This window comes from Rattus norvegicus, chromosome 1 (genome assembly GCF_036323735.1).
Source record: "Rattus norvegicus strain BN/NHsdMcwi chromosome 1, GRCr8, whole genome shotgun sequence".
Lineage (NCBI taxonomy): Eukaryota > Metazoa > Chordata > Mammalia > Rodentia > Muridae > Rattus > Rattus norvegicus.
In genome coordinates this window covers 172241875-172302822 of record NC_086019.1, presented here as the reverse complement: position 1 = coordinate 172302822, position 60948 = coordinate 172241875, and the positions used below count along the sequence as shown (strand labels likewise).

The following is a 60948-nucleotide window of genomic DNA, read 5'->3' as shown; positions in this document are numbered from 1 at the left end:
TCTTTCTTTCTTTCTTTCTTTCCTTCTTGTATTACTCAACTTTTTTTGGTTATCTTAATTATTTATATTTCAGATGTTGTCCCCCTTCCCAGTTTCCCCTCCACAAATCCCCCATCCCTTCTCCTCTTTGCCTCTATGAGTGTGCTCCTTCCACCCACTGACCCACTCCTGTCTCACCGTTCTGGAATCCCCTTAAGCTGGGGCATCAAGCTTCCACAGGACCAAGGGCCTTCCCTATCATTGATGCCAGATTTATTCATCCTCTGCTACATATGTAGCTGGAGCCATGGATTCTTCCAGGTACACACTGTGGTTGGTGGTTTAGTCCCTTGGAGCTCTGGGTGTTCTGGTTAGTTGATATTGTTCTTCCTATGAGATTGCACTCCCCTTCTGTTCCTTCAGTCCTTCCCCTAGCTCTTCCATTGGAGTCTCCAGGTTCAGTCCAATGGTTGGCTGTGAGTATCTGCATCTGTATTAGTGAGATGCTGGAAGAGCCTCTCAGGGAACAGCCATACCAAGCTCCTGTCAACAAGCACTTCTTGGCATCAGTATCAGCTCTCACCTGAGTTTTTGATCTTAGTCATTCTTATTGGAGTGAGGTGGAATCTCAGGGCCATTTTGATTTGCATTTCCCTGATGACTAAGGATGTTGAACATTTCTTTAGGTGCTTCTCGGTCATTCTATATTCCTCAGTTGAGAATTCTCTATGTAGCTCTGTACCCCATTTTAAAAAATAGGGTTATTTGGTTCCCTGGAGTCTAACTTCTTGAGTTCTTTGTATATTTTCAACATTAGTTATCTATAGGATGTAGGGTTGGTAAAGATCTTCCCCTAATTCTTTAGGTTGCCATTTATTCCTATTGACAGTGTCCTTTGCCTTACATTAGTTTTTCAATTTTATGGAGTCCCATTTGCCAATTGTTGATCTTAGAGGTTGGGCCATTGTGTTCTGTCCAGGAAATTTTCCCCTATGCTGATGTGTTCAAGGCCCTGTCCCATTTTCTCTTCTATTAGATTCATCATATCTGGTTTTATGTGAGGCCCTTGAGTTCCTTGGACTTGAGCTTTGTACACAGAAATAAGAATGGATCAACTGTATCCTTCTACATGCCAACCGCCAGTTGATGCTCATGGATTTGTAGGATCAACATAGTAAAAATGGCCATCTCACCAAAAGCAATCTACAGATTCAATGCAATTCCTATCAAATTCCAGCTCAATTCTTCAGAGAGAGCAGGAGCAATTCTCAAATTCATCTGGAATAACAAAAACCCCAGGATAGCAAAGACTATTCTCAACAAGAAAAGAATTTCTGGGACAAATCACTATTTCTGACCTCAAGCTGTGCTATAGAGCAATAGTGACAAAAACAGCATGGTATTGGTACAGAGACAGGCAGGAAGATGACTAGAATGGAATTCAAGACCCTTCCTTTCTTATAGACAGGACAAAATTTTCTTCAAGAATTTTGAGGGTGGGTTGGAGTCCTTATCTCTCCATTGGTGTCTTGCCTGACTATAGGAGGTGGTCTCATTAGGTACCATATGTTCACTGCTTGAAAACTCAGCTAAAGTCACCCCTTTAGACTCTGGTGCTTCTCAAATCCTAAGTCTTTGGAATATCCTAAAGACACCCCCACCCTGAGTCATGCCAGCCACCAATTTCCATTCATCCTTGATGATTTCATTTTTATGTGATACATTACTCAAAGATGACTGAATAAATTTTATTTACATACTTAAGTAGGTGTTATAGATGCTGACTGAAGTGGTGCATGCTTTTAATCCCCGCATTGTCATGGACAATGCAGGAAAACTCAGAATTCAAGATCTTCCTGGGGTACATGTGTTTTACAGTACTGTGAGATGTATACAAAATGAGACTCATCCCAAGAATACAAAGGCTGAGGATGTCACTTAATGAGAGGATGTTTGTCCCTTAATGATAGAATCCTTGTTTAACATGCACTAGTCTGAAGGTTTAATTGCAATACCACAAAGCAAGCAATAAACATCATAGCAGAAACACTGTGCACATGTATCTGTTTACTTCAGGCTGATATAGAGCCCACTGAGCACCACTCCTGTCTAGAGCATCAGAAGACCAATAGAATGGTGAGATTTATCTAGAGAGAAAATCCATTCCAAGAAGGAGCCAAAAAATCCATTTGAATTCCTAGATTCTCACATTATAATCATAGACTAGGTTACTTTTCGTATTTAAAAATATATTAATATAGTATATATATCTTAAGTTTGGACTTTGATAATTTAATATATTGGTACTAGAGTATGTGATCTCTTTGGGTCAGCTCCCATGTTTTTCCTTAAGCATTTGCTTATCTCTGGTGTCTGTCTGGAAAAGGGAACCCACATTTCCCTGTAAGCAGGAATGACTCAGGACCTGTAGAAATGTTCCCCACCAACTTGTCACTCAGTGTTGTGCCAGGCAAATTTCATGATTCCAATCTTTACCGTATTAGGAGCTCAGGGGGATGTGCACACAATTTGAAGCTTGAAATTTGCTGCCCTATGATTCAGATTTCATCTTTAGTTTTTGTAATGTCAGAACACTGGAGTTCACAGAACACAAGAGCTCACTCATCCAGGCTTCCCTGAAATTATAGTAGTTGAGTGATCTGTAGTCATCCACACCTACTTTCTCTCTTCTGTCAAAACAGGTCCAGGAAACCTTTATTATAATCTTCCCACACAGCTCTCCTCACTGGAAGAAGAGGACCATGATGTCTGCCCCTGCAGGGCATGATGTTGCCATGGTTTGGTGTACATGAGATGTAGGAGTTGAAGGTTCTGCTGGCATCCCCACAGGGATTTCCCAGACCTAAGAGTTAGCCTGACACAATTTAGATTTTTAGGGGGAAGAAATGAAGACATAGGAAGCACAGTCAGCCCCTTACTTACTGCAGTCACTTACTTCTTAGAGTCTGTATTTATTTCTCCACGTCTTGGCTATTGTCATATAAATGATATTTTTGGTTGATTAATAATTGATGTTATTATTACTCACCATTGTGCTTTACAACGTACCTGGAATTAGCTCATTTTCACCGAGGTATCACATAGTTGTGGAAAGGGCACACACCATAATTCTACACAACTATGACCTGCAGACATAATGTTGGGTTCGGAGTGGAAGCAGGAAAAACTCACTTCAGATATGGAAGCTCAAAAACCAAAAGCTTTAGTTTCTGAGCCCTCAGGGAGGCAGCCAGCTTGGGATCTGAACCGAGTCCTTGAAGGGAGAAGGACATTGTACAACATTTTTAAAGGGTAGGAGCAGAAAGTGAGGGGGTGGGGTGGGGAGCTCTGCATTGTTATCCAATTTATTTTCACATCATGGGTTAATTGAAGGAGTGCTTATTGGAGACTTGGCTGTAGCTGGAGCACCTTCGAGGCTTCGAGGTCCTTAATTCATTCTCTTAGACATTAGGTCCAGAGCTCAGAGTGACAAGGGGTCAAAGGAGTGGGTCAGCTGCATGTAGTTAATTAGGGCAAAACTTACATATGGTGGGTAATAATAGTAACATCAATTATTAATCAAACAAAACATCATTTATACTATTTATATACCAATATTGTATTTATATACCAGTACATTGGTTATATACTTTTATAAATTATGCACCTTGGTTTAGGTAATGGCAATTTCTATATTCTCTATTGGTTAACAGCCAATTAAGAAACTGTTTGGAGGGTTGGGATAGGTATTTCCTGGGAACATAAACTTGCTTGACCCTGCCAGCAAGAAGGAGAAATTGTCCTTGAGATGACTGGTTTCCAACAACTGTCTCCTTTCACATTGTCTCAGAGATGGCTTGCCTCAGACAACTGTTTATGACAGAAGCTGTTTAGCTATAGGGAAATCCCCAGTTGCCCTAGGGCCTGGATCCTTGGACTTAATTTCTCCCTATGATTAAATGGAGTCCCAAAACGAAATGGCAGTATTTAGGGTAAGTTTCCTTTGCTTGTTTCCAACAGTAGAAGGTCCTAGGGAATACATGTTCCCATGGAAAAATTCAGTGTAGGAATAGTGGAAATCTTGAAGGCATGGTGTGTGCCTGGGCATGCCACCCTACCTCAGTGAGTGATTTTGGAAGGGACCCTGGATTGAACTATGAGATTGAAAACCTCTTTGCTCAGGATGTGCGGTCCGCTTCACATGGAGCATAGGTCAGGGAGAATATATCTCTGTCATCCCCAGCTATAGTTGCAAGCTTAGGGAACCTGAGAATCTTTCTGCTAGAAATCTGTAGAAAAGGGCAGCCTTGATAAGGACATCATTACAAGTCTGTAAAGACTGCACCAGAAAGTCAGTGGAGCCCAAGCTTTTCTGGGCAGAGTGAATGATCTATTACTCTTCAGGTCAGAATAGACTATAACCCAAGATCCTGATTCACATACATGCTTATGTGATTATTAACACTTTTCTTTTTTTGTATATTTTTTTCATTTACATTTCAAATGTTACCCTCTTTCCCTGTTTCCCCTCAGGGAAAACCTATCCCATCTTCCCTCCCCCTGCATCTATGAGGGTGCTCCCCATTCCCCACCACACACTCCCTCCTGCTCCCTTGCCCTGGTATTTTCCTAGACTGGGTCCTCGAGCTTTCATAGGACCAAGAGCCTCTCCTTCCACTGATGCTGGACAAGGCCATCCTCTGCTCATATGCAGCTGGAGTCATGGGTCGCTCCAAGTGTACTCTTTGGTTTGGTGTTTTAGTCTCTGGGAGCTCTGGGAGGTCTGGTTGATATTGTTATTTTTCCTATGGGGCCGCAAAGCCCTTCACCTTCTTTCAGTCTTTTCTCTAACTCCTCCATCAGGGACCCAGTTCTCAGTCCAATGGTTGGCTGTGAGCATCTGCCTCTGTATTTGTCAGGCTCTGACAGAGCCTCTAAGAAGCCAGCTATATCAGGCTCCTGTCAGCCTCTCTCCCTCATGGGAGTGTGGACAGGGCGACAGAGCCCTCCATTCCTGCTTTGCTGGGTGCACAGATCGGCAGGTGCCTCTTCAATGAATGAATGTGTGATGGAATAGCATAGCAGTGTGTGGGCTGAGGAGAGAGGTGGAACTAGAGGTGCGTCATGATGGAGGTGATAGGTGTGAGAGAGGGCTGAAGTCAGCGGTGGAACATCTTGCCTAATGGGGTTAGTGGAGTGACGTGTAGCGAACTAGGTCTTAGGAAGATTCACACTCATCTCCTGAACACTCATCTCCTGAACACGTTGCTTGGCCAGATCACTCTGGTTCTGGATGGAGGTCAAAGATAAGGAGTGGTTCACTTTCAGGATCGGACATCCTTGGAGGACCACTGTGGTCCATGTTGCCACTGAGGGCCCTGTATGGGTGAGTGATCGTGATGTGACTAGGGGCATAGTTGATATCCATAGCCCATATTCTCACCCAATACCATGCAGATGTCTGTGACCTCTGCCGCAGCCGTGTTGATGTTCCTGGGTCATGGCTTGTATTACCACTGAAGGTTGTGCAGAAGGATGTCTGCAGTCTGTTCTGCATCCTGAAAAATTTTGATGTCTGTGGGCCATGCTGTTTCCAACGGCCATATTGATGTGAAGGGCCTGTGTTACCACCTGAAGCCATGGTGATGCCTGTGGTCTGGGCTGCCTCTGAGGATCTTATTTGTGGTCTTACTATAGCAAGGGACCATGTTTGTGGTCTGTGTTCTCCTCAGAAACCATGAGGAAGCCCCTGATCTGAGCTCCAGCTGAGTGTAAAGAGCAAGAAGGCTACTACAGCAGTCATATTGACTGCAGATATACAGTTGAGAAAGGGGGACATGGAAGGCTTCTGGGACAAACCCCTAGCCTAACTCCACCCCAACCCCCAAAATAACAGCCTAAAAAGGAAGCCATTAAGGAGAACTCCTAAATACTTGTGATAAAGATGCTGAAGTTTAGCTCTCCCTCAACAAATGATGGCTTCTGGTGGAGTTACAGGTGGAGAAAGACTCAGTTTTCTTTAAAGAGAGGCCGCTGGGAGTCTGACCATGCTCCAGAAAGTATTGCAGTTAAAATAAAGTTCATTGGTGGTGGGAAGTCACAGGGATGAGGAGAGGGCGGACATGAAAGGACTGAGGAAATGTGTGTGACTGAGGTGTATGATGTGAAATTCCCAAAGAATCAATAAAAATACTATTTTTAAAAAAATTTCTGAGATCAAGTGTAATGATGTACTTTTTTTTTTCATTTTTAATTTTAATGATTCTGTTTTCTTTCTAGAAAAAGGAATGTTCTGGGCATGGGAGCCTGAATGCTTTTTATACAGAGTCTTAAATTTACCTGGTTTGTTGCCCAAACTGTTCTTTCATCAAATTCCCTCCCTCTAGAGCACACTCTCATCCTGCCCCTAACTGTTTTCCTGTTTACAGTATCATCCAGTCTTTGCTCTCATCTCTTTCTGAGAGTGCTAGTGTGAATTCAGATCTCTCCTGTAAGGGGAGTTTATTCCTCACAGACACTCAAGGGAGTGATGCTCCACATCTGTTCTCCAGAGTGTTCCCCTTGGAGGGCCAACTCACAGCCCCTTGAGTCATTATATCAAATATGAGGTTGATTCCAAGTTGTTCAGGGACTGTCTCTCTAAGGCACAGAACTGGTATCATCTAATGTTATAAAATCAGCACTGAATCACTAAACCATGAATCAGTGGGTTTTGATTACTATTAAAACAGTTGATAATGTATGAAAATCCTAGAGTCAGTCATGAGGTAAGAAAGTACAGCCTCTGCTTGCATTGTGTGACTGTTAGAAAGTTCACAGTTCATATCACCAATGGCTGGAGATGCTGTGGAAGGGCCACCCCAGTGCTCAGGGGTCACAATGTAGAGCTCAGTTGTTTACATCATCAGTAGAATTTTGTTTTCGTGTCTGCTCATGTCTTCTTTGTTTTGTGACAGGCAAGTAGACAACAATTTAAGGAATAAGTACTTTGTGCATAACTAAACATCAAATCCTAAAAGTTTGTGACTAAGTTGCTTGGTCTAATATTTACTTTTCTCAGTGGGCTGGCTGAAGTATAAGGCAAGATCTACCTGCCTATTACCTGTTGGAGAGTTATTTAAGAACACTAGAGTCTTTTAATAATTGAGTGGCCATTCCTAGTTATTTTTTGGCCACTTGTGTTGTGGGTTTCACTGATGCTGTTTGTATTCTGATGTTAATTCTGCTTCCTCCAGAGGGGTTGACTCCATCAATCAGGTGATATCCTGTGAAACTTCTCCCCATTCTATCTGGTCAATAAAGGCTAGAGCCTGTGATTGGGCAGTGGAGGGGAAAAGTGGGACTGGAGGTTTGGGAGAGTGAGGGAGGAGAGGGAGTAGGAGATAAGGAGACAGAAGAGGAGAAGCAAGCCATGATGGAGCCATATGGCCAGGAAAAACTGCAAATAACAAATGGTCTCAGACCTGGGGAATAAGTTAACATAGTGCTAGATCTGCCCAATTTAGGCACACAGCTTATGATTGTAACTGGAATGTGTGTTCTTTATACAGGCTTCTTGGGGTTAGAAATTCCCACAACTTTTATGATAGTTTTTTTCCCTTGTGGAAACTTTGGCCTTTTAGTGTGTGTTTGTTTGTCTTTCATTTTTCACAATTATTTCACATCTATGAGGTACAGAGTCATATTTCTATAGTTGTATGCAATGTATAATGATTAGATTAGGACAGTTGGCATTCATGTTGCCTCATATATTTATATCTTTTTAGAAAAAAATTTAATTTTTATATATGAATGCATATTTGCATGTGTGTGTGCATATACATGTGTGTGAGTATATGTGTGTGTGTGTCTGTGTGTGTATGTGTGTTTGTGTTTTTGTGCCTATGAGTGTAGGAGCCCATGGAGGACAGAAGGCATTTGTTCTCCTGGAACTGGAGTTATAGGTGTCTGTGACCCTTTTATTGTGGATGCTGGTGACCAAACCTGGAAGTGTTGCTTCTCTGGAAGAGGGGCAAGTACTCTTAACCATTGAGGCATCTCTCCAGCCCTCAGACACTTATCTTGCTCTGGAACATCTCAAATCTTTATTAGTTGTTTTGAAATATACACTGAGTTGTTGGCAGTTATAGGCTTCCTAAGGTTATTAAAGATAATTTTATTTCATGAAGAATTTTTCTGAGTCCCATAAATGTTTCCTATTTTTTTTATTTTTTTACCCTTTGAGATCGTAATATGATCACATAATGTCTCCTTTCCCCTTACCCTCTCACCTTCTTCCCCTCTTTAACATCCATGGCCTCTTTTTCTTTTACTGCTGTTGCACACATGCACACACATGTGTAATCCTAAACACATTAAATACAACCTGCTCAGTCTGTGTAATGTTAAAACCTGGTCAGTTTGATATGTTTAAAGTTGAGTATGCATTGCTATATTTGTGCTGTTGGAAAGAAATTTGAGTCTTGGTCAGTAGAGTCTATTTTTCCAATTTGAAGAGACAAATTTTCAAAGCCAAGTATGTGTGAGCATTGGGGTTGCTTCAGGCTTAGATATGTAAATATGGTCCAAATTAATAATAAATGAACTTTGTTTCCTAATGCTTTTCAGATCTGCAGTGATGTTGTGTTAGTCTACTGCTAATGCTGTCTGTCTGTGCTCCTGATCTCCTCATCTCTCCTGAATGACTTTGCTCTGGATTTCAGAACATTCCACACAGGTCTGTGGGCTCCATTCTCGTCCTATGGCATGATCAGGATCTGTGAGTAGGGGACGTCAGTCTTGCACCTTTGTCTTTCTGAATCAGGGGTTCTTCCATTGCAGCATCCTGAGGTTAGAACCATTACTTTCGCTCTGCTCCGTCCCCCGTTCCATACCTCGAAACTTCCCAATTGTTTTCCCACTGTAATATATTCTGGCTGGCTTCCCTTTTATGCATATTATGAATTAAAGATAAAGTCTAGATGTTTCTAAGTCTTGTATTATCAAAATATTGTATTAATGACTCTTATGAACCAAGAATGGTTGTAGGCACTGTGTGTAGGATGAACATAGCCCTTGCTCTCTGTTTATTCTGCTCTAGAAGTTAGGATTTTACATATGAAAATAAATGTCAGTTGGTAATACCAGGGTCAAATAGAGGTGAGTGTATGAGGTAGCGGTATGGTCTGTAGGAGGCAGTGTTTGCTCTTGCATTTGGTCAGGGGCATGCCAATTTTATGCAGCACACTTAGCTTCTCTTGACCTTGGGGTTCTGTGTTTGTGGCCACACAAAACCTTGGAAATGGTAGTTAATCCGAACTTGCAGAGCAATTAATATTTTTTTATGGACTTCTGCATGAATAGCGGCCTGGAGAGAAGGAAGAACATGACAAAGAGGGTTGAGTAGAAACTCTCAAATCAATCCAAAGTGACCTTAATGGACTTAGAAATATCTACAAGGGTCACAAGGAAGATACTTGGACATCTATCCCTAAAAGTGCAGTATCCAGGCTCATTCTAATAGAGCCTAGTTGCTCTAAGTTAGGAAGAAATCTGAAACCAATTCAAATATATGTGAATGTCACCTAATAAAGTTACATTTGACAAATACCTGCTTTGTTTGTTCCTATAAAATATGGAAAAATTTAACTGTTTAAACTACTTCATTCATTTTTACTTTGAATGTAATAAATATTTTCAATACATATTTAATTTTAAAACATGCATATTAGGTTATAAACATTTTGTGGATAACTTTTAAAGTCTATTTGATTTCTTACATTTTAATTTTGAGGGCTTTAAATTTTGTATTTAACTGAAGTAAATTTAAGTGAAATAAATAATACCTATTGTGAAAACACCTAGAAACATGTAATTTATCTTTACTTTAGATTATATTTAATTGTCATACTACTGTATAACTTGCAATAGAAAATGACAGTATTTTATATATTTCAGAATATATTTTTAATATAGAATTCTTCGTTTCTTTTATATTTGAAAGATTAATTTGTGCAAATGTATAACTGTTATCCAAATTGACAATGAGTGTTTTTGAGGGGATGGTCTCCTTTTATTATAATCTGCTATAACTCCTGGGGTGAATGCAGGCTGGACCTGAGATCAAGACTCCTTTCTTATATTTTATGCCTCTAAAAACAGCACAGGGCTCCATTATTGCATCAAGGGGGCAGAATGACAGCTCCGTGGCTGAGTTTATCCTCTTGGGCTTCTCTGCCTTTCCTGAACTCCAAGGGCAGATGTTTGGGGCTTTCCTAGTTATTTATCTGGTAACCCTGGTGGGAAATGCCACCATTGTCACTGTCATCCTCCTGGACCAGAGCCTGCACATCCCCATGTACCTGTTCCTGCAGAACTTATCTGTGGTGGAAATGAGTTTCAGTGCAGCCATCACGCCTGAAATGTTGGTAGTACTGACCACCGAGAAAGCAACCATTTCTTTTGGGGGCTGTTTTGCACAGATGTACTTCATTCTTCTCTTTGGTGGGACTGAGTGTTTCCTCCTTGGAGCAATGGCCTATGATCGATTTGCTGCAATCTGCCATCCTCTATCCTACCCAGTGATTATGAGCAAAAGGGTCTTTGTAAAATTAGTTATGTTCTCATGGGTATCAGGGATCATGGTAGCTACTGTGCAGACCACATGGGTGTTTAGCTTCCCCTACTGTGGCCACAAGGAAATTAACCATCTCTTCTGTGAGACTCCTCCTGTACTGGAACTCGCATGTGCAGACACCTTCCTGTTTGAAGTCTATGCTTTCACGGGCACCATTTTGATTGTCATGGTTCCCTTCCTGTTAATACTCTTGTCTTATACTCGAATTCTCTTTGCCATCCTGAGGATGCCATCCACTACAGGGAGGCAGAAGGCCCTTTCCACATGTGCCTCTCATCTCACCTCTGTCACCCTCTTCTATGGCACAGCCAGTATAACTTATCTGCAGCCCAAATCCAGGTATTCACCAGACACCAAGAAACTGATGTCATTGGCATACACACTGCTCACCCCTCTGCTGAATCCACTAATCTACAGCCTGAGGAACAAGGAGATGAAAAGGGCTGTGTTGAAATTATGGCAAAGAAAAGTGGCTTTACACACAGGATGATTTGTCGATGAACTAGGTGTTTTTTTTCTTAATCATGCTTTTGATGTCTATGGATTTTGAAGGTGATGAAAACAGAGTACTTTTTTTTTGTTAGACATCTTGATACCTTTATGTTTGGAAACAAATTGCATTATTCTTTTTTAATATTGTAGTCAATTGTTTTGTAAAGAGGTATATTATTCTGAAACATATGATTCACAGTGTATTGATCCACTTTTTATTATTGACATACTGATCATTGTTACAGTGTTGCCAATAAGGCCATTCTTCAATAAACACCTAATTCTTTATGCTAATATGCTTGGCAATTTTATGTTGGTGTGTTAGACTCTTCAAAGAGTACCTGATAAAATGAGTGATCTTCTTATTATATATTTAAAATCTTAAAGTTGAATTTATTTATTATTTGTGTGTATGTAGACTTGTGGGCATGCCATGGTACATGTGAAGGCCACAGGTTCTTTGCTAGGAAGCAGCATTGACATGCAATCGTAAGTGGGACATAGTGGGAAACTGTGTCCATTTTGCAAGAGTTCTATTTGGATGTCCTAGCTGTTTTAAAGCACATGGTGTTGGTGTTGGCTTTGTGTGGCTTGTGCTCGATGGCATCCTCACTGGTTTCCCACGGCTTGCTGAGCTTCCTCTACATCACCAATGTGAATGTCTACCAGATGGCCTGATGAACATTCAAGGCTGCAACCTCTTCTGCATTCCAGAGAATTATTAGACTCTAGTAAGATACAAACAAACAAAAACAAAAAACCTACTATTCCTATCAGAACCTCTTTTATACTCCTGAGGGTAAGGAAGGGGCAATTGTGGGCCATGTCATTGCTGAAATGGAAGAGGACTCTGATGATATCCCCCATGGACAGACTGGTTGTAAAATGCTTGTACCAGGGCATTGGCTTGGCTCAGTAGATAGATCAGGCCTAATGGACCATGATTGAGAACTTCAGTGCTAAGTGTTTGTCCCTGCATGTCACAAAGATCAAGCAGAGAGCTTTGCACCTTTATTCTGACACATTTAACCTCCAGACTGGTGACATAGGACCCAATTAACTATGCAGATGGGAAGATACTTATGTTATGAAGTGGTGTGTGTATCTAAAGTTGAATGAGCTTGGTTAGCAGCTGATGATAATAAAGTATGTGGTATTAACCTTTAAGGAGAAACCAGAGATTCAGAGCGTCACAGTCCTTGGTTCTGATGAGGCTTGTCTGCAGGAGAATCTGACTGGAAAGAACAGTTGTGGGGCAGCAAGAACAACACTGATATCTAGGACAGTTCACAGGCTCTGAAGAGCCTGTTTGGGCACCAGAGGTTTCTGTTATATTTGCATTCTGGCTCCTAGCTGTCTGCTCTGCAGTATCTGAGATCATCTCCTAGTGATGTGAATGGCGTCAGATCTTAGCACCATCTTTTCCATGACCTACTTTCCTCATAAAGGCACGCTTGGACACAGAACCTATTGTGAAGCAGCCAAGGGAGGTGGAGACCTGCTGTGATGAACTTTCCTTGGTTGACTTATCCCATGCTGGGTCTGTTTGCTGTTTTCGGGGCTGGGTTTTGGTGATCCTATTGGTATCTCCTAGAATGTCATATAGGAAGCAGGGATAACTATGAAAGCATTTGACATTTTTTATGTTTATTTTTTTCATTCTGGGAGAGGTCAGGACCATCAAGTTAGATCTTATGCCCCACTCCATCTTTTCCAGTGTGTTAACTATTCTTTCCTGCCTTCTCTCAAAACTGCTCATGTGTTATCGTGCGTGCGTGTGTGTGTGTGTGTGTGTGTGTGTGTGTGTGTGTGTGTGTGTGTGTGTGTGTGTATTTCCTTTCCCAACAGAAGAAAGTGATAACTATTGGACTTCTAATACAGAGGCACGATTTGAAAATTTTAAGAAAGGTACTAAATTGGAATAGTGGGTGGGTGGGAGTGGGAACATCCTCATAGAAGCAGAGGGATGGGGAAAGGGATATGGAGAGGGGAGAAAGGGGATAACATTTGAAATGTAAATACATAAAATATCCAAGAAAAATAAAATAAAAAAGCAAATAGTACAAAGGTACTTTTCAAGCAAACAGAAAATGTATTATGCTCTAAAAAAGGAACCACAGCTTGAGCACATAGATATACAGCTTGTTCTGGAATGCACCACATAAACCCACTCTGGGAAAATGCACAGTCAGCTTCTATGCGAGTTGGATGCTTCTAGTATAAAATGTGACAGAGCAGAAATCAATTTTGTTTTGCAGCTATTGCAAAGGCCATAGATAAGGAATAGAGAGATGTGAACAACTACTGGGAAGTGTAAACACAAAGGACTAATAAAGAGACCCCATCCCACAGAGGGAAAAAAAGAAAAAATACATAAAAAATAAACTAGGACAAATTAAACAAATGAAGGAAACAAAACTAGCTGGCAATCATAGAAGTTAATAATCCTAGCACTTTGAAGGTCAAAATAGGAGAACCATAAATTCTAGATCAGTCTGGGCTACATAAAAATCAACTGGAACACCGATAAGGAAGGGGAGGGGGGAGGGGGATGTTTGCCCGGAAACCGGGAAAGGGAATAACACTCGAAATGTATATAAGAAATACTCAAGTTAATAAAAAAAATAAAAAAGAAATTGTATTAGAATTTCAAGTTTTTAAATAAATGATATTAATAAAGTTACATAGCACAAAAAAAATCAACTCCATTTTCAAAATCAAATGTTCAAACACAAATAGAACCAAACACACAAAATATAAAAACAAGAGAAAACATAAAGAAAATCCTAATTTTAATGCTGGTTCTGATGTCTTTTCATTCTTTGAAATTTACTTGTCTTTACTGAGAGAGAATAGGATTGTTCTGTATAAAAGGTCGGGGTGATGATGACTGTGTGTTGGCGGGAATGTTACTTCATTAGAGACAATCGAAGATCAGCTATAATGAGACTATTAGTGAGTTAACGCAGCGCTCAGCACCTTCCTCAAGATGAGGAAGGAGGGTTCCTTGAGCCCAGGATTTGGGGATGGTTTGATGAGAAACATAATTAGACACTGCTTTTGAAAAAGAAAAAGAATGAAAGAAAAAAGAAAAAGGGAAATAAAAATAAAAATAAAAATAAAATGTTCCCAGTACAGCCATCACAGTACCCTTGATGAAACGGTGTGTAAGTGTTAGGAACGCTTCTGTGCTGGGTGCCGTTTCAGGATCCTTACCTTTCTGTCTCCCTTCCCTCATATTATGTGAGACACTACTCAGATCCCATTATGAGTCAATCCTTCCATTACTTTCCCCTTTTCTAGGGATGTGCTGGACCCCTTTTGTAGTTCCAGAAGTCTGTAGTTTTAATTAAAACTTTATTATTAAAAAATGCAAGTAAAACTATCACTTGGTTAAATTCACAAGACCCAACATCTATGTAGCTCAATGAAATTCTACATGGTCAGCCATTCTGAAGCTGCTGAGCTGCCTGGGCATTTTACACTTTTACTCTCCAGTGTAGCTTTATGTATTACTCACCACCGAAACCAGAAAAATCCATGTCAGACTTAGAACTAGAAAAACAACGGCTTTCTATCCTCTGCGGTCTGTATCTTCTCTTCGCTCCTTTCTCTCATGGCTTTCCTGTAGCCCTGGCTGGCCTCAAATGTGATCAGCAGCTGCTTCTGACCCTTCCTCCTCCATCTCCATCACATTTGGCTGAGTGTATTTTTCACCTGAGTTATTTTAAGTTCTTTTGATTCTTGTTTAACTGAGTCTGACATTTCTGGTCTCTCTCTAGCTACACCTTCCCACAACTATTCTGCTAACCTGTCCTATGACACTGTATTTTGATTTTTAAAAATTAATTTCCTTTAAACCCCAATTTTGTTATTTTTATCTTTTTTATTGTTATGTAATATTGGCTATGAGCATTTATCTATTTTGTGATTGCCTTTTGTAAAATCATTGCTCCATAGCTTTTTAGATATTCTTAGACGTTGAGCCAGTAAGATGGCTCAGTGTGTAAAATGTATTGGCCATGAAGTGTGATAACCTACTTGAGTTTGGTCACCAAAACACACATGATGGAAGGAAAGAACCTCCTATAGCAAGTGTCCTCTTACCTTTCATATGCACAAAGTGGTATCATGTGCACACATACATGCACACACAAATACACAGATATGCATACATGTATGCATACGCACACATACTCACAGACACCCATGCATGCACAGGCACGTATACACACACACACATGAAATCATATTCTTAGCTCTATTTTTTGGTGACAGTTTATATCTGCTCTCTGTCACTTTCTTCAATAATCTTTATACATTGATTTTCTCATTTTTCATCAACTAGTGTTCAAATTACTGCGATGTGCAATCTCTATGGGACAGCTCCCATGCCTGTGAAGGATGTGTTCTTTATTGACCATTTGGTTTTTTAAAATTGGATATTTTATTTATTTATATTTCAAATGTTATTCCCTTTCCTGGTTTCCCCTCCTTAAACCCCCTATCCCATTTTCCCTTTCCCCTTCTTCTAGAGGTGCTCCCCCACCCACCCACTCCCAACTCACTGCCCTGGCATTCCCTTACACTGGGGCATCAAGCCTTCACAAGACTAAGGGACTCCCCTCCCATTGATGCCAGATAAGACCATCCTCTGCTACATATGTGGCTGGAGCCATGGATCCCTCCATGTGTACTCTTTGGTCAGTGGTTTAGTCCCTGGTAGCTCTGGTGGGGTCTGGTTGATTGATATTGTTGTTCTTCCTATGGGGTTGGAAACCCCTTTGGCTCCTTCAGTTCTTTCCCTAACTCCTCCATTGGGGACCTGGCACTCAGTCCAATGGTTGGCTGTGAGCATCTGCCTCTGTATTTGTCAGGCTCTGACAGAGCCTCTCAGGAGACAGCTATCTCAGGCTCCTGTTAGGAAGCACTTCTTGACATCTGCAATAGTGTCTGGGTTTGGTTTGATCATTTGTTTATCCATGGTGTTTGTCTGGAGAAGGACACCCACATTTCCCTGTGAGCAGAAATGACTCAGGGCATGCAGAAACACTCCCCACAAGCTTGTGCTGAGCAAGGCAGATTTCATGATTCCAATCTGTAGTTCATTAAGAGCTCAGGTGATATGCACACACTTCAAAGCTTGAAACTTGCTGCCCATGATACAGATTTTATCTTCAGACTGAAGGGGAGTTTTCTCTCCTCCTCTGCTCTTCTGCTGTCAGAACACTGGAGCTCACAGAACACAAGGTCTCACTCATCCGGGCTTCCCTGAAATTACAGTAGTTGAGTGATCTGTGGTCATCCACACCTACTTTCTCTCTTCTGTCAAAACAGGTCCAGGGAAACCTTTATTATTATCTTCCCACACAGCTCTCATTGCTGGAACAAGAGGACCATGGCATCTGCCCTCCTGGGTATGACGTTGCCATGATTTGGTGTGCATGAGATGTAGGAGTAGAAGGCTCTACTGGCATCCCCACAGGGACTTCCCAGATCCAAGAGTTAGCCTGACACAATTAAGATTTTAGAGGGAAGAAATAGGAAGCACAGTTAGACACTTACATACTGGTTTGAACTGACAATAGTGAGTTGTGAAGAAGCAAATGGATTATGTGGGAAGCCTACAGGAATGACTTTTTAAAAAACAAAACAATACTGGCTCTGTGTGGAATCCTTACAGTCAACGTTTCATTCTTGAGAACAAGAATGCTGCATCTTTCCATGAGGACTCCATCTCCTGCTTTTGAGGGTCAACAGGAAGGTCAGAGTGACCTTGTACCTGCTGTTGTTGGGAGCGATGCCCTTAAAACCCTCCATTGTTGATGTTAATATTATAGTATGACTGGGTTCATGGAAAATCCCCAGCCAGCTGCAGAAGACTAATACAAATCTGGTGGGCAGGATGCCCAGTGATATGACAAACCTGTGACCTTTTTGAGAATCCAACATCCTGCTGACTTATGATATGACAAACTTGTGACCTTTCTGAAAAACCAACATCCTGTTGACATTAGATGACCACAAGAGTACTGTGTCCTTGGCTTGCATAGATGCTTCCCACTTCCCCCTCCCTCTGTTACCCCTGCTATGGTATAAATTCAGCCTTCGGAAAAAATAAATTTGTCACCTTGATCAGATTCTTGTCTTGGCGTCCTTCTTTGTGTCTCTTGTCCCCCCTTCTCTTCCAGGTACCCTCTGCATTCTCATTGACTATCCTGCAGGATGGAGTATGCTGTTTTTCTTTAATTTCAATACTCAGCAGGAAAGATCAGCTAACTCTAACCCTTTTGAGAATTTCCTAGACTAATACAAAGACATCTGTATTTCTGTACCACCCTGAAGGTGTGGGTGTCTGTGGTGGGGTCTGGTAATGTGCTTCTCTACAGGCCCTCTGGGTCTTTGATGCTGGTGACAGGGAATACCACTCTGAGAAACACGCTCAGAGACCACGGATCTTGTCTTTGTTTCATTGTCATTGATTCATATTTTCTGACCGCCCTCCACCCACTCATTTTGACCTCATAGAATCTCTGTCATATTGTAAGTTATACTCTGGTTATTAAAATACGAAATTTAGATTCCAGCTTCTCATTCATTTGTTTCTGTGCAGTTTTGTGCAGAGAGAGGAGGACTGACTCTCTCTCTCTCTCTCTCTCTCTCTCTCTCTCCCTCCCTCTTTTTCCCCTCCTGTATTTTTAAAGATGGGGTTTCATGTGTGGTTCAAGCTGACCTTGGACTTGGGACTTAGAATCCTTCTGCCCCTAGAATGCTGGAATTTCAGGTGTGTTCCTAATGCCTTTTCCATTAATTTCCATGAATTTCATTTTCCACTTTACAAATCTTGTTTTTTACTCACCACAAAAGAAATTCCAGCAGGAAATGCAGTAAATACAAACTACTTCTCAAAAGTCTCTCCACTATCCTCTCCACTCCTGTTGCTAGAAACAGTCCGTCTAAGCTCATTCATGAATGATCCGCCTGACAGTTCCAGTGGTCTAAAAACACTGGTATGTGTACATGTTAATTGTTTCTTGTTTGTTTTTACAAAATAATGGTAGACAGTCACATCCCATGCTTGCCATTTTGTTTTTCTATTCAGTTTTTCTTTTTGAGTTTTGACTTGATTCAGTTTAAATGCAATAGTGCTTCCATATGACTCCTAAGATTTTGGAACATATTGAAGTCCTACATTGCATACCACACAGTAAATATATTTATAGGTTTGTATATTGGTTATAGAATGGCTTCAAAGGGTTAAGAGGCTGCAGTAGAGTTCGAAAGCTTCCAGAGGAGGGTGGATAGAAGTGTAAGGAGAGCCTGTATTGATAAGATGAGGATCAGAACAGAGCTGCAGATAAAAACTCAAGGAAGCAGAGGAGATCCTGAGTGTCATAGCTTTAACAGGGAAGTTATAAAGTTGAGTTCAGCTACAAGGGGGAAAGGGCAGGGTCAGATGAGAAATGGGTTGGTGGGTGGATGGCAGGTCCAGAGAAGCAGACAGGACGACTGTCATATAGCCATCAAGTAGATTCCTGCAACAGCACAGGTTGAGCTAAATACACCCCTGAAAAAAAAGTGGAGAATTCTCTGCCAGTGAGTCCTTGAAGCACAAACAGAGTGGTCAGTTGACAGGTCAGTGGAGGCCACATCCATCTCAGTTCTAACTGTTCATTGTGAGGTTCAGGTGAGGAAACTATACCCATTTCTTAGTCTTGTATGTCTGGTATCTGTGGAAACTAAAATATATTCATATACCTTTATAATATCAATTCTCCCAGGTAAATTTGTGGATTGGCACCTTTTTCTACTTCCAGGAATAATACTATTTATCAGCCTGTGCTGTGTGGCTGGTTCTGCACATGAGTTCAGGTCCCATCCTTAAAATGGAGTTGAACACTGCTTGGAAAATGGAATCTTCATCAGAACTCACAGAAATAAGGGTCTCTACAGGAAAGGCTCAGTCTGAGACTCTATTGCTTTATATAACATGGAGCAACTTAGAGCAGATTAGCTTGATCTCAACAGATATTTGAGGTAGGAATAATGCAAGTCTGTGTTTGGCAGTGCTTCCTGTCCCTGAAACATGTAATTGCTGCATGGTTTGTGTGTGTGTGTGTGTGTGTGTGTGTGTGTGTGTGTGTGTGTGTGTGTGTATGTTTTCTTGGTGTGAATTATGAGAATGAAAACTTTATCTTTTAAGACAAGTGGTCTACTTCATGCTTGACAGAGATCAAATAGAACTCATATCTGAGTGTCATCCAGTCCTATTTTTTTTTCTGGAAGAGAAAGCTTTCTTGGAAAGGAAACTCCTCCCCCAAATCAGAGGTAAGCAATAGATAAGTAGATATCCCTTTAATTCTGGCAAATCCCCTCTGTAGGCTTATGCAACTCTGAGCTCTCCTGGGGAGAAGCAAATGATCTCTCACCATTCTACTCCACATACACAAAATCCTGAGTCATATGCTCTATGAGATTAATAATCTAATTTCTGGGGACTGTAGAGATGGCTCATTGGTTCAGAGCACTGACTACTCTTACAGAGGTCCTGAGTTCAATTCCTAGCCACCACATGGTAGCTCACAACAATCTGTAATGGCATGCAATACCTCTTCTAGTGTGTCTGAAGAGAGTGACAGTGTACTCATATACATCAAGTAAATAAGTCTTAACATTTTTTTCCTCTTTTACAGAGAAAGTGACAGAAGCAGAGTTTAGCTCAGTGCCAGTCAATTCAGTCAAGAATTCATGTCTGAGCTCAACTGTAATATTTTTTTCCTACAGCATTTCAGTAATTTCATTATTTTCTAGAATGGGTGAAAGTTATGGGTGTGTAAACAGGAAGACTTCCTACTCAGTGGGCTTTTGTTTTTATTGGATATTTTTTATTTACATTTCAAATGTTATTCCCTTCCCTGGTTTCGCATCTATAAATCCCCATCCCACTCCTCTCCCCCTTTTTCTATAAAGGTGTTCCCCCTCCCCAACCATCCCTCTTCTCACATCCCCGCCCTGACATTTCCCTACACTGGGAGATTGAGCCTTGGCAGGACCAAGGGCTTCTTCTCTCATTGGTGCCCAACAAAGCCACCCTCTGTTGCATATGCAGCTGGAGCCATAGGTCTGCCTAGTGTAGTCTTATATCTACCTGTGTCACTTCTCACTGTTGCATAGACTGTCCACTCTATCCAACCAAATCCTCTCCCTCTAGGCCACACTTACTCATTTCCCCCTTCTTCCATGCTCTGCCTCTGATTATCATTTCCTAGAGGGAGATGTCATGGTGTAGTCAAATCTTTCCTGTAAGAGGTGTATATTCCCCAGGGACATTTGAAGAGTCACTACTAAGCTTGTTCTCTTGAGCTTTCTCGCCCAAGAGGCCAAGCAATAGTCTCTTAAGTCATTATGTCAAATAGGAGCAGATCCTTCCCAAGTTCTTCAAGGGGGAGCCCAAAGGCACAGGACTTGATAATGTCATGTGAAAATCCTCGAGACAGCCATGAGGTATTAGAGCACAGCCTCTGCTTGTGCTGTGTGTCTATTAGAGGGTTTCCTTCATGATTCTTGTCACTGGTGACTGGAGATGATGAGCAAGAGAGATACTTCAGTGTTTAGAGGTCTCTAAGCATGACTGAGTCATTAGGATCAAGAGACTTTTTGTCCTGAGGCCTGATGATTTCTTCTTCTTCTTCTTCTTTTTTGAGAGGAGAACAGACAATGATCTCAGGAATAAGTACTTTACATGCACTAACCATCAAGTCCTAGAAGGTTCCGACTGGTATACTAGGTCAGTGAGCAAATACTTTTCTCCATGTGCAAGGTGAAGCTTAAACAAAAGAAAGCTTGCCTGGCACTACCAATTACAATTATTTACAATGTTAGAGTGTTTTAGTAACAGAGAAAGCATTTATGGTCAGTTCATCTTAACCTTAATGATAGTTCTTTTGTGTTTAGTTTTTAAATATGTTTGTTTTTTATGTACTTATGAAGAACAGAGTCACAAGTCAGTACTTGTATATAATGTGCTATGGTCACAGCAGGACAGTTAGCATTTCTGTCATCTCAGACTTATCTTTCCTTTGTACTGGGGACATTCCAAACCTTTACTAGTTGTATTGAAATGCACAGTGAATTGTTAATTGTCTGCTGTAGCTATCCTACCATGCTATTAAAGAGAGTTTTATTCTATTATACACTGTTAGTTGGCTTCATGGAGGTTTTAAAAATAAAATATTTTTTATTAAATTAATTATCAATCACCTTTATACATATAGATTTGAGTACAGATGAAATTCCAACTTTCTCAGAGACTATATTAGCTGCTGTAGATTGTGTGTGTGTGTGTGTGTGTGTGTGTGTGTGTGTGTGTCTGTGCCTGCAAGCATGAGTATGCTTTCATGCATATGGAGACCGGAGCCTAGTGTGTGTTCCTTAGGAGCTTGTTTTTTGAGACAAGGTCTCCTGCTGAGGCTTAGGTCCTGCTGATGTAATAGTCTGGCTGACCAGTGAGTCCCAGGGAAGTTCCTGTCTCTATCTGCCAAGAATTGGGATTAGAATTGTACACCACCATGCCACACTTTTTGTGTGGATTCCAGTTATTGAATCTTACTTAGATCTTCATGATTTCACAGCAAGCACATTACCAATTGAGCTACCACTTCACTAGTAGCCCCAATTTTAGGAGTTTTTGATTGTAAGAATTGATACAGGCAATTGGTTAGAGTCTATGTTCATGGTCCAATTCAAGAATAAATAAACTTGCCTTCTACTCCTTACTAATGTCCTACAGATCTGGACTGAAGGCCATGGTGCATATCTTCAAATGGCCATGTCTCTGTGATTCTGGCCTCCTCATCTCCCTCAGTAAATGTCCTCTGCATTTCAGAACATCACACAGAGAACAGAAGCCTCCAGTCTAACCCTGTGGCATCATTCCAGGACCTTCTGAGTTGAGCAAATCAGTCTTCATCCTTCCATCTTTCTTTTCCTACCCGTGTAGCCCTTCTACCATGACAACCCATGGTTAAGCTTGTTATCTCTTCTTGTCAGGTATATACTAAGATTCCCTCATTTAATTTTCCAAGCCAGATATTATTACTTCTCAATTTTTCCATACTCTGCTATGTACTAGCTTCTACTTTCTTTTAGACTCCCCTTTTAATTAAAGATAGAGCCTAGATTTTTCCCAATTTCCTTTTTTTCTAGAATATGTCAAATGTCTTCAATATTCTACAATATGTCTTCTACAATATGTCTTAATATTTCTTATGATCCTGGGACTGTTGCAGGTATCGCACATAAATGCTAGAAACTAACACAATCTTTGTTCTTCATAGTTGTGTATGGGGTAGGATTTTAATATACAACAATACTATGACAGCTGTTAATAAGAGGAACAGAGTTAGAGGCAAGAGATGATGTCCCGAGGTGTGGGTGGCATATCTTATCTAGCGTGCTTCCAGAGACTTATGCCTGTTTTATGTAGTGCCCTTAACTCTTACTAAATTGTAGAAGCTACCACAATAGTGTGACTATACAGTGCCTAGAAAATGATAGCTACTTGATGAGGGTTTACTGAGTAAGTAATTAATGATTTTATGAACTTCCTGAAGTAGAGAAGGTTGGAGAGATGGACAAGAGATAAAAGGTGTAGAGAGTGAATACCTTTAGAAGAGAATTTCATAATGACCCTTAGATAGACCTTTTCTTTTGCTATTATGGTCATGAAGAGGGACTCCAGCATTTAGTCCTAAAAAATTAAAATATCACTTAGGTAAATTTCAAGAGAATTGGTCACTTTCATTCTAGGCTGAAGCCAGTAAGCTTGAAACTCACTCAAACATGTTGGTGTCACCTAATATAGATAAATTTAACGTATAACACCATCTATGCATTTCTATGGAATGTTGATCACTACCTGTCAAAACTACCCTAAGCATTTTAAGTGTAACAAATATCTCAAATAAATGTGCTGTTATAGCTGAATGATTAATCTCTCTTCTCTACATGCTATCTTCCATGTCTTAAAATTTTATATTTAACACAGTTAAGTAAAAGACATATCTCTAACAAAAGTATGGGGGGAGAAATAGAATTATAAATTATTTGTATTTACTTTAAGGCTATGATTTAATTCAAGTATATAGTATTCTATGACATTTTATGCTTTTCACACTAAATTTCTAAGGCAGAATCATTATTTCCCCTTTTATGTATAAAAGATTCACTAATCCAATTGTTTAGCTATTCTCCAAACTTAAAATAGATAATTTTGTGTGGATGGTCTTCTCTTATAATGCTCTGTCAGAATTCTTCAGGAGAATGGAAGCTGGAGCCAGGACTGTGACTTTATTCTTCCACACAGTGTTCCTAAGAATGACACAGGGCTCCACTACAGCAATGAAGGGGCAAAATAGTAGCTCGGTGGCTGAGTTCGTCCTCTTGGGCTTTTCGAACTATCCTGAACTCCAAAGGCAAATGTTTGGGGCTTTCTTAGCTATTTACCTGGTGACTCTGACAGGAAATGCCCTCATTATGTCTGTTATCCTCTTGGACCGGAGCCTGCACATTCCCATGTACCTGTTCCTGCAGAACTTGTCTGTGGTGGAGACTGGCTTCAGCACAACCGTTATGCCCGAAATGCTGGTGGTCCTGAACACTGAGAAAGCAACCATTTCCTTTGGGGGCTGCTTTGCACAAATGTACTTCATTCTTCTCTTTGGTGGGACTGAGTGTTTTCTCCTGGGGGCAATGGCCTATGATCGATTTGCTGCAATCTGCCATCCTCTGTCCTACCCAGTGATTATGAACAAAAGAGTTTTTATGACATTAGTGACGTGCTCATGGCTCTCAGGAACCATGATGACTACTCTGCAGACCATATGGGTGTTCAGTTTTCCCTATTGTGGCCCCAATGAAATTAACCACATCTCATGTGAAACTCCAGCAGTACTGGAACTTGCATGTACAGACATTTTTTTCTTTGAGATCTATGCTTTCACAGGCACAGTTCTGATTATTTTGACTCCCTTTGTATTGATTCTTTTGTCTTATATCCGAATTCTCTTCTCCATCCTGAAGATGCCATCCACTACTGGGAGGCAGAAAGCCTTTTCCACTTGTGCCTCTCATCTCACCTCTGTCACCCTTTTCTATGGCATGGCTAGTATGACCTATTTGCAGCCTAAATCTAAGTACTCACCAGACACCAAAAAACTGATGTCATTGGCTTACTCTCTGCTCACCCCTCTGCTGAATCCACTCATCTACAGCCTGAGAAACAAGGAGATGAAAAGGGCTGTGGTAAAATTATGGGGAAGAAAAGTGGTTTTACACACAACCTGACATGTTGAGGAGTCATGTGATATTCAGATAGCTCATTACTGAACTGTGTGTGAACTAACAAGATGAAAACACTAAATTTCTTGGTGAGCATGTTTTAATTCTTTCTTTCTAAAACAATTATTAATATTGTGGCTGTTGCTGTTGTTATTCGCATCTCTACCACAGTTTCCTTTTCCTCCTCTCTTCCCTCTGCCCCACCCATCCACTTCTTCTCTGCTCTTATTCAGAAAAGGGTAGGCCTCCCATGGATATCAACCAAAGATGGCATATCAAGATTTAGTATGATTACGCACCTCCCTCATATTAAGGTTGAACAAGGCAACCCAGTAGGAGTAAAAGAGTCCCAAAAGCTGGTAAAAGAGTTAGAGAAAGCCCTTACTCCTACTATTAGGGCTCCTACAAGAAGACCAAGCTACACAACTGTTACATAAGTGCAGAGGCCTAAGCCAGTGATATTCAGGCTCCCTGGTTGTCAGTTCTGCCTCTGTGAACCCCTATGAGCCAGGTTAGTGGATTCTGTGGATTTTCTTGTGGTGTCTCTGACCCCTCTGGCTCTTACAATACTTCCTCCCCCTCTTCCACAGGATTCCTCGAGTTTTGCCTCGTATTTGCTGTGATTCTCTACATCTGTTTCCATCAATTGCTGGATGAAGCCTCTCTGATGACAACTGGGCTAGGCACCAGTCTATGAGTATAGCAGAATATCATTAGGCATCACTTCACTGATGTTCTTTGTCAGATGTGTTTTGTTCTACCTTACATTTCTGGACTGACCAGCCTCTGTGTCCTGGCCCTCCTAGCAGTGTCAGAGGTGTTCTCCCTCTCATGGCATGCATCTCAGGCATAATTGTTTGTTTTTAAAGTTTTAAAATGCCTTTAAAATTTTTGCTATTTTTTAAAACAAGTGCAGACATCTGTTAGTTCATTTACTTTATGCCAACTGTTTCCAAATGTTGTACCATCCTTTGGACCATAGACTCACAGGCTAAAAACATTCTTGAAGGAGATATTCCTATATAGATATTGGTGCAATGTGTGCTGCACTTCCTCAAGATGACAGAAACCTTTGCAAATAAAATTAAAATTGAGTCTGAGTGAGAAATGATCAGACTTCCCACTTAAGCAAAGACTGAGATCAGGCACCAGCCTTTGGTCAGCCATACTGGAGTTGGGTTCTTGAGTAGAAGGGAGGGAGATACAGTGCAGCTCTTAAGAAGTACAGCTTAGGGAACAGAGACTTTCTCAAGGCTTTTCCTATGATTTGAGTAGTCAAAATCCATCTGGCCATGGAGAGAAAGAGTGGCTGTTAGCCCTAGACCAGACCCTCTAGTTCAGTCATTGCCTGCTTTAGGCCCTGGATGATAATGTTCACTTCAGCTGTGGTAGTACTTGGGCCACACGGAGCCAGATCGCATTCTGGGCCATGTCCACAGGAATACCATAACCCAGCATGACCAGGGATGGCTGTTCTTTGTGATCTAACTGGCATGAAGCCCCCACATTGGCCAATAGTGTCTGACACTGTGAAAGTAGCATGTACCCTTGAAGCTGGGACATCTGGATGAACAAGTTGCAGGTGTTTGAAAGCCCCTCCATCCCTGGACACCAGCTGTCCACATGGATTTCCTTACCAAATTAAACCTCCTGTCTCTCCTCTAAGTAACTCTGGACATCTCTCACATGGGTCTCTCACAAGGACCTCAAAAGCCTGACAGTTTTCACTCACCAGATCAGCAGCCTTCCCAGGACCATCAAACATGGCTGTGTTCTCAGTCCCTGGCCTGAAATTCTGTTCTTGTTAACCTCCAAGCAGCATGGGATATAGGAGCCTAAATTTATCAATTCCTTTTAAACATAGACCACCATCCTTGAACCATAGAACTTGTGCCCCATGATGGTCAGGAAATCCACACCTAAGTCCTCTACATCCAGTCACCTCTTCCCAGTGACCAAGCAGTATCTGTGTACATGAAAACTTGGGGCGGCCTGGAAGTAGACAGGAGCCGGTTCTATGACTTAATGTGTCAACTGATACCAGAGACAGGCATAATGATGCTGGTCTTGTTATTGGCCATTACAGTAGTCATGAGGCTTGTGGTAGGGCTGACAGTCACCAGAAGAACCTCAACCTCTGCCTGCCCATTCACCTTTGACACAAAAGTGTTGGAGTAGGACAAAAGTGATCTCTGCCATTTGTCCTTCTATTAGGTGCTCCAGGGGCAGCTGGATGGAGTCATAGTCTACTGTGCAAGTAATAAAATGGAGCCTGATCCCCTCTTCAGGGCTGTGCTGGTCAACCAGGTGCCCCTTCAGGGTCTGCCGTTCATGGAAACATCTCACCCTAGAGTGGATTACTAATTAGACTCAGTGCCCCTGGAAGTAAAGGTGATGCCTAAGGCTTTCTCCTGTCATCTTGGCCAGCCTCACTTGAGCTGTGTTTATAATGTCCTTGGCCTTCCTCCACATCTGGAGGGCTCTCTGTATGCCTCCCATGCACCCTTCAATATGCACATCCCTCCTGATTGCCCCAATGTTGCTTTTTTTAATATAAAAATTAAACTCTTTATTTCTAAAACAATTCTTTATTTTAAAAATTTTAAAATCCTTTAAATTTAATTTTAAGCTCTTTATTTTTTCATCTTTATTAACTTGAGTATTTCTTATTTACATTTCGATTGTTATTCCCCATCCAGGTTTCCAGGCCAACATCCCCCAACCCCTCCCTCTCTCCTTCTCTATGGGTGTTCTCCTCCCCATCCTCCTCCCATTACTGCCCTCCCCACAACAATCATGTTCACTGAGGGTTCAGTCTTGGCAGGACCAAGGGCTTCCCCTTCCACTGGTGCCCTTACTATTCATTGCTACCTATGAGGTTGGAGCCCAGGGTCAGTTCATGTATAGTCTTTGGGTAGTGGCTTAGTCCCTGGAAGCTCTGGTTGGTTGGCATTGTTGTTCATATGGGGTCTCGAGCCCCTTCAAGCTCTTTCAGTCCTTTAGATTCCTTCAACGGGGGTCCTGTTCTCAGTTCAGTGGTTTGCTGCTGGCATTAGCCTATGTATTTGTTGTATTCTGGCTGTGTCTCTCAGGACAGATCTACATCCGGTTCCTGTCAGCCTGCACTTCTTTGCTTCATCCATCTTATCTAATTTGGTGACTGTATATGTATGGGCCACATGTGGGGCAGGCTCTGAATGGGTGTTCCTTCTGCCTCTGTTCTAAACTTTGACTCCCTATTCACTCCCAGGGGTATTCTTGTTCCCCTTTTAAAGAAGGAGTGAAGCATTTGCATTTTGGTCATCCTTCTTCAGTTTCATGTGTTCTGTGCATCAAGGTTAATTTGAGCATTTTGGCTAATATCTACTTATCAGTGAGTACATACCATGTGTTATTTTCTGTGATTGGGTTACCTCACTCAGGATGATATTTTCCAGTTCCATCCATTTTCCAATGAATTTCATGAAGTCATTGTTTTTGATAGCTGAGTAATATGCCATATTTTTAAAAAATGTTTAGCATGTTGTCACACTTGATTTAATTTATAATTCCAGATACCTTGGCCAAAAGTAGGAAAGAAAAATGTCATGTACTACAATTTACCAACTTCTCTAAGTGCTACACTCCATTCTATTGGGTTTTGTATCATTTATGGAGATACTGCTTGTTAATTTACATTTGTTCAAACTATGTTCCTATTTAGTAAAATTGTTATCAGAATTGATTAAAAATTATATTCATATGTTGAGCACCTTAAGTTTTAAATATATTTTCAACAATATGTTTAGCATCACACTTTACAAAATTAATCAACAATAATGATAGTGAAATTATTCATAAATTATTTTAGCAAAAATTTGTGTAAACCTTATTTGTATTTATTTATATATTAAGGATTGTGCAATTAAAAAAACTATTCAGGGTATATAAATAAGATTTACATTTTCAATTCTGAAATGTTAAAATTATGTATGCATGTATACTTACACATTCAGATATGCATCTATAAATTTAAAAGCGAGCTGTATAAGATTTGATTGAATATTCAAAGATACATCTTATTTACATGCAGCCAATTCATTTTAGATAGCTTTTCTGTATGTGGATCAGGCTGGTCTTCACAATTTCTTTCAGTAGTGTCTGCCTCCCTTCACATTATTGCCATGTCGGGCATATGCCATTACATTTGTCATGGTTTCCATTTACTTACAAAGAAATTTTATAACACACTCAGTTCTACTGCTCAGTGCCATTGTCCCTTACATTCCAGAACAGTTCTTCAGAGTTACAAAGGAACTGTAGTTAAGTTCTTCACCCATGTCTACTCTTAATTCTATGGCTTTTGAAAAAAATTCTTGAATTGAAACACTGTGCAGTTTTGAGGTATATATGTATATAGGAGATGAAAATATGTGAACTGTGATAATAATACACATATTTTATTGGCACAAGGATATTTTATTCGTCTTATTATATTTTTATTTATTCACCATATAATGTAAATAAGGAAAATGAATGTCACTAGAAATAGGTGCTTTAATACATTCATTAGTTTTCTGATAGAGTATACAAAAGTTAATATAAAATATTCATATGTTTGCATGTTCATGAAAATGTATAACATGTAACATAAAATACAAACGTGTACATGAATATAACTCAAAATACAATTACAGATAATTTCAAATGCACAGTAATTTAAAAATGATGTTTTGAAAATATTTGGTAAATTAGATTTTTATTATTTCATATCTGCTTCCTTCTATATTTCAACAACTAATCATTGCTATATATAATATATATACATATATATGTTACAATATATTTTTATAAAGTCCTAAATTTGTTACATGTTAATTATAGCAATAAAAGTTATAAATAAAGCACAATCAATTTCAACTCATAAACAATTATTTTAATTAACAACATGTGAATCAATTACTGTTTTAGAAAAAATACCCATAGCAGGAAAAACCACTTTCGATAATTTTTGTAAAACTGTTTACGATTTACTGTGATTTATTCAAGGGAAGGTTTATTTATTTATTTATTTTTTACTGGTGATATTAATGAATTTTATTTAACCTGGCATATCCAAAACATCATTATAGTATTTGATTACTTATTTTTAAAAGATCACTTTTTAGAGCATCATCTCTTACATCTCACTTTGCACAGGTTGTATTTTGAATGTTTAACAGTTACAAATAGGATAATGTTTACTTTACAAACAATGTTGAAGAATTGGCATGAATTTTAGAAGGTGATAAGTCATGTGTTGTTAATAGTTGAGCATTTGTGATGAGAATACGGTATATCAAAACAATGTTATGTGAAGTTCAGAGTGTTAACATTTGTAGTGAAAAGGGGGCAAAGAAAGTCCTATCTGAGCAGAAGTCTCTGGAGTAGTTTGAGGATTGGGCAAGCCAGATGAGAACATTGTGACCAGAAGAGTCAGGTCTGTTTACCATGGCCCAGCCAGGCCAGGCAGGTTGAACTGAGGCAAGGGAGCTGCATTGGCTGGTGTTGAAGAGGCCTAAAGGAATGAACCTGAAGGCTCTGCTGTGCTTGCTGTGGGACAGTTTGGAATAAAAGCGCTTCTTGTTATCTTTAATTTTTGAATTATAATGATTTAACTCTAAGTTCTGTAATTTATTTTAAGATTCTTACTCATAAATTGTTTTACTTCTTCATATTGAAAATAGTTTCTTACTCTAATTAGACTGGACTTTAACAACAAGGGAAGGTTTATTTAAAGGATCTTTTTTTTTCTTTCATTAGTATTTTTTCTTTTTTTTTTATTAACTTGAGTATTTCTTATATACATTTTGAGTGTTATTCCCTTTCACGGTTTCCGGGCAAACATCCCCCTCCCCCCTCCCCTTCCTTATGGGTGTTCCCCTCCCAACCCTCCCCCCATTGCCGCCCTCCCCCAACAGTCTAGTTCACTGGGGGTTCAGTCTTAGCAGGACCCAGGGCTTCCCCTTCCACTGGTGCTCTTACTAGGATATTCATTGCTACCTATGAGGTCAGAGTCCAGGGTCAGTCCATGTATAGTCTTTATGTAGTGGCTTAGTCCCTGGAAGCTCTGTTTGCTTGGCATTGTTGTACATATGGGGTCTCGAGCCCCTTCAAGCTCTTCCAGTTCTTTCTCTGATTCCTTCAACGGGGGTCCTATTCTCAGTTCAGTGGTTTGCTGCTGGCATTCGCCTCTGTATTTGCTGTATTCTGGCTGTGTCTCTCAGGAGCGATCTACATCCGGCTCCTGTCGGTCTGCACTTCTTTGCTTCATCCATCTTGTCTAATTGGGTGGCTGTATATGTATGGGCCACACGTGGGGCAGGCTCTGAATGGGTGTTCCTTCAGTCTCTGTTTTAATCTTTGCCTCTCTCTTCCCTGCCAAGGGAATTCTTGTTCCCCTTTTAAAGAAGGAGTGAAGCATTCACATTTTGATCATCCGTCTTGAGTTTCATTTGTTCTAGGCATCTAGGGTAATTCAAGCATTTGGGCTAATAGCCTCTTATCAATGAGTGCATACCATGTATGTCTTTCTGTGATTGGGTTAGCTCACTCAGGATGATATTTTCCAGTTCCAACCATTTGCCTACGAATTTCATAAAGTCGTTGTTTTTGATAGCTGAGTAATATTCCATTGTGTAGATGTACCATTCCTCTGTTGAAGGGCATCTGGGTTCTTTCCAGCTTCTGGCTATTATAAATAAGGCTGCAATGAACATAGTGGAGCACGTGTCTTTTTTATATGTTGGGGCATCTTTTGGGTATATGCCCAAGAGAGGTATAGCTGGATCCTCAGGCAGTTCAATGTCCAATTTTCTGAGGATCCTCCAGACTGATTTCCAGAATCGTTGTACCAGTCTGCAATCCCACCAACAATGGAGGAGTGTTCCTCTTTCTCCACATCCTCGCCAGCATCTGTTGTCCCCTGAGTTTTTGATCTTAGCCATTCTCACTGGTGTGAGGTGAAATCTCAGGGTTGTTTTGATTTGCATTTCCCTTATGACTAAAGATGTTGAACATTTCTTTAGGTGTTTCTCAGCCATTCGGCATTCGTGAATTCTTTGTTTAGTTCTGAACTCCATTTTTGAATAGGGTTATTTGACTCCCTGTGGTCTAACTTCTTGAGTTCTTTGTATATTTTAGACATAAGCCCTCTATCAGTTGTAGGATTGGTAAAGATCTTTTCCAGGTCTGTTGGTTGCCATTTTGTCCTAACAACAGTGTCCTTTGCCTTACAGAAGCTTTGCAGCTTTATGAGATCCCATTTGTTGATTCTTGATCTTAGAGCATAGGCCATTGGTGTTTTGTTCAGGAAATTCTCTGTAGTGCCCATGTGTTCGAGATGCTTCCCCAACTTTTCTTCTATTACTTTGAGTGTATCTGGTTTGATGTGGAGGTCCTTGATCCACTTGGACTTAAGCTTTGTACAGGGTGATAAGCATGGATTGATGTGCATTCTTCTACATGCTGACCTCCAGTTGAACCAGCACCATTTGCTGAAAATGCTATCTTTTTTCCATTGGATGATTTTGGCTTCTTTGTTAAGAATCAAGTGAACATAGGTGTGTGGGTTCATTTCTGCGTCTTCAATTCTATTCTACTGGTCTATTTGTCTGTTTCTGTACCAATACCATGCAGTTTTTATCACTATTGTTTTGTAATACTGCTGGAGTTCAGGGATAGTGATTCCTCTGGAAGTCCTTTTATTGTTAAGGATAGTGTTAGCTATCCTGGGTTTTTTGTTATTCCAGATGAATTTGCAAATTGTTCTGTCTAACTCTTTGAAGAATTGGATTGGTATTTTGATGGGGATTGCACTGAATCTGTAGATCACTTTTGGTAAAATGGCCATTTTTACTATGTTAAGCCTGCCAATCCATGTTTCCATCTTCTGAGGTCTTCTTCAATTTCTTTCTTCAGAGGCTTGACGTTCTTATCATACAGATCTTTTACTTGCTTGGTTAAAGTCACACCGAGGTATTTTATATTATTTGGGACTATGGTGAAGGGTGTCGTTTCTCTAATTTCTTTCTCGGCTTGTTTCTCTTTTGTGTAGAGGAAGGCTACTGATTTATTTGAGTTAATTTTATACCCAGCCACTTTGCTGAAGGTGTTTTTCAGGTTTAGTAATTCTCTGGTGCAACTTTTGGGATTGCTTAAATATACTATCCTATCATTTGCAAATAGTGATATTTTGACTTCTTTTCCAATCTGTATCCCCTTGATCTCCTTTTGTTGTCTGATTGCTCTGGCTAGAACTTCAAGAACTATATTGAATAAGTAGGGAGAGAGTGGGCAGCCTTGTCTAGTCCCTGAATTTAGTGGGATTGCTTCAAGTTTCTCTCCATTTAGTTTAATGTTAGCGACTGGTTTGTCGTATATGGCTTTTACTATGTTTGGGTATGGGCCTTGAATTCCCATTCTTTCCAGGACTTTTATCATGAAGGGGTGTTGAATTTTGTCAAATGCTTTCTCAGCATCTAATGAAATGATCATGTGGTTTTGTTCTTTCAGTTTGTTTATATAATGGATCACGTTGATGGTTTTCCATATATTAAACCATCCCTGCATGGCTGGGATGAAGCCTACTTGATCATGGTGGATGATTGTTTTGATGTGCTCTTGGATTCGGTTTGCCAGAATTTTATTGAGTATTTTTGCGTCGATATTCATAAGGGAATTTGGTCTGAAGTTCTCTTTCTTTGTTGGGTCTTTGTGTGGTTTAGGTATAAGAGTAATTGTGGCTTCATAGAAGGAATTCGGTAGTGCTCCATCTGTTTCAATTTTGTGGAATAGTTTGGATAGTATTGGTATGAGTCTTCTTTGAAGATCTGATAGAATTCTGCACTGAACCTGTCTTGACCTGGGCTCTTTTTGGTTGGGAGACCTTTAATGACTGCTTCTATTTCTTTAGGGGTTATGGGGTTGTTTAAATGGTTTATCTGTTCCTGATTTAACTTCGGTACCTGGTATCTGTCTAGGAAATTGTCCATTTCTTGTAGATTTTCAGGTTTTGTTGAATTTGTAGTAGGATCTGATGATTTTTTGAATGCTATCATTAAACCACTGAACTGAGAATGGGACCCCCGTTGAAGGAATCTTAGAAAGGACTGAAAGAGCTTGAATGGGCTTTAGACCCCATGTGAACAACAATGCCAACCAACCAGAGCTTCCTGGACTAAGCCACTACCCAAAGACTATACATGGATTGACCCTGGGCTCCAACTTCATAGGTAGCAATGAATAGCATAGTAAGAGCACCAGTGGAAGGGGAAGCCCTTGGTCCTGCCCAGACTGAACCCCCAGTGAACGGGATTGTTGGGGGGGAGGGTGGTAATGGGGGGAGGATGGGGAGGGGAACTCCCATATAGAAGGAGAAGGGGAGGTGTTAGCGTGTTGTTGGCCCAGAAACCGGGAAGGGGAATAACAATCAAAATGTAAATAAGAAATACTCAAGTTAATAAAGATGGAAACAAAAAAATGATGCATATGGAAAAAAAAAGAAATTACGTTGTATCTACAGCCCTCAAAGTTCAGGACAGGTAAAAAGATAAATAGAACTTTAAAAGAGACCCTGACCAAATTGACCATGGAGTCTGGCACAGACTCGGTGGCACTCCTTCCCTTTTGCTATCTTCAGAGCAAGAAATATTCCTTCCAGACTCAGCCTTACCCCTTTTGAGATCGTATAGGGACCTCGGCTCCTCTAACTGTATTAGATGATATTACTGAACCAACATGTCATAGTAATAATGATTTGTATGCCAGGCTAAAAGACCTGCAGGTGATACAGAAAGAAAAATGGTCACAGCTGGCAGCAGGCTCTGCCCCAGGAACCCCTGAGACATCTCATCAGTTCCAGGTCGGAGACTTGGCTACATATGATGTTACCGAGCCCAGACACTCGAGCATCGAGGACCTTACTTCGTGCTGCTGACCACCCTGACAGACGTCAATTCTCAGCCCTCACCAGCAGTGTACTAGTTGTTGAGGCTGAGAGCTGGGACCAAGAGGGACACTCAGATCTTCAAAAAGCTCCCTAGTCTTGCACATCAGATAAGTGGATACATCAGAGATGTGACTGAGAGGTTGCTATAATGCTCAATTGAGGAGTGTGCTTTAAAAATTGATCCATTCTTATCACCTTGTACAAAGTTCAAGCCCAAGTGGATCAAGAACCTTCACATAAGACCAGATATACTCAAAGTAATAGAAGAGAACATGGGGAAATGACTTGAATACATGGGCACAGGGGAAAATTTCCTGAAAAGAACACTAATTGCTTATGCTCTAAGATCAAGAATCAATAAATGTGACCTCACAAATTTGCAAACCTTCTTTCTGTAAAGCAAAGGACACTATCAGTACGGCAAAACACAGAGAAAATAGACAAGGAAAAAAAGACAAGAAATATGGAGACAAAGTGTGTAACAGAGTCTGAAGGTAAGGCTCCAGAGATTGCCACACATGGGGATTCAATGCAGTCACCAAATCCAGTCATTATTGGGGATTCAAAGAGGTGCATGTTGACAGAAGCCTGATATAGCTGTCTCCTGAGAGGCTCTGCCAGATCTTGACCAATACAGAGGCCTATGCTTGCAGTCAACCATTGGACTGAGCACAGGGACCTCAGTGGAGGAGTTAAAGAAAGGACTGAGGTAACTGTGAAGCTTTGCAACCCCATAAGGAAGAACAACAGTGTCAACCAACTAAACACCCCAGATTTTTTAGGGACTAAACCACCAACCAAAGAGTACACATGGAATGACCCACCGATCAAGCAACATATGTAGCAGAGGGATGGGCCTTGTTATACATCAATGGCACAAGAAGCCCTTTGTCCTGAGAAGGCTCAATGCCCCAGTATAGGGGAATGCCAGGGCAGGGAGGTGTGAGAGAGAGATTACATGGTGGGTAAGGGAGCATCCTCATGGAGGCAGGGGGTAGATGGATGTGATGGGGGATCTCCAGAAGGGAAATGGGGAAAGGGAATAACATTTGGAATGTAAATATAGAAAATATCCAATAAAAAAGAAGTCAGGGTATCATTAATTGCACAAGATATAATAGTTTACATAATTGACCTTAACAATTTTACCAGAGATCTTCTAGGGCTGATTATCAACTTCAGCAAAGTTGCTGGATATAAAATTAACTCAAATTGGTGGTCTTACTTTATACAAATTATAAATGGGCTATCAAAGAAAATAGAAAACATCTCCTTTTACAATAGTTACAAATAATATAAAATATCTTAGGGTAACTCTTACCAAGCAAGTGAAAGATCTGTATGACAAGAACTTCATGTTTCTCAAGAAACTGAAGGAGACTTTAGAAAATGGAGAGATATCCCATGCTCAAGGATTGGTAGAATCAACATAGTAAAAGTGGCCATATTACTAAAAGCAATTTTCAGATTCAATGCAATCCCCATCATAATTCTGACACAATTCTTCAAAGACATGGAAAGATCAATTCTGCTTCATATGTAAAAACAAAAAGTCCAGGACGGCAAAAACAATTCTTAACAATTAAAGAACTTCTGAGGAAATCACCATCCCTGACCTCAAGCTATACTACAGAGAAATAGTGATAAAAACTGCGTTGGTATTGGTACAGAGACAGGTAGATCAATGGAATAGAATTGAAAAATCCGAAATAAAACCACACACTTAAGTACATCTGATCTTTGACAAAGAAGCCAAAAATATAGAATGGACAAAAGAAAGCATGTTCAATAAGTGGTGATGGTCTAACTGGCAGTTGGTGTGTAGAAAATGAATATAGATCCATAGTTGTCATGTAGTACAAAGCTCAAGTCCAAGTGAATCAAAGACATCAACATAAAACCAGATACATTGAATCAAATAGAAGAGAAAGTGGGAAAGAACCTCAAACTCATTGATATGAGGTGAGATTTCTTAAACAGAACCCCAATGGCTCAGGCTCTAAATTAAGAGTTGATAAATGGGACCTCATAAAACTGAAAAGCTTCTGTAAGGCAAAGGGTACAGTCAACAGGACAAATCCACAACCTATAGATTGGGAAAAACTTCACTAACCTCATATCTGTTAGAGACTAATCTATCTATCTATCATCTATCTATCTATCTATCTATCTATCTATCTATCTATCTATCTATGTATATATATATATATTATTTGAGAAGTCATCCTTCAAAAAATCTAACAAACCAATCAAAAGATGGGGTATAAAACTAAACAGAATTCACAACAGAGGAATTCCAAATGGCTGAGAAGCACTTAAAGAAATATTCAAGGTCCTTAGTGATCAGGGAAATACAAATCAAAATGTCCCTGAGTTTTCACCTCACATCAATTTTAATGGATTAGATAAAAAAAAAAACTCAGGCGGTAGCACGTGTTGGTGAGACTGTGGGGGAAAGAGGAACACTCTTCCATTTTTGGAGGGATTGCAAACTGGTACAATCACTTTTAAAATTAATCTGAAAGTTCCTTGGAGAAAGATCTATCTGAAGACCCAGCTATACCATTCTTGGGCATATACCTAAAAGGTGTCCCACCATACCACAGGAGATTGTGTTCCACTATGTCCATAGTGGCCTTATTTGTGATAGCCAGAAGCTGGAAACAACCCAATGTCCCACAATCAAAGAATGGATATAGAAAATGTGATTCATTTATACAATGGAATATATTCTTCTACTAAAAATGAGTATATCATGAATTTTGTAGGCAAATGGATGGAAGAAAATATCATCCTGAGTGACATAACTCGGACACCAAAGGACATGCATGATATATACTTTCTAGTTAGCAGATATTAGCCAAAAAAGTACTAGAATACCACAGAGCTCAAGAAGGTTAACAAGCCCAAAGGGCCCAAGTGAGAATGCTTCAATTCCACTAGGGAGGGAGAAGAAAGTAATCACAGGAGGCAGAGGGAGGGAGGGACCTGGGTGTAAGAGCAGAGGGGAAGGGATAAAGGGGAACATGATCAGGTATTGGGATGGGGACAGGAGTAAAGTCCTGAAGGCCAGCAGAATGAATGGAAACAGTCAATCCTGGGAGGCAGGAGGTGGGGGGACCTCTAGAATGTACCAGAGACCTGGGAGGTGAGAGACTCTTAAGACACAAAGGGAGGGAATTTAGATGAAATACCCAACAATGTGGAGAGAGAAATTGTACAGTCCACCTTTAGTAGAAAGTCAGGGCAGTAAGTGGAGGGATGGGGTTGCCATCACACAGTCAAAAACCCAGATTCAGAATAGTTCTTGTCTAAAAGAACTGAAGGGACAAAAATGAAGAAGAGACTGAGGTAAAGGAGGCCCAGTGTCCAGGCCAAATTGGAATCCATCTTAAGGGGAAGCTCTAAGACCTGACATTATTACTGATGATATGGTGCACTTACAGATAGGAGCCTAGCGTGGCTGCTCTCCAAGAGTCCCAAACATCAGCTAATCAAGACAGATGCAGATACTTAATCCAACCAATGAACAGAAATCAGAGGCCCCTATGGTTGAAATAGGGAAAGGCTGGAAGATGTTGAGGAAGAGGGTGACCCCATATGAAGGCCAGCAGTCTCAACTAACTGGATCCCCAAGATCTCACAGACACTGAGCCACCAACAAGCCAGCATACCCTAGCTGGTATGATGCCCCCGATACATATACAGCAGAGGACTATCCAGTATGGACTCAGTAAGGGAAGATTCACCTCTAACCCTTGAGACACTTGAGGCCCTGGGGAGTGGGTAGACCTGGCGGGGTGGGGTGTGGGGTGTGTCTACATCCTCTTGTAGACAGGGGAAAGGAGGAATTGGATGAGGAACTGTATGAGGGCAGACTGGGAAAGGGATAATGATTGGACTTTAAAAAAATTAAAGATAATTAAAAAAAGTAAAAAAAGATAACAGGTGATAGATCAATTATAGGTAGATAAGTAGATTATAAATTGGTGATAGATGATAGAATATAGATAAATAGATTATAGATAGAAAGATTACAGATAGATAAATTATAGATTATTGCTAGATTATAGATGATAGGTAGATGATAGATTGTAGATAAATAGACTATAAGTAAATGGTAGATGATAGATGATAAATAGATAAAACAGGAAAAGCCCAGATGCGTCTCTTTAGAGAGAAACCTTCAAAACACTGCCAAGCAATGCACCCTAGTCTAGACAAAGTTTAAGAACAAAGAAAAAATATCTGCCTTACATAATGTTTTAGGGATGGTGAGAAGTTTCACACCATGTGACTTAGTTTAATCTAGCTTACATGAAAAAAAGCATTGAGGGGTCAGGCACCATACAAGAGATGCCGGCTCACACTACAGACTGCTCCTTAACTCTCTGTCCCAGACAGAGTTGCAGGGAGACTAGACCTCAGATAATCTACATGTGTATGTCCATGTGTATGTCTACATGTGTATGTCCATGTTCTAACAGTAATAAGTCACTTGAATGTTATTTTGGCCTTGATATTATTACTGTTTTCTTTCTTTTTTTTTTTTTTTTGGAGCTGGGGACCGAACCCAGGGCCTTGTGCTTCCTAGGCAAGCGCTCTACCACTGAGCTAAAATCCCCAACCCCTACTGTTTTCTTTTATCCACAAGTGCATGCATCCACCATATGCACTTTTTCACTGAAACCTAATATATACGTAGAAAGGGCATAAATCATTCTAAATTTTGATGACTTAGCAACTATCATCAAAGATGCACTGACACAGATTATACAGAGATGAGACAAGCCTTAGTGAGCTACGTTGGGAAGGAAATAAAAAGTCATGTATGGCAGTGTATCCCTTCTCTGAGGCATGCCTCTGCGGCATGCCTGGGTATGGCATCCAATTAAAGTGAGTGATTTAGGAAGGGTGCTTGGATTGAGTTCTGAGAATGAACTTGGCAGAACTATTTGCTTTAAGCTTGTTTCCCCTCATTGCACAGACTGTATAATGTCTAATGAAATCTTAAGCATTTCAATCTCATCCCATATCTCCCTGCTTCCCTGTTTACAACTTTCACTCTTGTTATGTTTTAATTTCTGTAGGGAGATCTTATGGGGATGTCGCTTGTGTAAGAGAGGTTAAGCCCCTGTGGAGGCAAGGAGGAATGATACCCCAGGTTTCTTCCCTTGAGTTCTGTCACCAAGAGTCCAAGTTCAAGGCTGCTTAGTTCTCACGAAATAGAAAAATATGCACACACAATGATTTCAAGTTCTGTTCAGAGAGACCTCTGCAGCACATGAGTGCCTGTAATTTTCCAAAATCAGTGCCCCAAGTCATATTTATGAATAGGTGGCTTTGGGGTATGGGGGCATTACTGAGGCAGAGCCATTAGGTAAAAAAGAATAGGCTGTGCTTGAGTTAGGAGCTTGTCCCTAGTTTCTTTCTTCAAATTTCTCCTCACTGACCTACTGCAAGGAATCTTCTGCTGGAGACCTTCTGCAAGGAGTACTACAGTGCTCAGGGTTCATAAGGCACAGACAAATCCTTTGCCTATTCAGGTTTGTGTCTGATAACTTAATTCGTTTTTATTCAGAGAGAAGAACAACCATAATTTTAGGGATCAATACTTTGCTGCACTAATCATAGCGTAGAATGTCTGGCTAGAATACTTGAGCATTGAGGCCAGTGCTTACTGTTTTCAGCTGGAGGCTGAAGGCTGATGAATGAAGTACCCACTGTGGCACTGTTTGTCTGAGTTGTCTAAGATATCAGCATCTGTAAGTTACTGAGCAAACAGTTGCTCAACTGTTCTTTATCACTCACAGTTGTATGCTTTTCATTTACGTTTTAAACACACACATCTCTGTTTATATTGTTTCTCTAGGTATACTCATACTCAGTAATTGTACATACTTAAGAAATACAGTGCTGTGTTTCAATTTATTTTTAGAGGGTACAATGGTCATATCAAACAATTAGCATTTCTATTACTTGAGGTGTTCATATCTTTGTGCTGGGGGATATTTCAAACTTCTACTATTTCTTTTGGAATGAACTGTAGGTTGCCGTGAGCCATAGCCCTTCTATTGTGTTAGGAACACTCTGTTAATATGTCTTAGGGACCAAGGACTACTGTAGGCATTGCGCAAATCTCCAAGAAGCAAACAAAAACTTTTTTTCATAGCTCTATTCTTATGATAGGTTACATTTTTGTGTATGGAAATACATTTTGTAATAAAAAAGAAAGGGTGAAAGTCATATTTAGTGTTTGGGGTAGCATCTGTTAGGGAGTTATGTCTGTCTCATGTAGCATGCTAAATTTCTTTTAGTCTCTGGAACAATAGAATCTAGAAAAGAGTTGCTGCTGATCTGTATTTGTTGAGTAGTTAATGATTTCATAACCTTTTAGAATAGGAATGGAGTGGAGAAAGCGAAGAGAGAACAGAGAAGAGTGGAAACTCTCAAATCACAGTCCTGTGATGGCTCTCAGGTGGACTTTTTCTTAAGCCATTATGGTCACATAGATGGGCATCGATATTTACCCCTGAAAATGTCATGTCAGGGTAAATTATAGTAGAAGTGGCTAGTTCTAGTCTAGGAAGGATTTAGTATGATAGCAGCAATTCACACAAATTGTAGGTATCGCCCACCACAAGCATATTTAAAATGCAACCTCCTCTGTGTGTTCATAAAAAATGCTACCTTTATCAGCTATATCCAATTCTACTAGTCGAATACAATGAATAGTAAAAAAATAGATACATGTAACATTTTCCAGACTGAGAAGGTTGTATTTAGGGATATTATGTATATGCATATATATATAAAATCTATCAATGAAAAATAAGCCATTAAATAGTAAAGATACATCTAAAATCTTCAATTTTACTCATAAATGAATTACTAGATTATTATGAAAAATTCTGAGTTAGGGTCATAAATATTACTTATGTACATTATTTTATCATTTTAACTTTTATTATTTAATCTAATATCACATAGATCAAGTAACATCATAAGATGGTATAGGGTTGGAATACCTTTAGAACACATTAACTTTAAAGCTGTGTGTAAATTTCAAACCACACAACATATAACTTGTGATAGAAAATGGATCATATTTTATGTGTCAGGTCAGATTTCTTAGTAAGAATTCTCTATTCCTCCATTTCTATTTCAAGGGCTCATTAATGCAAATGATTAGACATCCTTCAAATCGCTAATTGTGAAGTTGGTCTCCTACTTTCATGCTCTGTGCTGGGGTCAATGCAAGCTGGAGCTGTTTGACTGGAAGTCCATTTACTGTACACTATGTCCCCGAGAAAATATAGGACTCTACTCCTGCAATGACGGGGCAGAATGACAGCTCTGTGGTTGAGTTCATCCTCTTGGGCTTTTCTCACCTCCCTGAACTTCAAGTACACATGTTTGGAGCTTTTCTGGTTATTTATCTGGTGACTCTGACAGGAAATGCCACCATTGTCACTGTTATCCTCCTGGACCACAGCCTTCACATCCCCATGTACCTGTTCCTGCAGAACTTGTCTATGGTAGAAGCAAGCTTCAGCACAGCCATTATGCCTGAAATGCTGGTGGTCCTGACCACTGAGAAAGCAACCATTTCCTTTGGGGGCTGTTTTGCACAGATGTACTTCATTCTTCTCTTTGGTGGAACTGAATGTTTCTCTTGGGGGCAATGGCCTATGATCGATTTGCTGCAATCTGCCACCCTCTGACCTACCCGGTGATTATGAGCAAAAGGATCTTTGTGAAATTGGCAATGTCCTCATGGGTCATGGGCATCATGACAGCTACTGTGGAAGTCACATGGATGCTTAGCTTTCCCTTTTGTGGTCCTAGTAAAATTAATCATATATCATGTGAAAGCCCAGCAGTGCTGGAGCTTGCCTGTGCAGACACCTTCCTGTTTGAAGTCTATGCTTTCAAGGGCACCATTTTGATTATCATGGTTCCCTTCCTGTTGATACTCTTGTCTTATACTCGAATTCTCTTCACCATCCTGAGGATGCCATCCACTACAGGGAGGCAGAAGGCTTTTTCCACATGTGCCTCTCATCTCACCTCAGTCACCCTCTTCTATGGCACAGCATGCATGAGTTATTTGCAGCCTAAATCCAAGTACTCAGAAGACACCAAGAAACTGATGTCATTGGCTTACTCTCTGTTCACCCCTCTGCTTAATCCACTCATCTACAGTCTGAGAAACAAGGAAATGAAAAGGGCTGTGGTAAAATTGTGGGAAAGAAAAGTGGTTTTCTTACTTGGTGAGAAGCCATTTAGGATTTGGAAACCACCAAAAGAAACTCTACCTTAGTTTAGTCTTTCAATACTTTAGTCATTTGTTTTTGTGAATATATGGTTTTTATAGTATGATATAACAGTAGTCATATCTTTGTGAATTGCATATATTGAGTTCATTATTATAGCATTGTCAGTAAGATGATGCTTGAATAAATCTAATTTCACATATTCATATGTTTGATGCTTTGTTTTCTGGCCATCTGATGGGATGAATTGTGTCCTTTTACGTATCATCTGTCTAATCTCTCACTTACCATAGTACCTACTTTTGTATGGTATGTGTGTCTGTGCTTGCTTGTCCATTCATTTTTGAGAATTACCTCATACCCACATTCCAGTTAAGCTGCTGCTCTTTTCCTGTGCTCCTACCCCAGCTCAGTGTTCATTAATGAGAATAAACATTACAGAACTTCTTTTTAAAATGATTAAAAAGTCCACTGAAACTCACTAACACCCAGAAAGCCAGGAAAATGAAAAATGTATTGTTGACATTTGTTGTTTAAATTAAAAGAGAAAACCCACAAATTTATTTTTGAGGCCCAAACTAGCCCTCATTTCTATCAGAGTCTCCATTTGCTTAAAGAGAGACTTACTTTTTGTTTTAAATTTAGTTTAATTTTATTTATTATTCTTTACTTATTCATATTACATCGCACTCACTGCCAATCTTCTGGTCACCCCCTCTGCATTGCTTCCTCCATCCCCAATCTCCTTCTCAGAGTGGGTAGGGGGTTCAGATTCCAAGAACCCCAAGGGTCCAGGTTAGTTGACTCTTGGTCTTCCTATGTAGTTCCTATACCCTTCAGGGGCCACAATCCTTCCTCCCATTCTTCCATAAGAGCCTTCAAGCCCCATCTACTGTTTGGCTGTGGTTGTCTATATCTGCCTGAGACAGACTGGGTGAATACCCTCAGAAGACAGCCATGCTATACTACTGTCTGCAAACATAACAGAGTATTATTAATGGTGTTAGGGATTGATGCTTGCCCATGGGATGGATCTTATGTTGGGCTGGTTACTGGCTGACTGGGAACCCCAGTGTCTGCTCCATCTTCAGTCCCTGCATTTCCTGTAGACAGGATAAATTTTGGGTTAAGAGTTTGGTGGGTTGGATGGTGTCCCTATTGTTCCATTGGAATTCCTGCCTGACTGGAAGATGTCAAAGAGAGACTTCTTTGATTAGGGTTGGTGACTATACTTTTCTGTGGGTATAAAGATAAAATTTCAAAGGTAGAAAGGAATTATGCTGGTCCAGCATAGATTCTTTCCTAAGACCCATGATCTCACTAGTCAGAGGGAGTTGGCTAGGTTTCCATACTGGACATGATTTCTGTGGTGCTGAGTGAGCTTTAAGTCTAATTGGACAGCTGTTGGTTGCCACCACCTTGTGAGAACTATAAAAGTATATTTTAATAGCCTAGTAGAATAGTCATCGCTGACAATTTGGTGTAGATTACAACATAAGTAGGAGATAGGGTTTTTGAATGTCATAACAAGGTAAGGTAACAATAAGGCTAATTGTACTGTTAACAGTCATTAAAATTGTATACACGATAGGAAGTATCAGACTGTATCTCATAATTATAGGCAACTGATACATGCCAATTAAATCTATTATATGTAACAATGTGCTAGAATAACAACAAAAATGTACAGAATAGGATATATCTCAGGAGAGATGTCTGAGGAGTTAAGGGAACTGGCTATTTTCTCAGAGACCTGACTTTAACTTCTAGCACCCACATGGCAGCTCACAACCATCTGGAACTTCAGTTCTTGGGGATCTGGCACTTTCTTTTGGCCCCTGTGGCCACTGTACACATGTGGTGCACAGACAGCCATGCAGACAATGCAACCTATACACATTCAATCTGGCCACATCCATATATTTAGAAAGGAGTACATCTTTTTCTTCCCATTAGAAGCCAATTTAAATGTTTGGTCCAATAGGGAGTGTGTGTATTTTTAAACCATTTTGGGATTATTTGTCATTCAAAATATGTGTATGCATTAGAATAGACACAGGCAAAAGACTGTGAGCACGGTCCATAAGAACAATTCACCTCACTGTCTACTGCTTGTTAATGTTCTACAGATATGCACCATGGGTAATAAACACCTACAGCTTGCTGTGTCTGTGTCTGCTTGGTTTCCTCATCTTCTTGTCAATCCCTCTGCTTCTCACATCAAACAAAGACTAGAAGACCTGTGGTGTCAAGTGACCTTTTAACTTTAGTGTGTGTGTTTTCCTCCTCTAACCTTAAGTGATGACAGGGATGTTATAGAAGAGAACACTTGAAACATTTAAATCAGTAAACTATTGGTTTCATGCCTTTCAGTTTCATGTAACTATAGAGATCTCAGAAAAAGCCCAATTCTGGAGCCATTTTTGTCCACTTCAATTGTCACATACCTACCACCTTATTCATTTTGAATGTGATTCATATTTTGAATGAAGGCATCTAAAGGTCCCCAGAGCTGCTTTATCAGACTGTTCAGGTAATTGGTTTAACTTATTTTTTTTAAAGAGGACACACCCTCTCATAGAAAAGTCTTTGATCCTCTGACTTGTTTTTCGAGCCTGGTGGAATTTCTTTTATAGAGAAAATATGTCTCTATACTAGTCAAATAATGGGTCACTCCTTATCACTGACCATAGGATACCAATGTGATTATTAAATTATTTTATTTTCTTTTATTCTTGAGTCATGTTTGCGTTCCATCTTTTTAAGAATAGACATTTTGCGGGCGCAGATCTTCCTGGTTGCTGCCGCCGCGGAGAGCTCGTAGGCAGCACCCCACGAGCAAACTTGAGCCTCGGGACCACAGGTAAGACCAACTTTTCTGCTGCAAGCGACCTGCCTGCTGAACTCAGGACACACAGAGGCAAAATTCCTCTAGGACCAGGCACTTCCTGTGTTTACCGGGAGTCCCATACCCGCGGATCCCAGCCCGCAGCAGCTCTCTGCCCCCAAACTCTGTGGGAGAGAGACCTCACCGCCTGGTCAGGTGGGCACTCCAGAGGCTGCAGAGTGGAAGAGACCACCAACACTGCCCACCCCTGCCCACATCCCTGGCCCAAGAGGAAACTGTATACGGCCTCTGGGTTCCCGTGGGGGAGGGCCCAGGAGTGGCAGGACCCCTGCCTGAGACACCGCCGGAACCTGAAGGGACCGACCAGATAAACAGTTCTCTGCACCCAAATCCTGTGGGAGGGAGAGCTAAACCTTCAGAGAGGCAGGCATGCCTGGGAAACCAGTAGAGACTGCACTCTGCACATATCTCTGACGCCAGAGGAAAACACCAAACGCCATCTGGAACCCTGGTGCACGGAAGCTCCCGGAAAGGGCTGCTCAGATCTTCCTGGTTGCTGCTGCCACGGAGAGCTCATAAGCAACACCCCACGGGCAAACTTGAGCCTCGGGGCCACAGGTAAGACCAACTTTTCTGCTGCAAGTGACCCACTTGGTGAACTCAAGACACAGGCCCACAGGAACAGCTGAAGACCTGTAGATAGGAAAAACTACACACCCAAAAGCAGAACACTCTGTCCCCATAACTGGCTGAAAGAAAACAGGAAAACAGGTCTACAGCACTCCTGACACACAGGCTTATAGGACAGTCTAGCCACTGTCAGAAATAGCAGAACAAAGTAACACTAGAGATAATCTGATGGCGAGAGGCAAGCGCAGGAACCCAAGCAAAGGAAACCAAGACTACATGGCATCATCAGAGCCCAATTCTTCCACCAAAGCAAACACGGAATATCCAAACACACCAGAAAGGCAAGATCTAGTTTCAAAATCATATTTGATCAAGATGCTGGAGTACTTCAAGAAAGACGTGAAGAACTCCCTTAGAGAACAAGTAGAAGCCTACAGAGAGGAATCGCAAAAATCCCTAAAAGAATTCCAGGAAATCATAAATAAACAAGTAGAAGCCCATAGAGAGGAGTCTCAAAAATCCCTGAAAGAATTCCAGGAAAACACAATCAAACAGTTGAAGGAATTAAAAATGGAAATAGAAGCAATCAAGAAAGAACACATGGAAACAACCCTGGATATAGAAAACCAAAAGAAGAGACAAGGAGCTGTAGATACAAGCTTCACCAACAGAATACAAGAGACGGAAGAGAGAATCTCAGGAGCAGAAGATTCCATAGAAATCATTGACTCAACTGTCAAAGATAATGTAAAGCAGAAAAAGCTACTGGTCCAAAACATACAGGAAATCCAGGACTCAATGAGAAGATCAAACCTAAGGATAATAGGAAGAAGAGAGTGAAGACTCCCAGCTCAAAGGACCAGTAAATATCTTCAACAAAATCATAGAGGAAAACTTCCCTAACCTAAAAAAAGAGATACCCATAGGCATACAAGAAGCCTACAGAACTCCAAATAGATTGGACCAGAAAAGAAACACCTCCCATCACATAATAGTCAAAACACCAAACGCACAAAATAAAGAAAGAATATTAAAAGCAGTAAGGGAAAAAGGTCAAGTAACATATAAAGGCAGACCTATCAGAATCACACCAGATTTTTCGCCAGAAACTATGAAAGCCAGAAGATCCTGGACAGATGTCATACAGACCCTAAAAGAACACAAATGCCAGCCCAGGTTACTGTATCCAGCAAAACTCTCAATTAACATAGATGGAGAAACCAAGATATTCCATGACAAAACCAAATTTACACAATATCTTTCTACAAATCCAGCACTACAAAGGATAATAAATGGTAAAGCCCAACATAAGGAGGCAAGCTATACCCTAGAAGAAACAAGAAACTAATCGTCTTGGCAACAAAACAGAGAAGAAAAGCACAAAACATAACCTCATATCCAAATATGAATATAACAGGAAGCAATAATCACCATTCCTTAATATCTCTTAACATCAATGGACTCAACTCCCCAATATAAAGACATAGATTAACAAACTAGATATGCAACAAGTACCCTGAATTCTGCTGCCTACAGGAAACACACCTCAGAGACAAGACAGACACTACCTCAGAGTGAAAGGCTGGAAAACAACTTTCCAAGCAAATGGTTGGAAGAAGCAAGCTGGAGTAGCCATTCTAATATCAAATAAAATCAATTTTCAACTAAAAGTCATCAAAAAAGATAAGGAAGGACACTTCATATTCATCAAAGGAAAAATCCACCAAGATGAACTCTCAATCCTAAATATCTATGCCCCAATACAAGGGTACCTACATATGTAAAAGAAACCTTACTAAAGCTCAAAACACACATTGCACCTCACACAATAATAGTAGGAGATTTCAACACCCCACTCTCATCAAGGGACAGATCATGGAAACAGAAATTAAACAGAGACATAGACAGACTAAGAGAAGTCATGTGCCAAATGGACTTAACAGATATTTATAGAATATTCTATCCTAAAGCAAAAGGATATACCTTCTTCTCAGCTCGTCATGGTACTTTCTCCAAAATTGACCATATAATTGGTCAAAAAACGGGCCTCAACAGGTACAGAAAGATAGAAATAATCCCACGTATGCTATCAGACCACCACGGCCTAAAACTGGTCTTCAATAACAAGAAGGGAAGAATGCCCACATATATGTGGAAATTGAACAATGCTCTACTCAATGATAACCTGGTCAAGGAGGAAATAAAGAAAGAAATTAAAGACTTTTTAGAATTTAATGAAAATGAAGATACAACATACCCAAACTTATGGGACACTATGAAAGCTGTGCTAAGAAGAAAACTCATAGCGCTGAGTGCCTGCAGAAAGAAACAGGAAAGAGCATATGTCAGCAGCTTGACAGCACACCTAAAATCTCTAGAACAAAAAGAAGCAAATACACCCAGGAGGAGTAGAAGGCAGGAAATAAACAAACTCAGAGCGGAAATCAACCAAGTAGAAACAAAAAGGACCATAGAAAGAATCAACAGAACCAAAAGTTGGTTCTTTGAGAAAATCAACAAGATAGATAAACCCTTAGCCAGACTAATGAGAGGACACAGAGAGTGTGTCCAAATTAAGAAAATCAGAAATGAAAAGGGAGATATAACTACAGATTCAGAGGAAATTCAAAAAATCATCAGATCTTACTATAAAAAGCCTATATTCAACAAAACTTGAAAATCTGAAGGAAATGGACAATTTCCTAGACAGATACCAGGTACCGACGTTAAATCAGGAACAGATAAACCAGTTAAACAACCCCATAACTCCTAAGGAAATAGAAGCAGTCAGTAAAGGTCTCCCAACCAAAAAGAGCCCAGGTCCAGATGGGTTTATTGCAGAATTCTATCAGACCTTCATAGAAGACCTCATACCAATATTATCCAAACCATTCCACAAAATTGAAACAGATGGATCACTACCGAATTCCTTCTATGAAGCCACAATTACTCTTATACCTAAACCACACAAAGACACAACAAATAAAGAGAACTTCAGACCAATTTCCCTTATGAATATCGACGCAAAAATACTCAATAAAATTCTGGCAAACCGAACCCAAAAGCACATCAAAACAATCATCCACCATGATCAAGTAGGCTTCATCCCAGGCATGCAGGGATGGTTTAATATACGGAAAACCATCAACGTGATCCATTATATAAACAAACTGAAAGAATAAAACCACATGATCATTTCATTAGATGCTGAGAAAGCATTTGACAAAATTCAACACCCCTTCATGATAAAAGTCCTGGAAAGAATAGGAATTCAAGGCCCATAACTAAACATAATAAAAGCCATATACAGCAAACCAGTTGCTAACATTAAACTAAATGGAGAGAAACTTGCAATCCCACTAAATTCAGGGACTAGACAAGGCTGCCCACTCTCTCCCTACTTATTCAATATAGTTCTTGAAGTTCTAGCCAGAGCAATCAGACAAAAAAAGGAGGTCAAGTGGATACAGATCGGAAAAGAAGAAGTCAAAATATCACTATTTGCAGATGATATGATAGTATATTTAAGTGATGCCAAAAGTTCCACCAGAGAACTGCTAAAGCTGATAAACAACTTCAGCAAAGTGGCTGGGTATAAAATTAACTCAAATAAATGAGTAGCCTTCCTCTACACAAAAGAGAAACAAGTTGAGAAAGAAATTAGGGAAACAACACCCTTCATAATAGACCCAAATAATATAAAGTACCTCGGTGTGACTTTAACCAAGGAAGTAAAAGATCTGTACAATAAGAACTTCAAGACTCTGAAGAATGAAATTGAAGAAGACCTCAGAAGATGGAAAGATCTCCCATGCTCATGGATTGGCAGGATTAATATAGTAAAAATGGCCATTTCACCAAAAGCGGTCTACAGATTCAATGCAATCCCCATCAAAATACCAATCCAATTCTTCAGAGAGTTAGACAGAACAATTTCCAAATTCATCTGGAATAACAAAAAAATCCAGGATAGCTAAAACTATCCTCAACAATAAAAGGACTTCAGGGGGAGTCACTGTCCCTGAACTCAAGCAGTATTACAGAGCAATAGTGATAAAAACTGCATGGTATTGGTACAGAGACAGACAAATAGAGCAATGGAACAGAATTGAAGACTCAGAAATGAACCCACACACCTATGGGCACTTGATTTTTGACAAAGGAGCCAAAACCATCCAATGGAAAAAAGATAGCATTTTCGGCAAATGGTGCTGGTTCAACTGGAGGTCAACATGTAGAAGAATGCAGATCGATCCATGCTTATCACCCTGTACAAAGCTTAAGTCCAAGTGGATCAAGGACCTCCACATCAAACCAGACACACTCAAACTAATAGAAGAAAAACTAGGGAAGCATCTGGAACACATGGGCACTGGAAAAAATTTCCTGAACAAAACACCAATGGCTTATGCTCTAAGATCAAGAATCGACAAATGGGATCTCATAAAACTGCAAAGCTTCTGTAAGGCAAAGGACACTGTGGTTAGGACAAAACGGCAACCAACAGATTGGGAAAAGATCTTTACCAATCCTACAACAGATAGAGGCCTTATATCCAAAATATACAAAGAACTCAAGAAGTTAGACCGCAGGGAGACAAATAACCCTATTAAGAAATGGGGTTCAGAGCTGAACAAAGAATTCACAGGTGAGGAATGCGGAATGACTGAGAAACACCTAAAGAAATGTTCACCGTCTTTAGTCATAAGGGAAATGCAAATCAAAACAACCCTGAGATTTCACCTCACACCAGTGAGAATGGCTAAGATCAAAAACTCAGGTGACAGCAGATGCTGGCGAGGATGTGGAGAAAGAGGAACACTCCTCCATTGTTGGTGGGATTGCAGACTGGTACAACCATTCTGGAAATCAGTCTGGAGGTTCCTCATAAAATTGGACATTGAACTGCCTGAGGATCCAGCTATACCTCTCTTGGGCATATACACAAAAGATGCCCCAACATATAAAAGAGACACATGCTCCACTATGTTCATCGCAGCCTTATTTATAATAGCCAGAAGCTGGAAAGAACCCAGATGCCCTTCAACAGAGGAATGGATATAGAAAATGTGGTACGTCTACACAATGGAATATTACTCAGCTATCAAAAACAATGCCTTTATGAAATTCGTAGGCAAATGGTTGGAACTGGAAAATATCCTGAGTGACGTAACCCAATCACAGAAAAACACACATGGTATGCACTCATTTATAAGTGGCTATTAGCTCAAATGCTTGAATTACCCTAGATGCCTAGAACAAATGAAACTCAAGACAGATGATCAAAATGTTAATGCTTCACTCCTTCTTTCAAAGGGGAACAAGAATTCCCTTGGCAGGGAAGAGAGAGGCGAAGATTAAAACAGAGACTGAAGGAACACCCATTCAGAGCCTGCCCCACATGTGGCCCATACATATACAGCCACCCAATTAGACAAGATGGATGAAGCAAAGAAGTGCAGGCCGACAGGAGCCGGATGTAGATTGCTCCTGAGAGACACAGCCAGAATACAGCAAATACAGAGGCGAATGCCAGCAGCAAACCACTGAACTGAGAATAGGAGCCCCGTTGAAGGAATCAGAGAAAGAACTGGAAGAGCTTGAAGGGGCTCGAGACCCCATATGTACAACAATGCCAAGCAAACAGAGCTTCCAGGGACTAAGCCACTACATAAAGACTATACATGGACTTACCTTGGACTCTGACCTCATAGGTAGCAATGAACATCCTAGTAAGAGCACCAGTGGAAGGGGAAGCCCTGGGTCCTGCTAAGACTGAACCCCCAGTGAACTAGACTGTGGGGGGGAGGGCGGCAATGGGTGGAGGATGGGTAGGGGAACACCTATAAAGAAGCGGAGGGGGAGGGATTAGGGGGATTTTGCCCGGAAACCGGGAAAGGGAATAACACTGGAAATGTATATAAGAAATACTCAAGTTAATAAAAAAAAAAGAATAGTCATTTTGCAACAATGTTTGAATTTCCAGGCTTTAGAAAAATAAAACAAAAACTTCTTTTGTTTAAGCCATCTAGCCTGCAATTAGATTAGGGATAGGAATCCAGAGTGCCAATATCTTTTTATTTTTTATTTTTATTAATTTTTCCCATCTTTATTAACTTGAATATTTCCTTTTTTTCTATCTTTATTAACTTGAATATTTCTTATTTACATTTCGATTGTTATTCCATATGTTTACATCTGAAATGATATCCCACTTCTTGGTTACCCCCTCCACCAATCTCCCATCCCATGATATCCCACTTCCTGGCTACCCCTCTACCAATCCCCATTCCACATCTGCTTTTCCCCCATAGGCTGAACTGGGTGGTCAGGTCAGCCTATGTTGTTCTTCCAATGGGGTTGCAATCCCTTTGCCTGTATGAGCATGCTCCCCCACCCACCCACACTCTCCTTCCACACCCCTCCAGCATCCCCCTAAGCTGGGGCATCAAACTCTCTGGAACTGTGAGAGCTAGTATTTTTCCTCCAGCCTCAGACAGCCCCTCCCATCCAGGAGGGAGTGCAGTGATTGCATATGGGGTAGTGTCCTCATAACAGGACTGTCTCAACCTTGTCTAAAGGAATTCATTTCAAGGACCCAGATGCCCTTGTTTGTAAGGACAGAAGGGTCTATAGAGCTCACCAATGCCCCAATGCCTAATCTCCATCGCTGTAACCTGCCTTTTATGGAATGTATAAAACTGTACTTTACAGATTGTTCAGGGTCGCTTCTCCTTGTGAGGTAGGTGGACCCCAGCTTGCTGGAATAATCATAATCCTCATGCCCTTGAAGAGGTCTCTGGTCTCATTCATGGGAGTCTCCTGGTAATTAAGACTCAAGTCAAGTCTTACAGGACCAAGGGCTTCCCTCCCCTTTGGTTGCTGTTAGACAAGGCCATCCTCTGCAACATCTGTATCTGGAGCCATGGATCCCTCCAGGTATACTCCTTGGCTGGTGGTCTAGATTCTGGGAGAACTGGGTGGTCAGGTCGGCCTATGTTGTTCTTCCAATGGGGTTGCAATTCCTCTCTCATCCTCCAGTCCTTCTGCTAGCTCCCCCACCAGGTTCCCTGAGCTCAGTCTGATGGTTGGCTCCAAGCATCCACACCTGCATTGGTCAGTTGCTGGCTGGACTTCTTCAGGAACCACTACAGTAGGTTCCTGTCAGCAAGCACCTCTTGACCTCCATAACAGTGTTGGGTTTGGTGTCTGCACACATGATGGATCCCAAGGTGGGGCAGTCCCTGGTTGGCCATTCCTTCAGTTTCAGTTCCATTGTTTTTGTCCCTGTTCTTCTTTTGGACAGGAACATTTCTGGATTAAAAACTTTGAGATGGGTGGGTGACCCCATCCCTGAACCAAGGGCTGTGCCTATTTACAGGAGGTGGTCTCAATATGTTCTATTTCCCCCTTCTCTGTGCATTTTGGCTAAAGTAACCCCCATTGGGTCCTGGGAGCCTCACTATTCCCTAGTGTCCAGGATGGTACAGTGGCTATCCTCAGTTCCTCATCCCCCTGCTACATATTTTTGTTTGATTTCCTGACCCTCTGTACCTCTCTCACATCTCCTCCAGTTCCTGATGCTGCCACCCTTATTTTCTTGCCTTCCTTTCTCTCCCTGCTCTCTCTCTTCCTCCACCTCCCACAAATGTCCCCCTCAATGCAGGACTGAAGCATCCACACCCTGGTCTTCCTTCCTTCTACGCTCCATATGGTCTGTGGGTTGTATTATGGACATGTATGTATATGAGCTTTTGGGCTAATATCCACGTATTAGTGAGTACATACCATGTGTGTTCTTTTGTGACTGGGTTACCTCACTCAGGATGATATCTTCTAGTTCCATCCGTTTGCCTGCGAATTTCATGAAGTCATTGTTTTTAATCACTGTGTAGTACTCCATTGTGTAGATGTACCATATTTTCTGTATCCATTCTTCTGTTGAGGGTCATCTGGGTTGTTTCTAGTTTCTGGATATTGTAAATTATGTGTTGGAAAATCTTTTGGGGGATATGCCCAGGAGTGGTATAGCTGGAGATGCCAGAGACAAATTCGGGGAGTGGTACTAGCTCAACATAGAGTTGTATACTTCAGGCAGCACAGCTGGAGTGGATGAGGCATCTAAGCCCTTTAACAATGGATTTGGAGCTGTAGGAGTTGCTGTTTTCCTTGCTGCGTTCAGTTCTTGCTTTAGTTCAGTATTTCTTATGATGTCCCTATTCCTTTCTTTTGGAATAGACATGTACATACTGTGCCATTATATGCTCAAGTATGTGGTGAATTGCTTTTTGATTTTATAGCAATTACTATTACCCCTGTTATACTTTGCCTTGTTTTGCACTGTAATGTTGCCTAGAGTCTTATAAGAGACTTTGGACCTTTAAACAAGGCAGAGGCTATTAAAAAAAAACTGTGAAAGACTATTTTGGCTAAATGCATTTTGCATTATGATAGAGATATAAGGTTTATGGGTCCCAAGGAGTGGAGGGTGGTGGTTCAAATGAGAATTGCCTCATACCCCCTACGCCCCAGGCCCATAGTTTCCAGTATTTGAATGCTTTCCCCAGGTGCTGCCACAGTTTGGGGGAAGTTTAGGAGATGAGACATTGCTGAGGAGGTATGGCACTGGGAGCAGGCTCTGAGAGTGAAAAGTCCCTGTCTACCACTTCCAGGTCACCATCTTTGCTTGTGCTGTGATTGAAGATGGAAGTGCCCAGCTTCCTGCTCCTTCCAGGTGGTCTCTTCAGGTCCTATCTCCTCAGTGTTGTCATCTCCTTTGGGTTTCTGAGCTTCTCACATACCTGGTGTCTGGGACTTTCTAGTGGTTACCCCTGATCCCCACCTAATAGTGCTGCATATTTCTATTCGTTCTCCTGGCTCTGTGGGTTTCTCTCTGGTCTCCTCTTATAATTGATCCTGCCCCCTTCCCCTCCCTTTTCCCTCTCCTACCCAAGTCCCTCCTGTCTCGCCCACCTCGGCAAGCAAGGAAGACGCGACATGGTCGGATTCTTCTCAACAGCCTTTATTGCAGGACCACCTTCATTGCTGATACGGGGACCTCGAGCGGCAAAAGCGCTCGCCTTATATACACAACAGGCTGAGGCTATGCTAATTGTCCTTCAGGGATTGGCTGAGCATGTATCACCCCACCATCACCCCTGCTACTTGTCCTCCAAGGATTGGCGGAGCACGAATCGCCTCATTAGCATGGTACCACCTTGGCCAGACTGATGCCAGGTGCAAAACCCACGAATATGCAGTACTGCTGTGTCACAGGAGGGCGCTGGATCACCTCATTATCCTACAGCTGCCCTGGGAAGAGGACAAGCCTGTGCATGCTCGATAAGTTGTTTACACAGGTGGGACTGGATGTCGGCGCCATCTTTGCTCCACCGCGCTGCTCCCTACACCCTCCCTCCCTCTGGTTCCCATAATTATTTTGTCCCCACTTCTAAGTGGTATTGAGGCATCCACACTTGGGCCTTCCTTCTTGTTAAACTTTATATGATCTGTGAGTTGTATCATGGGCATTCTGAACTGTTTGGCTAATATCCACTTATCAGTGAATGCATACCATGTATGTCCTTTTGGATCTGGGTTACCTCACTCAGGATGATATTTTCTAGTTCCATCCATTTGCCTACAAATTTTGTGATGTTCTCGTTTTTAATAGCTGGATATTATTCCTTTGAGCAAACATACCACGTTTTCTGTGTCCATTCTTCCACTGAGGATAATTTGGGTTGTCTACGGTTTCTGATTATTATAAATAAGGCTTCTATAAACATAGTGGAGCATGTATCCTTGTGATATGTTGGGAAATCTTTTGGGTATATGCCCAGGAGTGGTATAGCTGGGTCTTCAGGTAGAAATATTTCCAATTTTCTGAGGAACTGCCAGACTGATTTCCAGCATGGTTGCACCAGCTTGCAATCCCACCAAGAATGGAAGAGTGTTGAGCTTTTTCCACATCCTCACCAGCATCTGCTGTCACCTGCATTTTTGATCTTAGCCATTCTCACTGGTGTGAGGTGAAATCTCAGGGTTGTTTTGATTTGCATTTCACTGACGACTAAGGATATTAAACATTGTTTTGGGTGATTTGTGGCTATTCGTGATTCCGCAGTTGAGAATTCTCTGTGTAGCTCTGTACTGCATTTTTAAAATTGGATTATTTGGTTTTCTCGAGTCTAACTTCTTGAGTTCTTTGTATATATTAGATATTAGTCCTCTATTGGATAAAGGGTTAATAAAGAGCTTTTCCAATCTGTCAATTGCCATTTAGTCCTATTGACAGTGTTCTTTGCCTTACAGAAGCTTTTAAGTTTCATGGGGTCCCATTTGTCAATTGTTAATCTTAGAACCTGAGTGATCTGTGTTCTGTTCAGGAAAATTTCTCCTGTGCCAACGTGTTCCAGGTCATTTCTCACTTTTTCTACTATTAGACTCAGTGCATCTGCTTTTATGTGGGGGTCCTTTGATCACTTGGACTTGAACTTTGTGCAAGGAGCTAAAAATGGATCAATTTGCATTCCATTACAAGTAGACAGCCAGTTAGATCAGCACCTTTGTTGAAGATGATTTATTTTTTCCACTATATGTCTTGGCTTCTTTGTTCTTTGAGAAATTAAGAAGATAAACAAACTCATAGCCAAACTAACTAAATGGCACAGAGACACTATCCAAATTAACAAAATCAGAAATGAAAAGGGAGACATGGCAGAAACTTAGGAAATTAAAAAAAATCAGATCTAACTATAAAAGCACATACGCAATGTCTTAGGGTTTCTTCCTTCCTTTCTTCCTTCCTTCCTTTCTTTCTTTTTTCCCCCGGAGCTGGGGACCGAACCCAGGGCCTTGCGCTTCCTAGGCAAGAGCTCTACCACTGAGCTAAATCCTCAACCCTCTTTCTTTCTTCCTTTCTTCCTTTCTTTCTTTCTTCCTTTCTTTCTTTCTTTCTTTCTTTCTTTCTTTCTTTCTTTCTTTCTTTCTTTCTTCCTTTCCCTCTTTCTTTCTTTCTTTCTTTCTTTCTTTCTTTCTTCCTTCCTTCCTTCCTTCCTTTCTTTCTTTCTTTCTTTCTTTCTTTCTTTCTTTCTTTCTTTCTTCCTTTCCCTCTTTCTTTCTTTCTTTCTTTCTTTCTTTCTTTCTTTCTTTCTTTCCTTTTGTAATTGGATATTTTATATATTTACATTTCAAATGTTATCCCCTTTCCAGGTTTTCCCTCTGGAACTCCCTATCCTCTATTCCATCCCCCACCCCACCCCCACTTCTATGCTCCCCAACCCACCAACTCTTACCTCACAGCATTTCCATACACTGGGGAATCAAGCCTTCATAGAACCAAGAGCCTCTCCTCCCATTGATGCCAGACAAGGCCATCCTCTGCTCCATATGCAGCTGGAGCCATGGGGAGCCTTCATGTGTACTCTTTGGTTGGTGGTTTAGTTCCTAGGATCTTTGGGGTGGTCTGTTTGGTTGATATTGTTGTTCTTCCTATGGAGTTGCAAATCCCTTCAGTTCTTTCTCTAACTCCTCCAATGGGGGTCCCTGTGCTCAGTCCAATGGTTAGCTATAAGCATACTCATCTGTATTTGTCAGACTCTGGCAGAGCCTCTCAGGAGACAGCTATATCAGGCTCCTGTCATCAAGCAGTTCTTGGCATCTGCAATAGTGTCTGAGTTTGATGTCTGTGTATGGGATGGATCCCCAGTTGGGACAGTCTCTGAATGGCCTTTTCTTCAGTCTCTGCTCCACATTTACTTCCTGTATTTCCTTTAGACAGGAGCCATCTGTGTTGAGAATTTGGAGATGAGAGGTTGGCCCCATTCTCTAACCTGGGGCCTTGCCTAACCTCCTGGTATGGTCTCTACAGGTTCTCCCTCCCCCTTTTTTGAGCATTTCAGTTAATCTCATCCCTATTGGGTCCTGTGAGCCTCTTGCTTTCCTGGCATCTGGGACTTTCTGGTGACTACCCCCAGTTCCCTATCCCTCATTGTTACACACCTCTGTTCAAATTCCTGGCTATATATATATATATATATATATATATATATATATATATATATATTCCCTGTCTCCTCTCATACCTTATCCTACTCCCACTTTTCTCCCTCCCCCTGTTCTCTTCCTCCAAGTCCCTCTCACACTCTACCTCCTGTGAGTATTTTGTTTCCCCTTCTAAGAAGGACTGAGGCATCCACATTTTGACCTTCCTTTTTCTTGAGCTTCATATAATCTGTAAATTGTACCTTGGGTATTCTGAGCTTTTGGGCTAATATCCACTTATCAGTGAAAGTATACTATGTGTGTTCTTTTGTGACTGGGTTACCTCACTCAGGATAATATTTTCTAATTTCATCCATCTGTCTATAAATTTCATGAACTCACTGTTTTTAATTACTGCACAGTACTCCATTGTGTAAATGTACATTTTCTGTATCCATTCCTCTGTTGAGAGATAATCTGGATTGTTTGCAGCTTCTGGCTATTATAAATAAGGCTGCTATGAACATAGTGGAGCACGTGCCTTGTTATATGTTGGAGCATCTTTTAGGTATATGCCCAGGAGTGGTATATCTGGGTCATCAAGTAGCACTATGTCCAGTTTTCTGAGGAACCACCAGACTGATTTCCAGAGTGGTTGTACCAGTCTGCAATCCCACCAACAATGGAGGAGTGGTCCTCTTTCCCCACATTGTCAGAGGGTTTTCCCTTATGTTCCCTGATGCTCACTCGTCTTTCGTTTGCTCTAAATGATGTTCTGTACTTTACTGTCTTCTGGTCTTTTATTCTTTATTCACAGCAGTGGCAATGGAAGCGGAGAAGTACATTATATGAATCTCAAATATACACAAAGGAAGTTAAATAATATTAATGTCCTAAATTTTATTGAAAAGCCAAACCTGCCACTTGGGAGGTTTGTATAAAGTCCCAAACACTGAACTTTTGATTCAATAAAAAGACAATCATTTAGTGTTTTCTCATGGTTTGTAACAGGAACCTTGTAATGAGTTGATGTCAACTGCCTCCTAGCTGCCCCTTATTTGGGGAAAACTGGAAGGTTTGAAGATTTCCATTTCCTGGACAACTTTCTCTGGGGACACTGCTTCTTAACTTGAAAGTTTCTGAGGGCAAAGAGGTTGTGAGGTGACCTGGAATCTCCACTGTGGCCCACTACTCAATTCCCTCTCCTCACTGTAGGGCATTTCATCTAAGGTCCCTCCCTTTGAGTCCTGAGAGTCTCTCACTTCCCTAGTCTCTGGTACATTCTAGGGGGTACCCCACCTCCTACCTCCTGAGGTTGCCTGTTTCCATTCTTTCTGCTAGCCCTCAGAACTTCAGTCCTGTTCTCCCACTCAATACCTGATCTTGTTCCCCTCTTCCCACCCAGATCCCTCCCTCCTTCTCTCCTTCCTGTATTTGCTTTCTTCTCCATTCCAAGTGGGATTGATGCATCCTCACTTGGGCTCTCTGGCTTGTTTACCTTTTTGGGTTCTGTGGATTGTTTCCTGGGTATTCTGTACTTTTTTTGGGGGGGCTAATATCTACTTATTAATGAGTAGATTCCATGCAAGTTCTTTTGGGTCTGAGTTACCTCACTCAGGATGATATTTTCTAGTTCCATCCATTTGCCTGCAAAACTCATGATATTCTACCTCTTAACAACTCAGTAGAATTCCATTGTGTAAAAGAACCAGATTTTCTGTATCCATTCTTCTGTTGTGGGACATCTGGGTTGTTTCCAACTTCTGACTATCACAAATAAGGCCTGGCTCCACTAAAATACTTTCTTCATTCAAGAGGGAAAAATATCAGGACACAGTCCCTTTCAAAAGCAAAATCAAACTCTAACTTTCCAATGTCTGGGATTTATTCATGATCTGGGGTCCTCCAAAGGACTGCAGTCACTTTTCCAGGTGACTCCATAGCACTCTAAGCTCAGAATGATCCACTCCACCCATGCTGTTCTCTGTGATCATGCCATGGTATTGGCGTCTTTAGCATACTGGGGTCTTCTCCTGTTGCAACTAGGCTTCAGTAACATCCACTCATAGGCTTTTTTTCATGGTGCTAAGCCTCAACATTTTTGCATGACCCCTTCAGTCCTGTGCCATCAACTGGAATTGAGGCTTCCTTTACCAAAGGCCTACTATGGCTTGTCACAGTGCCAAGCCTCAGCTGCTCTTCCTGACCCCTTCATGCCTTCAAAACCAGTACCACCTGGGTGCCTCTTATACATTACCAAGTACAGTCACAGCACAAGTTACAACTTTGGCTATCTCTGGAACACAGCTTCTTTGTGCTCTCAGAAAACACTTCCCAGAAGATTTCACCTCAGTGATGCTGGTCTCTTCTCAATCACCTCTAATTTCTTAGCCCCAGCTAACTAGCATCAATTGTCCCAGTAACACAAAGATTTTGTTTTAACAGTTCTGGTATCTTGTTTATCACAACTGATTCTTCAGCCCCAGCTAACCAAAACCACAGAATCTTTATAATAAAAAAAGCAATGGCCCTGATAAGAGTCTTTAAGCATCCTTCTGACATTTCATGAGCCAGACCTCCATTTTCTGCACTGTTCTCAATATTATCTTCTAAACTCTTACAGAACATCCCACTGTACTGTTAACATCCAATGGCTCTTCTAACCCAAAGTTCCAAAGTCCTTCCACAGTCCTCCCTAAACGATGATCAGGCTGTCTTAGCCAGGGTTTTTATTCCTGCATAAAACATTATGACCAAGAAGCAAGTTGGGAAGGAAAGGATTATTCACCTTACACTTCCACAATGCTGTTCATCACCA

The 60948-nt window shown here is 40.8% G+C and overlaps 2 protein-coding genes and 2 pseudogenes across 2 annotated transcripts; 3 read left to right on the top strand and 1 right to left on the bottom strand.

Annotated features, from left to right (window-relative positions):
• Positions 1 to 10103: 10103 nt before the first annotated feature.
• Or10a3 (olfactory receptor family 10 subfamily A member 3) lies at positions 10104 to 11084 on the top strand. Its single transcript, NM_001000224.1, has one exon. It carries the CDS (start codon positions 10104 to 10106, stop codon positions 11082 to 11084), a length of 981 nt encoding a protein of 326 aa, NP_001000224.1.
• Positions 11085 to 23485: 12401 nt separating this feature from the next.
• Or10a49 (olfactory receptor family 10 subfamily A member 49) lies at positions 23486 to 24430 on the top strand. The gene has a single exon (NM_001001010.1). It carries the CDS (start codon positions 23486 to 23488, stop codon positions 24428 to 24430), a length of 945 nt encoding a protein of 314 aa, NP_001001010.1.
• A 1312-nt stretch (positions 24431 to 25742) lies between these two features.
• Scly-ps1 (selenocysteine lyase, pseudogene 1) lies at positions 25743 to 28743 on the bottom strand (annotated as a pseudogene).
• Or10a48b-ps1 (olfactory receptor family 10 subfamily A member 48B, pseudogene 1) lies at positions 41726 to 42714 on the top strand (annotated as a pseudogene).

What these genes read in the sequence shown, in the direction of transcription:
- Or10a49 (NM_001001010.1), top strand. Translation starts at nt 23,486, where the DNA reads ATGAAGGGGCAAAATAGTAGCTCGGTGGCTGAGTTCGTCCTCTTGGGC.
- Or10a3 (NM_001000224.1), top strand. Translation starts at nt 10,104, where the DNA reads ATGCCTCTAAAAACAGCACAGGGCTCCATTATTGCATCAAGGGGGCAG.